The sequence below is a fragment of the Euwallacea similis genome, unplaced genomic scaffold (assembly GCF_039881205.1).
Source record: "Euwallacea similis isolate ESF13 unplaced genomic scaffold, ESF131.1 scaffold_48, whole genome shotgun sequence".
Lineage (NCBI taxonomy): Eukaryota > Metazoa > Arthropoda > Insecta > Coleoptera > Curculionidae > Euwallacea > Euwallacea similis.
This window is the reverse complement of record NW_027098673.1, coordinates 16,947-89,035: the sequence shown is the minus strand read 5'-3', so window position 1 is coordinate 89,035 and position 72,089 is coordinate 16,947. Positions and strand designations below refer to the sequence as shown.

Sequence of the window (72,089 nt, the reverse complement as noted above, 5' to 3'; positions counted from 1 at the left end):
CCACCGTTGGATAGACCTAGTCTAGAGGAACATTTTGAGTGGTCACACGACGGAATCAGACCAGAAATTTCCGAGCGCGGAGCGTGCAAACTTTTAATATTTACCCGGTTAATTTGACCTATGTCTACTCCTATCTCTGGAATTCATCAAAATAGTCCGACGACTGATACCACCGTTGGATAGAGCTAGTCTAGAGGAACATTTTGAGTGGTCACTCGGACGAATCGGACCAGAAATTTCCGAGCGCGGAGCGTGCAAACTTTTAATATTTACCCGGTTTATTTCACGTGTGTGAATTTTTTTCTCAGGAATTCATCAAAATAGTCCCACTACTGATCCCACCGTTGGATAGACCTAGTCTAGAGGAACATTTTGAGTGGTCACACGGCGGAATCAGACCAGAAATTTCCGAGCGCGGATCGTGCAAACTTTTAATATTTACCCGGTTTATTTGACCTATGTCTCCTCCTATCTCTGGAATTCATCAAAATAGTCCGACGACTGATGCCACCGTTGGATAGAGCTTGTCTAGAGGAACATTTTGAGTGGTCACTCGGCCGAATCAGACCAGAAATTTCCGCGCGCGGAGCGTGCAAACTTTTAATATTTACCCGGTTTATTTGACGTGTGTGAATTATTTTCTCAGGAAGTCATCAAAATAGTCCGACGACTGATCCCACCGTTGAATAGAGCTTGTCTAGAGGAACATTTTGAGTGGTCACTCGGACGAATCAGACCAGAAATTACCGAGCGCGGAGCGTGCAAACTTTTAATATTTACCCGGTTTATTTGACCTATGGCTACTCCTATCTCTGGAATTCATCAAAATAGTCCGACGACTGATACCACCGTTGGATAGAGCTTGTCTAGAGGAACATTTTGAGTGGTCACACGACGGAATCAGACCAGAAATTTCCGAGCGCGGAGCGTGCAAACTTTTAATATTTACCCGGTTTATTTGACCTATGTCTACTCCTATCTCTGGAATTCATCAAAATAGTCCGACGACTGATCCCACCGTTGGATAGAGCTTGTCTAGAAGAACATTTTGAGTGGTCACAAGGCCGAATCAGACCAGAAATTTCCGAGCGCGGAACGTGCAAACTTTTAATATTTACCCGGTTTATTTGACCTATGTCTACTCCTATCTCTGGAATTCATCAAAATAGTCCGACGACTGATCCCACCGTTGGATAGAGCTTGTCTAGAAGAACATTTTGAGTGGTCACAAGGCCGAATCAGACCAGAAATTTCCGAGCGCGGAGCGTGCAAACTTTTAATATTTACCCGGTTTATTTGACGTGTGTGAATTTTTTTCTCAGGAATTCATCAAAATAGTCCCACGAATGATCCCACCGTTGGATAGAGCTAGTCTAGAGGAACATTTTGAGTGGTCACTCGGCCGAATCAGACCAGAAATTTCCGCGCGCGGAGCGTGCAAACTTTTAATATTTACCCGGTTTATTTGACGTGTGTGAATTATTTTCTCAGGAAGTCATCAAAATAGTCCGACGACTGATCCCACCGTTGAATAGAGCTTGTCTAGAGGAACATTTTGAGTGGTCACTCGGACGAATCAGACCAGAAATTTCCGAGCGCGGAGCGTGCAAACTTTTAATATTTACCCGGTTTAGTTGACGTGTGTGAATTTTTTTCTCAGGAATTCATCAAAATAGTCCCACGACTGATCCCACCGTTGGATAGACCTAGTCTAGAGGAACATTTTGAGTGGTCACACGACGGAATCAGACCAGAAATTTCCGAGCGCGGAGCGTGCAAACTTTTAATATTTACCCGGTTTATTTGACCTATGTCTACTCCTATCTCTGGAATTCATCAAAATAGTCCGACGACTGATCCCACCGTTGGATAGAGCTTGTCTAGAAGAACATTTTGAGTGGTCACAAGGCCGAATCAGACCAGAAATTTCCGAGCGCGGAACGTGCAAACTTTTAATATTTACCCGGTTTATTTGACCTATGTCTACTCCTATCTCAGGAATTCATCAAAATAGTCCCACGAATGATCCCAACGTTGGATAGAGCTAGTCTAGAGGAACATTTTGAGTGGTCACAAGGCCGAATCAGACCAGAAATTACCGAGCGCGGAGCGTGCAAACTTTTAATATTTACCCGGTTTATTTGACGTGTGTGAATTTTTTTCTCAGTAATTCATCAAAATAGTCCCACGACTGATGCCACCGTTGGATAGAGCTTGTCTAGAGGAACATTTTGAGTGGTCACACGGCCGAATCGGACCAGAAATTTCCGAGCGCGGAGCGTGCAAACTTTTAATATTTACCCGGTTTATTTGACGTGTGTGAATTTTTTTCTCAGGAATTCATCAAAATAGTCCCACGAATGATCCCACCGTTGGATAGAGCTAGTCTAGAGGAACATTTTGAGTGGTCACTCGGACGAATCAGACCAGAAATTTCCGTGCGCGGAGCGTGCAAATTTTTAATATTTACCCGGTTTATTTGACGTGTGTGAATGTTTTTCTCAGTAATTCATCAAAATAGTCCCACGACTGATGCCACCGTTGGATAGAGCTTGTCTAGAGGAACATTTTGAGTGGTCATGCGGCCGAATCGGACCAGAAATTTCCGAGCGCGGAGCGTGCAAACTTTTAATATTTACCCGGTTTATTTGACGTGTGTGAATTTTTTTCTCAGTAATTCATCAAAATAGTCCCACGACTGATGCCACCGTTGGATAGAGCTTGTCTAGAGGAACATTTTGAGTGGTCATGCGGCCGAATCGGACCAGAAATTTCCGAGCGCGGAGCGTGCAAACTTTTAATATTTACCCGGTTTATTTGACGTGTGTGAATTTTTTTCTCAGTAATTCATCAAAATAGTCCCACGACTGATGCCACCGTTGGATAGAGCTTGTCTAGAGGAACATTTTGAGTGGTCACTCGGCCGAATCGGACCAGAAATTTCCGAGCGCGGAGCGTGCAAACTTTTAATATTTACCCGTTTTAGTTGACGTGTGTGAATTTTTTTCTCAGGAATTCATCAAAATAGTCCCACGACTGATGCCACCGTTGGATAGAGCTTGTCTAGAGGAACATTTTGAGTGGTCACTCGGCCGAATCAGACCAGAAATTTCCGCGCGCGGAGCGTGCAAACTTTTAATATTTACCCGGTTTATTTGACGTGTGTGAATTATTTTCTCAGGAAGTCATCAAAATAGTCCGACGACTGATCCCACCGTTGAATAGAGCTTGTCTAGAGGAACATTTTGAGTGGTCACTCGGACGAATCAGACCAGAAATTACCGAGCGCGGAGCGTGCAAACTTTTAATATTTACCCGTTTTAGTTGACGTGTGTGAATTTTTTTCTCAGGAATTCATCAAAATAGTCCCACGACTGATGCCACCGTTGGATAGAGCTTGTCTAGAGGAACATTTTGAGTGGTCACTCGGCCGAATCAGACCAGAAATTTCCGCGCGCGGAGCGTGCAAACTTTTAATATTTACCCGGTTTATTTGACGTGTGTGAATTTTTTTCTCAGGAATTCATCAAAATAGTCCCACGACTGATCCCACCGTTGGATAGACCTAGTCTAGAGGAACATTTTGAGTGGTCACACGACGGAATCAGACCAGAAATTTCCGAGCGCGGAGCGTGCAAACTTTTAATATTTACCCGGTTAATTTGACCTATGTCTACTCCTATCTCTGGAATTCATCAAAATAGTCCGACGACTGATACCACCGTTGGATAGAGCTAGTCTAGAGGAACATTTTGAGTGGTCACTCGGACGAATCGGACCAGAAATTTCCGAGCGCGGAGCGTGCAAACTTTTAATATTTACCCGGTTTATTTCACGTGTGTGAATTTTTTTCTCAGGAATTCATCAAAATAGTCCCACTACTGATCCCACCGTTGGATAGACCTAGTCTAGAGGAACATTTTGAGTGGTCACACGGCGGAATCAGACCAGAAATTTCCGAGCGCGGATCGTGCAAACTTTTAATATTTACCCGGTTTATTTGACCTATGTCTCCTCCTATCTCTGGAATTCATCAAAATAGTCCGACGACTGATGCCACCGTTGGATAGAGCTTGTCTAGAGGAACATTTTGAGTGGTCACTCGGCCGAATCAGACCAGAAATTTCCGCGCGCGGAGCGTGCAAACTTTTAATATTTACCCGGTTTATTTGACGTGTGTGAATTATTTTCTCAGGAAGTCATCAAAATAGTCCGACGACTGATCCCACCGTTGAATAGAGCTTGTCTAGAGGAACATTTTGAGTGGTCACTCGGACGAATCAGACCAGAAATTACCGAGCGCGGAGCGTGCAAACTTTTAATATTTACCCGGTTTATTTGACCTATGGCTACTCCTATCTCTGGAATTCATCAAAATAGTCCGACGACTGATACCACCGTTGGATAGAGCTTGTCTAGAGGAACATTTTGAGTGGTCACACGACGGAATCAGACCAGAAATTTCCGAGCGCGGAGCGTGCAAACTTTTAATATTTACCCGGTTTATTTGACCTATGTCTACTCCTATCTCTGGAATTCATCAAAATAGTCCGACGACTGATCCCACCGTTGGATAGAGCTTGTCTAGAAGAACATTTTGAGTGGTCACAAGGCCGAATCAGACCAGAAATTTCCGAGCGCGGAACGTGCAAACTTTTAATATTTACCCGGTTTATTTGACCTATGTCTACTCCTATCTCTGGAATTCATCAAAATAGTCCGACGACTGATCCCACCGTTGGATAGAGCTTGTCTAGAAGAACATTTTGAGTGGTCACAAGGCCGAATCAGACCAGAAATTTCCGAGCGCGGAGCGTGCAAACTTTTAATATTTACCCGGTTTATTTGACGTGTGTGAATTTTTTTCTCAGGAATTCATCAAAATAGTCCCACGAATGATCCCACCGTTGGATAGAGCTAGTCTAGAGGAACATTTTGAGTGGTCACTCGGCCGAATCAGACCAGAAATTTCCGCGCGCGGAGCGTGCAAACTTTTAATATTTACCCGGTTTATTTGACGTGTGTGAATTATTTTCTCAGGAAGTCATCAAAATAGTCCGACGACTGATCCCACCGTTGAATAGAGCTTGTCTAGAGGAACATTTTGAGTGGTCACTCGGACGAATCAGACCAGAAATTTCCGAGCGCGGAGCGTGCAAACTTTTAATATTTACCCGGTTTAGTTGACGTGTGTGAATTTTTTTCTCAGGAATTCATCAAAATAGTCCCACGACTGATCCCACCGTTGGATAGACCTAGTCTAGAGGAACATTTTGAGTGGTCACACGACGGAATCAGACCAGAAATTTCCGAGCGCGGAGCGTGCAAACTTTTAATATTTACCCGGTTTATTTGACCTATGTCTACTCCTATCTCTGGAATTCATCAAAATAGTCCGACGACTGATCCCACCGTTGGATAGAGCTTGTCTAGAAGAACATTTTGAGTGGTCACAAGGCCGAATCAGACCAGAAATTTCCGAGCGCGGAACGTGCAAACTTTTAATATTTACCCGGTTTATTTGACCTATGTCTACTCCTATCTCAGGAATTCATCAAAATAGTCCCACGAATGATCCCAACGTTGGATAGAGCTAGTCTAGAGGAACATTTTGAGTGGTCACAAGGCCGAATCAGACCAGAAATTACCGAGCGCGGAGCGTGCAAACTTTTAATATTTACCCGGTTTATTTGACGTGTGTGAATTTTTTTCTCAGTAATTCATCAAAATAGTCCCACGACTGATGCCACCGTTGGATAGAGCTTGTCTAGAGGAACATTTTGAGTGGTCACACGGCCGAATCGGACCAGAAATTTCCGAGCGCGGAGCGTGCAAACTTTTAATATTTACCCGGTTTATTTGACGTGTGTGAATTTTTTTCTCAGGAATTCATCAAAATAGTCCCACGAATGATCCCACCGTTGGATAGAGCTAGTCTAGAGGAACATTTTGAGTGGTCACTCGGACGAATCAGACCAGAAATTTCCGTGCGCGGAGCGTGCAAATTTTTAATATTTACCCGGTTTATTTGACGTGTGTGAATGTTTTTCTCAGTAATTCATCAAAATAGTCCCACGACTGATGCCACCGTTGGATAGAGCTTGTCTAGAGGAACATTTTGAGTGGTCATGCGGCCGAATCGGACCAGAAATTTCCGAGCGCGGAGCGTGCAAACTTTTAATATTTACCCGGTTTATTTGACGTGTGTGAATTTTTTTCTCAGTAATTCATCAAAATAGTCCCACGACTGATGCCACCGTTGGATAGAGCTTGTCTAGAGGAACATTTTGAGTGGTCATGCGGCCGAATCGGACCAGAAATTTCCGAGCGCGGAGCGTGCAAACTTTTAATATTTACCCGGTTTATTTGACGTGTGTGAATTTTTTTCTCAGTAATTCATCAAAATAGTCCCACGACTGATGCCACCGTTGGATAGAGCTTGTCTAGAGGAACATTTTGAGTGGTCACTCGGCCGAATCGGACCAGAAATTTCCGAGCGCGGAGCGTGCAAACTTTTAATATTTACCCGTTTTAGTTGACGTGTGTGAATTTTTTTCTCAGGAATTCATCAAAATAGTCCCACGACTGATGCCACCGTTGGATAGAGCTTGTCTAGAGGAACATTTTGAGTGGTCACTCGGCCGAATCAGACCAGAAATTTCCGCGCGCGGAGCGTGCAAACTTTTAATATTTACCCGGTTTATTTGACGTGTGTGAATTATTTTCTCAGGAAGTCATCAAAATAGTCCGACGACTGATCCCACCGTTGAATAGAGCTTGTCTAGAGGAACATTTTGAGTGGTCACTCGGACGAATCAGACCAGAAATTACCGAGCGCGGAGCGTGCAAACTTTTAATATTTACCCGGTTTATTTGACCTATGGCTACTCCTATCTCTGGAATTCATCAAAATAGTCCGACGACTGATACCACCGTGGGATAGAGCTTGTCTAGAGGAACATTTTGAGTGGTCACACGACGGAATCAGACCAGAAATTTCCGAGCGCGGAGCGTGCAAACTTTTAATATTTACCCGGTTTATTTGACCTATGTCTACTCCTATCTCTGGAATTCATCAAAATAGTCCGACGACTGATACCACCGTTGGATAGAGCTTGTCTAGAGGAACATTTTGAGTGGTCACAAGGCCGAATCAGACCAGAAATTTCCGAGCGCGGAGCGTGCAAACTTTTAATATTTACCCGGTTTATTTGACGTGTGTGAATTTTTTTCTCAGGAATTCATCAAAATAGTCCCACGAATGATCCCACCGTTGGATAGAGCTAGTCTAGAGGAACATTTTGAGTGGTCACTCGGCCGAATCAGACCAGAAATTTCCGCGCGCGGAGCGTGCAAACTTTTAATATTTACCCGGTTTATTTGACGTGTGTGAATTATTTTCTCAGGAAGTCATCAAAATAGTCCGACGACTGATCCCACCGTTGAATAGAGCTTGTCTAGAGGAACATTTTGAGTGGTCACTCGGACGAATCAGACCAGAAATTTCCGAGCGCGGAGCGTGCAAACTTTTAATATTTACCCGGTTTATTTGACGTGTGTGAATTTTTTTCTCAGGAATTCATCAAAATAGTCCCACGAATGATCCCACCGTTGGATAGAGCTAGTCTAGAGGAACATTTTGAGTGGTCACTCGGACGAATCAGACCAGAAATTTCCGAGCGCGGAGCGTGCAAACTTTTAATATTTACCCGGTTTAGTTGACGTGTGTGAATTTTTTTCTCAGGAATTCATCAAAATAGTCCCACGACTGATCCCACCGTTGGATAGACCTAGTCTAGAGGAACATTTTGAGTGGTCACACGACGGAATCAGACCAGAAATTTCCGAGCGCGGAGCGTGCAAACTTTTAATATTTACCCGGTTTATTTGACCTATGTCTACTCCTATCTCTGGAATTCATCAAAATAGTCCGACGACTGATCCCACCGTTGGATAGAGCTTGTCTAGAAGAACATTTTGAGTGGTCACAAGGCCGAATCAGACCAGAAATTTCCGAGCGCGGAACGTGCAAACTTTTAATATTTACCCGGTTTATTTGACCTATGTCTACTCCTATCTCAGTAATTCATCAAAATAGTCCCACGACTGATGCCACCGTTGGATAGAGTTTGTCTAGAAGAACATTTTGAGTGGTCACAAGGCCGAATCAGACCAGAAATTTCCGAGCGCGGAACGTGCAAACTTTTAATATTTACCCGGTTTATTTGACCTATGTCTACTCCTATCTCTGGAATTCATCAAAATAGTCCGACGACTGATCCCACCGTTGGATAGAGCTTGTCTAGAAGAACATTTTGAGTGGTCACAAGGCCGAATCAGACCAGAAATTTCCGAGCGCGGAACGTGCAAACTTTTAATATTTACCCGGTTTATTTGACCTATTTCTACTCCTATCTCTGGAATTCATCAAAATAGTCCGACGACTGATACCACCGTTGGATAGAGCTTGTCTAGAGGAACATTTTGAGTGGTCACACGACGGAATCAGACCAGAAATTTCCGAGCGCGGAGCGTGCAAACTTTTAATATTTACCCGGTTTATTTGACCTATGTCTACTCCTATCTCTGGAATTCATCAAAATAGTCCGACGACTGATACCACCGTTGGATAGAGCTTGTCTAGAGGAACATTTTGAGTGGTCACGCGGCCGAATCGGACCAGAAATTTCCGAGCGCGGAGCGTGCAAACTTTTAATATTTACCCGGTTTATTTGACGTGTGTGAATTTTTTTCTCAGTAATTCATCAAAATAGTCCCACGACTGATGCCACCGTTGGATAGAGCTTGTCTAGAGGAACGTTTTGAGTGGTCACTCGGCCGAATCGGACCAGAAATTTCCGAGCGCGGAGCGTGCAAACTTTTAATATTTACCCGGTTTATTTGACGTGTGTGAATTATTTTCTCAGGAAGTCATCAAAATAGTCCGACGACTGATCCCACCGTTGAATAGAGCTTGTCTAGAGGAATATTTTGAGTGGTCACTCGGACGAATCAGACCAGAAATTACCGAGCGCGGAGCGTGCAAACTTTTAATATTTACCCGGTTTATTTGACCTATGGCTACTCCTATCTCTGGAATTCATCAAAATAGTCCGACGACTGATACCACCGTTGGATAGAGCTTGTCTAGAGGAACATTTTGAGTGGTCACACGACGGAATCAGACCAGAAATTTCCGAGCGCGGAGCGTGCAAACTTTTAATATTTACCCGGTTTATTTGACCTATGTCTACTCCTATCTCTGGAATTCATCAAAATAGTCCGACGACTGATCCCACCGTTGGATAGAGCTAGTCTAGAGGAACATTTTGAGTGGTCACTCGGACGAATCAGACCAGAAATTTCCGAGCGCGGAGCGTGCAAACTTTTAATATTTACCCGGTTTAGTTGACGTGTGTGAATTTTTTTCTCAGGAATTCATCAAAATAGTCCCACGACTGATCCCACCGTTGGATAGAGCTAGTCTAGAGGAACATTTTGAGTGGTCACACGACGGAATCAGACCAGAAATTTCCGAGCGCGGAGCGTGCAAACTTTTAATATTTACCCGGTTTATTTGACCTATGTCTACTCCTATCTCTGGAATTCATCAAAATAGTCCGACGACTGATCCCACCGTTGGATAGAGCTTGTCTAGAAGAACATTTTGAGTGGTCACAAGGCCGAATCAGACCAGAAATTTCCGAGCGCGGAACGTGCAAACTTTTAATATTTACCCGGTTTATTTGACCTATGTCTACTCCTATCTCAGTAATTCATCAAAATAGTCCCACGACTGATGCCACCGTTGGATAGAGCTTGTCTAGAGGAACATTTTGAGTGGTCACACGGCCGAATCGGACCAGAAATTTCCGAGCGCGGAGCGTGCAAACTTTTAATATTTACCCGGTTTATTTGACGTGTGTGAATTTTTTTCTCAGTAATTCATCAAAATAGTCCCACGACTGATGCCACCGTTGGATAGAGCTTGTCTAGAGGAACATTTTGAGTGGTCACACGGCCGAATCGGACCAGAAATTTCCGAGCGCGGAGCGTGCAAACTTTTAATATTTACCCGGTTTATTTGACGTGTGTGAATTTTTTTCTCAGGAATTCATCAAAATAGTCCCACGAATGATCCCACCGTTGGATAGAGCTAGTCTAGAGGAACATTTTGAGTGGTCACTCGGACGAATCAGACCAGAAATTTCCGTGCGCGGAGCGTGCAAACTTTTAATATTTACCCGGTTTAGTTGACGTGTGTGAATTTTTTTCTCAGGAATTCATCAAAATAGTCCCACGACTGATCCCACCGTTGGATAGAGCTAGTCTAGAGGAACATTTTGAGTGGTCACACGACGGAATCAGACCAGAAATTTCCGAGCGCGGAGCGTGCAAACTTTTAATATTTACCCGGTTTATTTGACCTATGTCTACTCCTATCTCTGGAATTCATCAAAATAGTCCGACGACTGATCCCACCGTTGAATAGAGCTTGTCTAGAGGAACATTTTGAGTGGTCACTCGGACGAATCAGACAAGAAATTTCCGAGCGCGGAGCGTGCAAACTTTTAATATTTACCCGGTTTATTTGACGTGTGTGAATTTTTTTCTCAGTAATTCATCAAAATAGTCCCACGACTGATGCCACCGTTGGATAGAGCTTGTCTAGAGGAACATTTTGAGTGGTCACACGGCCGAATCGGACCAGAAATTTCCGAGCGCGGAGCGTGCAAACTTTTAATATTTACCCGGTTTATTTGACGTGTGTGAATTTTTTTCTCAGGAAGTCATCAAAATAGTCCGACGACTGATCCCGCCGTTGGATAGAGCTTGTCTAGAGGAACATTTTGAGTGGTCACTCGGACGAATCAGACCAGAAATTTCCGAGCGCGGAGCGTGCAAACTTTTAATATTTACCCGGTTTATTTGACGTGTGTGAATTTTTTTCTCAGGAATTCATCAAAATAGTCCCACGAATGATCCCAACGTTGGATAGAGCTAGTCTAGAGGAACATTTTGAGTGGTCACAAGGCCGAATCAGACCAGAAATTTCCGAGCGCGGAACGTGCAAACTTTTAATATTTACCCGGTTTATTTGACCTATGTCTACTCCTATCTCTGGAATTCATCAAAATAGTCCGACGACTGATACCACCGTTGGATAGAGCTTGTCTAGAGGAACATTTTGAGTGGTCACACGACGGAATCAGAACAGAAATTTCCGAGCGCGGAGCGTGCAAACTTTTAATATTTACCCGGTTTATTTGACCTATGTCTACTCCTATCTCTGGAATTCATCAAAATAGTCCGACGACTGATACGACCGTTGGATAGAGCTTGTCTAGAGGAACATTTTGAGTGGTCACAAGGCCGAATCAGACCAGAAATTTCCGAGCGCGGAGCGTGCAAACTTTTAATATTTACCCGGTTTATTTGACGTGTCTGAATTTTTTTCTCAGGAATTCATCAAAATAGTCCCACGAATGATCCCACCGTTGGATAGAGCTAGTCTAAAGGAACATTTTGAGTGGTCACTCGGACGAATCAGACCAGAAATTTCCGAGCGCGGAGCGTGCAAACTTTTAATATTTACCCGGTTTAGTTGACGTGTGTGAATTTTTTTCTCAGGAATTCATCAAAATAGTCCCACGACTGATCCCACCGTTGGATAGACCTTGTCTAGAGGAACATTTTGAGTGGTCACTCGGCCGAATCAGACCAGAAATTTCCGAGCGCGGAGCGTGCAAACTTTTAATATTTACCCGGTTTATTTGACCTATGTCTACTCCTATCTCTGGAATTCATCAAAATAGTCCGACGACTGATCCCACCGTTGAATAGAGCTTGTCTAGAGGAACATTTTGAGTGGTCACACGACGGAATCAGACCAGAAATTTCCGAGCGCGGAGCGTGCAAACTTTTAATATTTACCCGGTTTATTTGACCTATGTCTACTCCTATCTCAGTAATTCATCAAAATAGTCCCACGACTGATGCCACCGTTGGATAGAGCTTGTCTAGAGGAACATTTTGAGTGGTCACTCGGCCGAATCGGACCAGAAATTTCCGAGCGCGGAGCGTGCAAACTTTTAATATTTACCCGGTTTAGTTGACGTGTGTGAATTTTTTTCTCAGGAATTCATCAAAATAGTCCCACGACTGATCCCACCGTTGGATAGACCTAGTCTAGAGGAACATTTTGAGTGGTCACACGACGGAATCAGACCAGAAATTTCCGAGCGCGGAGCGTGCAAACTTTTAATATTTACCCGGTTAATTTGACCTATGTCTACTCCTATCTCTGGAATTCATCAAAATAGTCCGACGACTGATACCACCGTTGGATAGAGCTTGTCTAGAGGAACATTTTGAGTGGTCACTCGGCCGAATCAGACCAGAAATTTCCGAGCGCGGATCGTGCAAACTTTTAATATTTACCCGGTTTATTTGACCTATGTCTCCTCCTATCTCTGGAATTCATCAAAATAGTCCGACGACTGATACCACCGTTGGATAGAGCTAGTCTAGAGGAACATTTTGAGTGGTCACTCGGACGAATCGGACCAGAAATTTCCGAGCGCGGAGCGTGCAAACTTTTAATATTTACCCGGTTTATTTGACGTGTGTGAATTTTTTTCTCAGGAATTCATCAAAATAGTCCGACGACTGATCCCACCGTTGGATAGAGCTTGTCTAAAGGAATATTTTGAGTGGTCACTCGGACGAATCAGACCAGAAATTACCGAGCGCGGAGCGTGCAAACTTTTAATATTTACCCGGTTTATTTGACGTGTGTGAATTTTTTTCTCAGGAATTCATCAAAATAGTCCCACTACTGATCCCACCGTTGGATAGACCTAGTCTAGAGGAACATTTTGAGTGGTCACACGGCGGAATCAGACAAGAAATTTCCGAGCGCGGAGCGTGCAAACTTTTAATATTTACACCGTTTATTTTACGTATGTTTACTCCTATCTCTGGAATTCATCAAAATAGTCCGACGACTGATACCACCGTTGGATAGAGCTTGTCTAGAGGAACATTTTGAGTGGTCACACGGCCGAATCGGACCAGAAATTTCCGAGCGCGGAGCGTGCAAACTTTTAATATTTACACCGTTTATTTTACGTATGTTTACTCCTATCTCTGGAATTCATCAAAATAGTCCGACGACTGATACCACCGTTGGATAGAGCTTGTCTAGAGGAACATTTTGAGTGGTCACACGGCCGAATCGGACCAGAAATTTCCGAGCGCGGAGCGTGCAAACTTTTAATATTTACCCGGTTTATTTGACGTGTGTGAATTTTTTTCTCAGGAATTCATCAAAATAGTCCGACGACTGATCCCACCGTTGGATAGAGCTTGTCTAAAGGAATATTTTGAGTGGTCACTCGGACGAATCAGACCAGAAATTACCGAGCGCGGAGCGTGCAAACTTTTAATATTTACCCGGTTTATTTGACCTATGGCTACTCCTATCTCTGGAATTCATCAAAATAGTCCGACGACTGATACCACCGTTGGATAGAGCTTGTCTAGAGGAACATTTTGAGTGGTCACACGACGGAATCAGACCAGAAATTTCCGAGCGCGGAGCGTGCAAACTTTTAATATTTACCCGGTTTATTTGACCTATGTCTACTCCTATCTCTGGAATTCATCAAAATAGTCCGACGACTGATACCACCGTTGGATAGAGCTTGTCTAGAGGAACATTTTGAGTGGTCACGCGGCCGAATCGGACCAGAAATTTCCGAGCGCGGAGCGTGCAAACTTTTAATATTTACCCGGTTTATTTGACGTGTGTGAATTTTTTTCTCAGTAATTCATCAAAATAGTCCCACGACTGATGCCACCGTTGGATAGAGCTTGTCTAGAGGAACATTTTGAGTGGTCACTCGGCCGAATCGGACCAGAAATTTCCGAGCGCGGAGCGTGCAAACTTTTAATATTTACCCGGTTTATTTGACGTGTGTGAATTATTTTCTCAGGAAGTCATCAAAATAGTCCGACGACTGATCCCACCGTTGAATAGAGCTTGTCTAGAGGAATATTTTGAGTGGTCACTCGGACGAATCAGACCAGAAATTACCGAGCGCGGAGCGTGCAAACTTTTAATATTTACCCGGTTTATTTGACCTATGGCTACTCCTATCTCTGGAATTCATCAAAATAGTCCGACGACTGATACCACCGTTGGATAGAGCTTGTCTAGAGGAACATTTTGAGTGGTCACACGACGGAGTCAGACCAGAAATTTCCGAGCGCGGAGCGTGCAAACTTTTAATATTTACCCGGTTTATTTGACCTATGTCTACTCCTATCTCTGGAATTCATCAAAATAGTCCGACGACTGATACCACCGTTGGATAGAGCTTGTCTAGAGGAACATTTTGAGTGGTCACAAGGCCGAATCAGACCAGAAATTTCCGAGCGCGGAGCGTGCAAACTTTTAATATTTACCCGGTTTATTTGACGTGTGTGAATTTTTTTCTCAGGAATTCATCAAAATAGTCCCACGAATGATCCCACCGTTGGATAGAGCTAGTCTAGAGGAACATTTTGAGTGGTCACTCGGACGAATCAGACCAGAAATTTCCGAGCGCGGAGCGTGCAAACTTTTAATATTTACCCGGTTTAGTTGACGTGTGTGAATTTTTTTCTCAGGAATTCATCAAAATAGTCCGACGACTGATCCCACCGTTGGATAGAGCTTGTCTAGAAGAACATTTTGAGTGGTCACAAGGCCGAATCAGACCAGAAATTTCCGAGCGCGGAACGTGCAAACTTTTAATATTTACCCGGTTTATTTGACCTATGTCTACTCCTATCTCAGGAATTCATCAAAATAGTCCCACGAATGATCCCAACGTTGGATAGAGCTAGTCTAGAGGAACATTTTGAGTGGTCACAAGGCCGAATCAGACCAGAAATTACCGAGCGCGGAGCGTGCAAACTTTTAATATTTACCCGGTTTATTTGACGTGTGTGAATTTTTTTCTCAGTAATTCATCAAAATAGTCCCACGACTGATGCCACCGTTGGATAGAGCTTGTCTAGAGGAACATTTTGAGTGGTCACACGGCCGAATCGGACCAGAAATTTCCGAGCGCGGAGCGTGCAAACTTTTAATATTTACCCGGTTTATTTGACGTGTGTGAATTTTTTTCTCAGGAATTCATCAAAATAGTCCCACGAATGATCCCACCGTTGGATAGAGCTAGTCTAGAGGAACATTTTGAGTGGTCACTCGGACGAATCAGACCAGAAATTTCCGTGCGCGGAGCGTGCAAACTTTTAATATTTACCCGGTTTAGTTGACGTGTGTGAATTTTTTTCTCAGGAATTCATCAAAATAGTCCCACGACTGATGCCACCGTTGGATAGAGCTTGTCTAGAGGAACATTTTGAGTGGTCACTCGGACGAATCAGACAAGAAATTTCCGAGCGCGGAGCGTGCAAACTTTTAATATTTACCCGGTTTATTTGACGTGTGTGAATTTTTTTCTCAGTAATTCATCAAAATAGTCCCACGACTGATGCCACCGTTGGATAGAGCTTGTCTAGAGGAACATTTTGAGTGGTCACACGGCCGAATCGGACCAGAAATTTCCGAGCGCGGAGCGTGCAAACTTTTAATATTTACCCGGTTTATTTGACGTGTGTCTACTCCTATCTCAGTAATTCATCAAAATAGTCCGACGACTGATCCCACCGTTGGATAGAGCTTGTCTAGAAGAACATTTTGAGTGGTCACAAGGCCGAATCAGACCAGAAATTTCCGAGCGCGGAACGTGCAAACTTTTAATATTTACCCGGTTTATTTGACCTATGTCTACTCCTATCTCTGGAATTCATCAAAATAGTCCGACGACTGATCCCACCGTTGGATAGAGCTTGTCTAGAAGAACATTTTGAGTGGTCACAAGGCCGAATCAGACCAGAAATTTCCGAGCGCGGAACGTGCAAACTTTTAATATTTACCCGGTTTATTTGACCTATGTCTACTCCTATCTCAGTAATTCATCAAAATAGTCCCACGACTGATCTCACCGTTGGATAGAGCTTGTCTAGAAGAACATTTTGAGTGGTCACAAGGCCGAATCAGACCAGAAATTTCCGAGCGCGGAACGTGCAAACTTTTAATATTTACCCGGTTTATTTGACCTATGTCTACTCCTATCTCAGTAATTCATCAAAATAGTCCCACGACTGATGCCACCGTTGGATAGAGCTTGTCTAGAGGAACATTTTGAGTGGTCACTCGGCCGAATCGGACCAGAAATTTCCGTGCGCGAAGCGTGCAAACTTTTAATATTTACCCGGTTTAGTTGACGTGTGTGAATTTTTTTCTCAGTAATTCATCAAAATAGTCCCACGACTGATGCCACCGTTGGATAGAGCTTGTCTAGAGGAACATTTTGAGTGGTCACACTGCCGAATCGGACCAGAAATTTCCGAGCGCGGAGCGTGCAAACTTTTAATATTTACCCGGTTTATTTGACGTGTGTGAATTTTTTTCTCAGGAATTCATCAAAATAGTCCCACGAATGATCCCACCGTTGGATAGAGCTAGTCTAGAGGAACATTTTGAGTGGTCACTCGGACGAATCAGACCAGAAATTTCCGTGCGCGAAGCGTGCAAACTTTTAATATTTACCCGGTTTAGTTGACGTGTGTGAATTTTTTTCTCAGGAATTCATCAAAATAGTCCCACGACTGATCCCACCGTTGGATAGAGCTAGTCTAGAGGAACATTTTGAGTGGTCACACGACGGAATCAGACCAGAAATTTCCGAGCGCGGAGCGTGCAAACTTTTAATATTTACCCGGTTTATTTGACCTATGTCTACTCCTATCTCTGGAATTCATCAAAATAGTCCGACGACTGATCCCACCGTTGAATAGAGCTTGTCTAGAGGAACATTTTGAGTGGTCACTCGGACGAATCAGACCAGAAATTTCCGAGCGCGGAGCGTGCAAACTTTTAATATTTACCCGGTTTATTTGACGTGTGTGAATTTTTTTCTCAGGAATTCATCAAAATAGTCCGACGACTGATCCCACCGTTGGATAGAGCTTGTCTAGAAGAACATTTTGAGTGGTCACAAGGCCGAATCAGACCAGAAATTTCCGAGCGCGGAACGTGCAAACTTTTAATATTTACCCGGTTTATTTGACCTATGTCTACTCCTATCTCAGTAATTCATCAAAATAGTCCCACGACTGATGCCACCGTTGGATAGAGCTTGTCTAGAGGAACATTTTGAGTGGTCACTCGGCCGAATCGGACCAGAAATTTCCGAGCGCGGAGCGTGCAAACTTTTAATATTTACCCGGTTTATTTCACGTGTGTGAATTTTTTTCTCAGTAATTCATCAAAATAGTCCCACGACTGATCCCACCGTTGGATAGAGCTTGTCTAAAGGAACATTTTGAGTGGTCACACGGCCGAATCGGACCAGAAATTTCCGAGCGCGGAGCGTGCAAACTTTTAATATTTACCCGGTTTATTTCACGTGTGTGAATTTTTTTCTCTGGAATTCATCAAAATAGTCCGACGACTGATACCACCGTTGGATAGACCTAGTCTAGAGGAACATTTTGAGTGGTCACACGGCGGAATCAGACCAGAAATTTCCGAGCGCGGAGCGTGCAAACTGTTAATATTTACCCGGTTTATTTGACGTGTGTGAATTTTTTTCTCTGGAATTCATCAAAATAGTCCCACGACTGATCCCACCGTTGGATAGACCTTGTCTAGAGGAACATTTTGAGTGGTCACTCGGCCGAATCGGACCAGAAATTTCCGAGCGCGGAGCGTGCAAACTTTTAATATTTATCCGATTTATTTGACGTGTGTGAATTTTTTTCTCAGTAATTCATCAAAATAGTCCCACGACTGATCCCACCGTTGGATAGAGCTTGTCTAAAGGAACATTTTGAGTGGTCACACGGCCGAATCGGACCAGAAATTTCCGAGCGCGGAGCGTGCAAACTTTTAATATTTACCCGGTTTATTTCACGTGTGTGAATTTTTTTCTCTGGAATTCATCAAAATAGTCCGACGACTGATACCACCGTTGGATAGACCTAGTCTAGAGGAACATTTTGAGTGGTCACACTGCCGAATCAGTCCAGAAATTTCCGAGCGCGGAGCGTGCAAACTTTTAATATTTACCCGGATTATTTGACCTATGTCTACTCCTATCTCTGGAATTCATCAAAATAGTCCGACGACTGTTACCACCGTTGGATAGAGCTTGTCTAGAGGAACATTTTGAGTGGTCACACGGCCGAATCGGACCAGAAATTTCCGTGCGCGGAGCGTGCAAACTTTTAATATTTACCCGGTTTAGTTGACGTATGTGGATTGTTTTCTCTGGAATTCATCAAAATAGTACCACGGCTGATACCACCGTTGGATAGAGCTTGTCGAGAGGAACATTTTGAGTGGTCAAACGGCCGAGTCGGGCCAGAATTTTTCGATTGCTTATTACAATCTGTTATAGTCCATGCATTGCAACATATATATAAATATTGTGACGTCACACCAAACTAGTATAAATAAGCGATTGTTGTAAGACGCGGCACTTGTATAGGTTGTTTATTCGTGCTGTACGTTAACTTGTTAAATCCTGTTCTAATAAAATTAATAATATTAAAATAAATTTTTGTTTTTTTTATTGACTGCATCTAAGTTGATATTTAACTGGCGCATTCGTTCGGATTTTTGAGACGCTCAAATGTGCATATTTTGAGTCGGTTTCTATCAAGAATTTACGTAAAAGAATCTAAATCCAAGGAAGCCGCCAACCAGTGATCGAAGGTACCTGCTGGTGGCGCACCATATTGATCTACTAGACGGGAGCAGCGCAACTTCACAAGCCCCTGGACATAGTGCCGAAGGTATATCGACAGATCCGGGCCTTACATTAGACACCAACGAGAAAGGACAAGAATTGCCTGCCCTGCGGACATTCTCGAAGCGGAAATTATTCCTTTCTTTAGAAGAATGATCATGAGAATACTACTTCTTATAGTACTGTAAGTTTCATTTTTTTTTCTTTCTCCGTTATTTTTGCTGGTTTTTATTGAATAATATACTTTAGATTTAAGCTACATTTAGAATATTAGATTAGTGTTTATTAATTGTCTTAAAACATGTTGGGACCGTTACTGGGTGGGAGTCTCGCGCGGCTCTGACTCTCTCTCTCTCTCTCTCGCCACCACCACCTAGACGGTACGTGAATCTTCCCGCATTGTCCGGAAAATTCTAGACGGGTCAGGCCCTTGTAGAAAACACGGCGACGGACGCTAGGGAGTAACACGTGGGGGGACAACGTGCTTCAAGCTAGAACGTTACCATGCAGTGAAGTGTTCTTTAGCTGTTAGTCGTTATCTGTATAATATCTTGGGTATTAAATAAACTAGCTCCCCAAACCTAACAAAACACAACTTCACAATTGAACCGATTAACGAAGCCGATTTAATCGAATCATTCAATAACATATCGATTAAGTCTATTAACGATAACATGCCTTCTGTAATTAATTATCAACTTTTAAGATATCAATCAGATAATATTTCTCTTTTTGATGGAAATCCAAGACTACTAAACAGATTTATAACTGCTATAGAAAATTTATTAAAGGCATTTTACAATCGAACAGACCCCAATAATACCATTAATGTCTGTTTATTTTATACCATACTTAGCAAGCTCACAGGTAGAGCTGCAGATTTAATATCTTCACTTATCGATCTAAACTCTTGGATTCTCATCAAAGAAGTTTTGATAAATAGTTTTTCGGATCAGTGATCAATAGATTGCCTTATCCAAGATTTAATCAATTTAAAGCCGTTAAAAATGAAAGCCCTTTGCAATTTGGTATGAAAATACAGAATTCTCGCAGTTTACTTTTTTCAATGTCAAATGCAATCTCTGAAAGTAGTGAGACTAAGCTTATTAAAATAAAACATTACGACGAGTTCGCTTTAAAAACATTTATTAATAAGTTATCATATAATCTACAATTGGTAGTTAAACTAAAATCCTCTAATAATATAGAACAGGCTATGTCATTTGTTAGGGAAGAAGAGAATTTCATACAATTTAAAAGTGTACAGAATTTCGGGCAAAACACAGGAAATTTCAACAGACAATTTAAACCCAACATCAGATCTACAGATAGATCTAACTTTTCCCATAATTTTAACCAAACCCCTATCAATTCATTCAATACTCAACGGCCTCAGAATGATTACCCCCTAAACTTTTTTCGAACTTCACACAACATAATAATTTCTCGAGACCAATATTCCCCAACTTCACTCAACAAAACTCTTCAAGGACATCATATTCTAATTTCAACCATACAAATTTTTCCAGACCCCCTTTCAATAACTTCAAGAATCATACTTATCAATCAAAACCAAATTTCCCTTTCAATAACCAATTCGGTAACTCTCGAAGAACACCTTTCACACCTAGACCACCGTTTGGTCAAAGATCTCACAGATCCAATACTAATCAAAACCCCGTAGAATCTATGGACACTAGTTCTGAGAATACCGTCATTCACAATCCGAAAAGAAATTTCATTAGCCAAGAACCATACAATCAGGAAATTCTCCCCCAATCACCCGAGGAACTTACTTCCAATAACGATTATCCCTTTTACGACGTTTATAGAAACACCCACGTAGATAGTAACTCATGTCTCGACCTCAATTATCACAAATATTATAAAAGTGAAGAAAGAAATTCAAATTTTCCATCAACCAGCCGAAATACGGACACAACATAATACTACTTAACTTGAAATGACATTCAACTCCCTTACATTTTTATCCCTGAACTCCAAGCCAAATTTCTATTAGACACTGGTAGTACTAGAAGTTTCATTAAACCCGAAATTGTCTACGAATATTTCCCTCATTCTATCTCAGACGAACCTTTCCAAGTTCAAACAGCCCATGCCACATCATTTCATAATGAAGTCGCATCATAACCTGTCTTTCCCACATTTCAAACTCCTGGCTCACACAAATTTTTCCTGTTCAACTTCTCCGATAAATTTGACGGACTCATAGGACTAGACCTTATCAAACAACTAAACGCTAATTTAGACTTTAAAGCTAATACACTGAAATTACCCAATGTCGAAATACCCATTTGCCGTGATACAAAAAACCCTCAACTTCAAAGACCCCATTGTTCCAGTATGAACCATATCATCTCCCCGAGAAGTATACAAAAGATACAAATTCCCGTTAACTTTACCGAAGGATATAGAATTGTCCCTTATCAAAGATTAGGACATCTCGAAATACCAGAATGCCTCGTTAAAATTCAAGATAATACAGCCACAACTCTATTTTAAACCCAAGAAAAAACCCGATAAAACTCCAAATTTTAGAAGCCTTAGAGATTAAACCCGTAAACTTGAATGAACTAAATTTCCTAGATCATCCCGCACCGCATGTAGCAATGGATAGTAACTTTGATAATTTACTAAAATGTAATCTTGAAAACATTAAGCTCGATCATTACAATCCTGAAGAGAAAAGCCAAATTCGAAAATTGTGTTATGAATTCAGAGATATTTTCCATTGTGAAAGTATACCCTTGTCATTTACAAATGCAATAAAGCACCAGATTAAATTAAAAGATGAGACCCCCATTTTCACGAAAACATATCGATATCTCGAAGTTCACCGTTTAGAAGTTAAAAATCAGATATCAAAATTATTACAACAAAACATTATAAGAGATTCAAATTCCCCCTGGTCTTCTCCCATCTGGATAGTTCCAAAGAAATTAGATAAATCAAATAAACAAAAATAGCGTATGGTCATCGATTATAGGAAGCTAAACGAACAAACAATGGACGATAAATTTCCCTTGCCAAACATTAATGAAATTTTAGATAAATTGGGTAAAGCACACTATTTTACAACCCTTGACCTCGCTAATGGGTTTCACCAAAGTCAAATGAATGAGAATTATATTGCTAAGACAGCTTTCAGTACAGATACAGGTCACTACGAATTTTTGAGAATGCCGTTTGGACTAAAAAACGCCCCGGCTATATTTCAATGTGTAATAAACAATATATTAGGTCGTGTAGTATGAAATGAGTAGATTCTCGAAATGCCACATTCAACTGCAAATAACTTCACTCTAAATCTATATTTGGACTTGACTTTTTTATGTGGAAAAGGCACATTCTTCCTCTTTCGATCAGAGTTTAAAATGTTAAAAATTATTGAAAACTTTTATTTTTATAAAAATTTTTGTGCAGCCATGCAAAATAGTGAAATTCGTGTGTTAATGAAATATGAGTTCCACCGTGGAACCACAACAGCTCAAACGGCTCGCAATATTAATGATGTGTTTGGTACTGAAGTCACTTCACAGCAAACAGTATCTCGTTGGTTCATGAAATTTCGTTCTGGCAATTTTGACCTAACAAATGAACCACGTGGACGACCTGAAACTCAAGTGGATAACGATTATCTGAAAGCCGTGGTGGAAGCGAATCCACGTCAAAGTGCAAGCGAATTATCGTTAATATTCAGTGTAACCAAAAAAACAATATTGACTCATTTGGCTGAAATTGGTAAGGTGAAAAAGCTGGACAAGTGGGTACCGCATGAGTTGAGCGACATACAGAAAGAACGACGTCTCGAAGCTTGTTCTTTGTTGTTCTTTGTTGTGCCGGTATAATAACGATCCATTTTTGAATCGGATTGTTACTTGTGATGAGAAATGGATCCTATATGACAATACCAGACGTTCATCGCAGTGGTTGGATCAAGATGAACCACCAAAACATTGTGCGAAAAAAAATCTTCATCAAAACAAGCTTATGGTGTCCGTTTGGTGGTCCAACGCAGGTGTCATCCATCACAGCTTCATGAAACCTGGTGAATCGATTACGGCTGATGTCTACTGCCGACAACTGACCGAAATGATGAGGCAACTGACGGTTAAGCAGCCAAGATTAGTCAATCGAAGCGCACCGCTATTGTTGCACGACAACGCTCGGCCACACACCGCACAAGTCACCTTGGCCAAGCTACAGGAGTTGGAATTGGAAACTCTTCGTCATCCACCGTATTCACCCGACTTAGCACCCACTGATTACCACTTCTTTCAAAATTTGGATAACTTCTTGGTAGGGAAAACATTAAACTCCGACGAGGCTGTCAAAGCTGCCTTCCAAGAGTTTATCGACTCCCGGCCTGCAGGCTTTTACAGCAGGGGAATCAATGAACTTCCCGTTAAATGGCAGAAGTGTATTGATAATGGTGGTGCATATTTCGATTGACAATAAAAACATTTCATATGAAAAAAAAATGACTAAAGTTTCAATTCAATTTTACTCATTTCATACTACACGACCTAATATTACGTGGCTTACAAAACGAAACATGCTTTGTGTATCTTGATGATATCATTATCTTCAGCACTAGCTTACAAGAACATATAGAAAAATTAAAGCAAGTTTTTACTCGATTACGGGATTTTAAATTAAAAATACAACTAAACAAATCAGAGTTCCTAAGGAAAGAAGTCCAATACTTAGGACACATCGTAAGTGAAGAAATAATAAAACCTAACCCCGACAAAATTAATGCAGTTAAGAATTTCCCTATTCCCCGGACAACAAAAGAAATAAAATCTTTTCTGGGTTTAGTTGGTTACTATAGACGATTCATTAAAGATTTTGCGAAGATAACGAAACCGATGACCAAGTGCTTAAAAAGGGATGCAAAAATTATACACACACCCGAATTCATAAATGCTTTTGACCATTGTAAGCAATTACTGATAAACTTCTCCATTCTGCAATACTCAGACTTCACTAAACCATTCCTATTAACAACAGGCGCGAGTAATTTTGCAATCGGCGCAGTGTTGTCGCAAGAACCCATACCTAACGATAAACCTATAGCCTACGCCTCGAGAACCCTAAACGACACGGAAACTAAATATTCAACAATAGAAAAAGAACTGTTAGCGATGGTTTGGGCATGCATATATTTAAGACCTTATTTATTCGGACGCAAATTTTACATATACACTGATCATAGACCCCTTGTATAGCTCTTTAATCTAAAAGAACCAAACTCCAAATTAATAAGATGGCGGTTACGATTAGAAGAATTTGATTACCAAATAATTTACAAAAAGGGACGCCAGAATACGAACGCAGATGCATGATCTAGAATAAAATTAAACGTATACGACAACGAATCAGTGGTCAATAATCCCGGCGATACCGATGCGAATATTAAGGAATACTTAGAAAACCAAACAGAAATTTCAGCTCAAGGTAACGACGACGATACGAATGAACCGGGCCCTAGTCAACGAAAAATAAACGTTATATCTGATATCCGACTTCATCCTGTAAATCTTCCCAACACGTGCAATTCTGATGAAACCGCACATAGTCAACAAGCCGATCGCGAGAACCCTGGACTAAGCATTCGTGACGAAATGATAAACAAAAAAATACTACAATTCCTGATAAAGAAATCTCTACACCTGCAGATTAAATGTAACAAAGAACGTTTCGATAAAACCACGATAAGTCACGTAGAGCTACCCAATAACTTGGAAATTATAAAGCAGTTTATCCAAGAATACATGACTAACGAGAAACCTTGTTATGTCTATTTTATCGACAAAGATTTAATACCTTCATTCACAGAGGTATGTTTGAAAAATTTCCAAAACTTAAAAATTAGAATATGTACCAAATTACTTAACAATATTTCCGAAATTGAAGAAAAAACTATGCTCATTAAGCACCAACATGAGAGCAAACAAAATCACCGAGGAATAGAAGAAACTCGCGAGCGAAACTTAAGAGACTTTACTATTGGCCCAATATAAAAGGGGACGTAACACGATACATTAACGATTGTGTTATTTGCCAAACTGCCAAATACAGCCGACTTAAATCATATATTCCACTCGCTAAAACAGAAACACCCAGCAAACCATTTCAAATGATACACATGGACACTTTCATATTCGAAGCCCAAAATTTCCTGACGATATTTGATAAATTCTCTAAATTCGGTCAAGCATACCCTTATGACAGAAATGCAAAATCAGTTTGCGATAAACTCATAAATTTTTTCTCATTTTTTGGATGTTCCGAGGAAATCACGTGCGACAATGGCAAAGAATTCAATAATGAACTATTAAAGGCCCAAAAGATAAACATACATTTCAGTACCCCTAAACATTACGAATCAAATTCGCCTGTTGAACGTTTCCATTCCACTTTGATCGAACACTTTAGGATTTTGAAACAAAAAGATAACGTAAAACCAATTAATGAGTTAATCTCATACGCCATAATCGCGTATAATAGCACGGTTCACAGCGTTACGAAATTTACACCCCACGAAATTGTCTTAGGTCATACTAATTCCCGAGATCCTCTTGATTTAATCACAACAACGTTTCATTCTGATTACGTTTCGTCGCATAAGGATAAAGTCGACGCCATGTACGAAACGATTGGAGAAAAAACCGATCAAAACAAAGAAAAAATCTTAGCAAGAAGAAATGTTAAAGGCAACGAAGCATTCGACTTTAAATTAAACCAAAAAGTTTACAAAAACTTAAATCTCAGAAATAAAAACCACCCTAGATTTAGCGGTCCATATGTAATTATCGAGAAATTGAATCATAACAAAGTAAAAATCAAAAGTGTCAAAAGTCCATTCAAAATCGAAATTGTTCATGTTAAAGAATTGAAGAAACCCCTTATTACAGATGACCCTTCATACACGAAAAATCCCGATACCATGACTTAAATGACAACCTGGCATACTACCTTACAAATTAGGCAATGCCCAGAAAACAATCAACCACTGGAATTTTATTCAAACGTATGATATGACTAAATTGTTGCAAGAATTTTCGGATATTAACATTAAATATGATTTACTTCATGAGACCATAAATAATTTTACAGACTACAAATCCGAATTTTATAACTCTTTTGTGATAACAAATAACTTGAAACAAAAAATTAATGAACAGATAAACCAAATTTTCCCAACAAAAATGCGTACTAAGCGAGCCTTACTAAACGCATTGGGCACTATAATCAAAACCGTGACAGGAAACTTAGACCAAGAAGACGCAAAACGCATTGACCAAAACATTAACATACTCAAAGAAAACCAGAACTTAAAATTAGTCCTCGATAAACAAACAACGCTCTTGACTAACGCAATAAATAATTTTCAAGAAACGATAAAAAATGTATCACACGATCAAATTGTTTTGGATTCAAAAATTAAAGAAATCATAGAAGTCGTAAATGAAGTCAATATTAAACAAGCAAACCTTTTTGAGTTCTTTAGGATTCATAAGATCATCACACAGATTACAACATTTTATCAGAACATCTACGATATACTTTCAGACATAGAAGAGGCAATCACGTTCGCCAAATTAAATACTTTTCATAACAAGATAATTAATTCAGGCATGCTTTTAAACAAATTAAAACTCATTCAAAATCAGGTGCAACAAGGAAAATTACCATTCGAACCAGACACCGACAATTTATTGAATATCGAAAACACTCTAAAAATAAAGAGTTACGTAAAAAATAATGTGATAGTCTTCATAATCGAAATCCCTTTAGTGGAAACCCAAGCTTATAATTTATATCGATTATTTTCGTTACCTGTCAAATATAACAATTCCTATAAAATAATTGTACCAAGTTTTGAGTATCTCATAATAAAAGACAAAACATTTGGATACGTCAATCAGCCTTGCCAATACGTATCTTTCAATGAATATTTATGTTCTCATGTACGCCCCGAAAACTTTAATGATTATGTACCATGCGAAGTTGAATTGCTAAGATATGAAAATAATATTACGAATTGTAACCCAGTGTATTTAGATATAAAAAATTTACAAATCCAAAATGTAGACGAAAGTAAATGGATTGTAATAACAACTCAAAAAATCATAGGAGTAGAGATTTGTAAGGAATCACAAGGTAATGTCTGATTAAACGAAACTTACTTAATAGAATTAGAACCCAAATGTAATTTTATGTTAAGAGATATCATTTTAAGAGATTACGGAAACACGAAAACTGATTTCCAAGATGTACCCTTACAGAATGTTACCCCTAATTATAAATATCAAGTATCTTATAAGGAAATAGAAATGCCCAATCTAAACTATATTAATTCCCGGACAGGCTACGATTTCAAACTTCTTAGAAAAACGCACTTTTTTTGACTACATCTGTTAACTCGCTTCATAAGTACACCCAATGCTCCAGATGAAGGAAATTTTGAAAAAGAAACTCTAATTGAATCAATTTTTGCCAATTCGGACGATTCCCACAATCCGGACAGGTTACGAATTCAAACTTCTTAGAAAAACGCATTTTTTTTGTCTACATCTGTTAACTCGCTTGGTAAGTACTCCCGATACTCCAGATGAAGGAAATTTTGAACAAGAAATTATAACTGAATCAATTTTTGCCAATTCGAACGATTCCCACAATCCGGTCACTCTACGACTTCAAACTTCTTAGAAAAACGCATTTTTTTGTCTACATCTGTTAACTCGCTTGGTAAGTACTCCCAATCCTCCAGATGTAGGAAAATTTGAACAAAAAACTGTAACTGAATCAATTTTTGCTAATTCGGACGATTCCCACAATCCGGTCACTCTACGACTTCAAACTTCTTAGAAAAACGCATTTTTTTGTCTACATCTGTTAACTCGCTTGGTAAGTACTCCCAATCCTCCAGATGTAGGAAAATTTGAACAAAAAACTGTAACTGAATCAATTTTTGCTAATTCGGACGATTCCCACAATCCGGTCACTCTACGACTTCAAATTTCTTAGAAAAACGCTTTTTTTTTTTGTCTAAATCAGTAATTTCACTTTTACATAGCGCCCAATCCTCCAGATGAAAGAAATTTTGAACAAAAAACTGTAACTGAATCAATTTTTGCCAATTCGGACGATTCCCAGAATCCGGTCAGGCTACGACTTCAAACTTATGAGATAGAAAATCAAAGAAATCAAAGTACACCTTGAGAGGAATACATAAAGAAACATTTCCGTTCAAGTCCATCATAATGCTTTTTCCTTCTTTTTCCACTGGATACCAACACGCATTTTGAAGCTTAGCGCTTTCATTTAAATTATATGATAAATAACTCTTAAGGGTTGATGTTATGCCAATATCTCGCACTGAGTCAATAGTCACTCAATTTAGAACATATTTCAACTCTTTGAATAAAAACGTAGCGGCATTATTTATCAAGAATATGTTTGCAAGTGGCGTACCTTCCTCTTTCGTAACGTTTAGTTTAAGGCAAAGTTAACTTTTGCAGGGCAAGGGATATTTTCCGGTTTGCTGCAAGGATATTCTAATTTCATCGTTCGGTCCCAATTTAGTAGGATTGAATGGATCAAAAGAGAGCACTTCCCAGCTCAAAATTGAATCATCAATAAGAACATTTTCTTGGACGTTTATATGTTCCACTTTTTAATGTAAATCCTAGGGAAACAAGAAACTGTTTATTCAAAGATGTTAACCCTCTTATGAATCTTTTCGTACTATCAGGGTTTTGCTGCGAGGTATTAAACCTTCTGACAAAATCTTGGTTTGGTATTCTATTATATAGAATTACCATCGTGAATCCAAGCGTTTAAGATGAAGTCTTAACGTGACGGATTCTTCTCGAAATTTAAACTAATCACCCTCTTGATCAACTAGTTTCACCGTTATTTTATTTACAACATTAACAATTACGAAAAAATAAATTACATTCTGAGGGGTTTCAATTATTTTAAAATTGGGTGGTACACTAGAAAAAAACTAGATGTATTACATGAACTGGCGTACCATTTAGAAAAGACCCTTCATCTATACTGTAATCGATATTTATAGCATTCACCTTAAGAACCTTCTAGCAGGTCAAAAGCTTTTGGCCTATGTTGTTCTATAGGACTCGATTCGTTTTTCCGACAACACGTAACATAAGTGAATACTTACTAAAGAATTTTTAATTAAATTCTTACTGGCATATGGAAGTTTCATTTCTGCTTGAGTCAGATTTTCAACAAGGTTAGATAAACAAAACGTTTCATCCTTGCGCAGGGGTCGTGTTAATCTTTTTCTGTATTGTTCCAATTTTATATAAATATGTACCGCCGAAGCGAATACGAGTAAATCACGTATTTTTTAATTACTTTAGTATTGCATAAAATTATTGAGATTAGTGTAGAAATGCTATTTGGGAAGTAATTTATCTAGGAAATTTTTTTAACAAATTTCAATTCATCCTCATTTTAATATATTCCATAGAAGGTCTACTTTGAAATAGAATGCATTAAAACACTGTAAAATTAAAAACCTGTGAGCCGAATAAACGTACCAGACCCCTTACCATAATAAACGGTTTCAGTGCTTAATAGATAGCTGTACACACAAATGAGATAAACTGGTTTATGGTGCTTTTAGGAATTCTATATAGTAAATACATAAGCGAAGAAAAATTATCTCCTGTAGCAAGGTATCTTACAGTAATTTCTAGTTTTACTGTAACAGGCAAAGCTTGCAAATTTGGCAAAGCATTTTATCAAATTTGTGGTGTCACCAATTCTAACAGACTTTCAAACATATCTTTTGACATTCTCAGGTGATTTCTGTAAGCTGAGGGGCCTTCGCATGATAATCCCTTAAGCAAAATATTTCATGCTCCTAAATTTTGCATTCGATTTATCCACGGTTTTACCCAAACCCTCCTTTTTCGGTTTTTTTTGTAACAACGCGCGTAATTCTTCATTTATCCTGTGGCATAAAATATTCACACCAAAATTAACAATTTCAGATGTTTCCATAATGAACACTACATCATACAACTGCCACAGTTCTAATAAAAATCTTGCATAAATGGTTGTGTAGTGTAAACAGTAACAATTTTGTTGACAAATTACAGGGACTTGCAATCAAGAACTTGCGCAAACAGAAACTTGCATCATGTAAACACGGCTTAACTAGCAAACACGCCAGCAAGTGATTGTTTACACGTGCAAAATACGGAATATTTTCGTATCGATGTGAGTCATCACTGGGGTAAGTGAATTTCAGAAGCCTGCAGACTTTTCGGTCCATGCATGCAAAGTTTTAACTTGCGCGCCAGTTACGCAATCTAAATTTACTGGCACGAAAAATAATACTGGCTCCACTATTAAATGCATAGTATATACCCTCCATTAAACAATTATTGTAATTAGATGTTTAGAGCTTTTTTTAACAAAAATAATATTTTATCTTAAATAATAACACCACAAACTATCTAAAAATGTTCAAAAGTTGTAAAAAAAAAATTGGTCCCAAATGGATTAAAGAATGAAATTCAAAGCAAATAAGCCATAAATTTGAAAAGCGATCCTTGGCGAATAACCCCAAAATAAAACATTGATTTTTCAATGTGCGTGCAACACCTTAATCGGAAATGGGGGCAACCTTTAGTTCGGAGGCACTAATTAATTCACTTTTATGTTTTTCAATTTTTAAACTATCTATTGGCAACGGATAACTCTCCCAAAGAAAGCCCAATACCCGCCATTTTCCGGCTGTAGAAGTAGTCCGGGATAGAAGTACTTTCCCCAATGGGAAAACTGGGATGTGTAGACCGGCACACCCTAGTGTACAGTCTTGGGGCCTCTTCTTAAAAACTTTTGATACTAAAGCCTCATACTTGAAGTTTGTTCTGGTGTTACTCCCCAAAATGCCTGTATCATTTTTCTCTTCTGCGGATTCTAGAGTCAAAATGTTTAACTTTATTTGCGACAAGAAAACTTTTTAGTTTTACGTGCTTATTCCTTTGAAATATTTTCCAATTTGTGGCTTTCTAAAAAATAACAATGATAATTAAATTAATTCAAAACAATCAAAATCGCATTAACTTACAGGGTCGGTTTCCAAAGTTTGCATTTTGGCCTCATATTGCTCTTTCAACAACTGATAGTCTTTTTGAAGGATGTTGAGTTGATTTTCTAAGTGTTTTCTGAGTCAATTCTGAGTCTTTTTTTGGAGTTCCAATTCTTTTTTAAGGCTGATGAGTTGTGACGCGTGTTTGAATTTAAAGATCTTCCAGCCTTTTTTAGCAGTTGATTTGGATATTTTAAATTTGCAAGGGTTAAGTGAAAGTCGTCAACTAGTATTGGATCCATACTTATACTTTCTGAAGCACCTTCCTGAAAATACATGACATTATTTGTATATAGTTACAATTCATGAAGGATTAAATGATTTACCATTATCGCAGAAGTATCTTCGGTGACTGAATTGCTAATCTGCAAAAAACATTGGGTGTAATATTGGTTGCATATCAGTCAAACCAATAAGCTTCAATAATTATAGAATTCATAGATTTTACACCTAAAAATGATTTTGTATCTATCGGTTTTTATATTCTAAAAATGTATCTCTTCTCTTTTTGAATGACCCGCCTAGAAAATTTAGATGTGCGAAATAATTTTTATTATAACATATTGTAATGGATCTTGGAACTGCAAACTCAGAAACAACTTACAAAGTAATTTATTTCACTGTTAAATAATACACCTCAATCAGGTTTAAAAAAACGATGAGCTCAGTTAATGTAAAATACAATAGGCTACACATACTTATGGACTTGCACTCATAAATCATCCTGTACCATTTCGTAGGAATCTAATGACTATATTTCAACATGAGTTAAAATGTCTGGTTGGCTTTGAACTGTCCAAAATTATGTGTTTCAAATGGGTCAACCGTCAGAGATCTGTTTTGTTCTAAGTGCCTTTTGTTTCGAACAGCCCATATATTGCAATTGAACAGGCTCGTGTTGACCTATATTGGCACATGGTCTTTTCCTTTTAAGTTAGGTAGTGGAAGACTCTTCGAAGGATTCCACTAAGCAACCACCCTTCCAATAATGATTACGATTTCTTCCTCTCTCACGAAACGATGAACAAACTCTATCCCCCATAAATTCCGGGGTTTTGTATTTTAGAGAAGTAATAAAAGTGTTGTAATTTTCCTTCGTGTAATTATTTCACACCGACATACTACAATGCACTTAGATATGTAAACGTTTCCCCATCCTATGGTGAATAATTTTCCTTCGCCAAATTGTGCGGAATTTACTACTTTTGTTGGAAGTTCTTAGAAACTTTACTCATTCCAGCAACTATTTCCATATTTGTGGAATGGCTCTTCAAAGGTAAACTTCGAAACGACTGTAGGTATAATTATTAAATTATCCATTTAAGTTCCTTCGAGATTACATTTACCAGCCCTTCGTTACAAATATTTGGTACCTTGCAAATTGGAAATTACAGGAACAAATTTAGAATGTTTAATAATTCGTATTATAAAACCTTAATTCCCTTTCATAAGTGTTATTGCCACAATAATAGAAGTTATTATAATACGGGGTGTTTCAGAACTTACAACCACTTATCGGACAGACTTCAACCCTGCACTACACTATTACCTAAGAAGCCCATTTATCAAATAAACTTCTAATAAAAGTCCCGTAGGTAACCAAACACGACGTACTAAATGTTAAATGTTTATTTTCTGTATGCTAGGGCAATTGTTTCTCCTAACGTGAACCATTTTGTAATGGCAATTCCATTAATTTTAAATAAATTATTCTTTCCCCTTCATATATTTTTCTCAAATGCACCAGTTATCCATAATCCATAAGTGAATGATCCCTTGACTTGGAATCTAGCATGGTACAAACTATTTCCTACCAAATAATAAAAAAAATTACATACCCTTCTGTATAACCCTGAGGAGTCCTTTCATTGATGGGCAACCTGGACTTTCCAATAAGATATGTGATAAAATCCTTTTCTCTTCTTTCCACCTTGAAACTACGACTTTCCTTCGTTCTGCTGTGGTTCTCATCTTAAAAAGATGGGCAACTATACTACCTATCTCTCCACCGAGAATATTCGCTATCTTTGATAATACACAAGGATTGTGAGATCTCACCGATCAATGTTGAAACTCAAACCCCACAAGTTCAAATTGCTGGTCTTGAGTTAATTGAGCTTCGACAACTGATTTGATGTAGTAGTTTATAAAAACTGTGCTTTGCGATCAAAGATACAAAAGATAAGTTTTCTTTGCATTAGAAGAAACAGACATTTGTTACAAATTGTTTGTATCCTCTATCTGTATTAGAATGAGTATTGGATGTGGAAAATTATTGGGAAAATTTTTGGCAACCGGTTTCTTTTCTATCATACCTCCTAGTCCCTAGATCTTCTATCAGTGGTCTGACATCCCTTCCTTCTTACTTTTCGATTTTTTAAAGACATAATATTTTTTTATGTAACACTTAAAATTTTAACTTTTATACCCAAACAATAAAAACAAATAAATTAAAAAATCTTGATGTATGTCACTATTGTCGTAATGCACAGCAAGCCCGTTTCTGCAAAATGGCGCCACAAGTACACAAGAAAGAAATCTACAAAAACTTAGGAGAAATCGGTAAACCTGTTTGAGAAAGAAATCTGGAGTCTCTAAAAAGAAGAAATCTGTAATCTATACAAGAAAGAAATCTACAATAGCTAAATGAAACTTGTAAACACTTCCGAGAAAATACAACCCTGGTTTACAGATGGTACCACGTGACGCAACAGAAAATCAATAATTGAAGTAGAGAGAAGATTGCGTTTATTTTGAAGATGTTTTTTGTGAATTAATATTGAATTTTTAACAGGAATTTCTTTTTGAAATAGAAAATGTATTTACTTAGTATAAATATGTTATATGATTTAATGAAATAACGAAAACATCTGTACAATTGAAGAGTGTAACTTCTATTTAGTCTAAATGCCAATTTTATTAATTTTGTTTATTTTTTGCATTAAAATCTATCGTTTTTGACATCCAGCAATTGAACCTAATTTTTCTGTTAAAGTTTTTTTGGCACATAGACTAATGAGAAGTTACACTCTTCCATTGTAAGGATACTTCCTTTATTTCATTAAATCATATAACTTATTTATACTAAGTACATAAATATCTTTCCTATTTCCAAAAAAAATTCCTGTTAAAAAATCGATACTAATTCCTGAAAAACATCTTCGAAACAAATGCAATATTCTACTCTGCTTCCATTTTACCTTAAAACAGAGAAGCGCACAGTGGGTCTTATGCTTTTACTGCTCATATCGTATCCTTAACGATGTGCGGATATTTTGAGGTGGGATTCTATCTGACAAAAAATAATGATCATTTGTTATATAAACTATGTTCCAAAAATTCTCCGTTACGAGAATACAGGCTTGTAAAGTTTCGGAAAAAAACACATATTTTTATTGCAATTAATGCCTCTTTATAAACCGTCTTTACTTACCAAATTTGATTGAAATATCTCAAGCGGTTTTCGAAATATTCATTAATTTCCATTTTTTTTCTAAAACTTCGCAACCCTGTATTTTCGTAAGGGAGCGTTTTTGGAACATAACATTTTCGAAAAGGTTCGAGTTGTGATGTCAATCTTCGACGACGTTCAAAAATGATCTTGGGCATTGTCTAGAAGAGCCTAATGTGTTCTTCTTTTTACTTTTTTTGATATTATTAGTTAATATTAAATATATTTTTACATCGTTAGTGAGCAAAAACTAATACCAAACCTATACCAAACTCCTGTTTCCTAATTGTTTATTTTCATTATTACTATGCACAAAAGAAGATGGTAAGTGTCTGAATATTTTAGGGAGTCACTGTTGTATGTATACTTATGTTAAATATAAAATCGCCATTAATTTTAATATTTTCTCTAGATGTTTTAAAGACTTAACAACTTGGAGGCCTGAATAATATAGGTAATCTAATAAATTAATTTTTTTTTTCAACAATCGCCATCAGTAACGTGACGAGATCTTATAGTGAATAATTTTCCTTCACCAAATTGTCCGCAATTTACAACTTTTATTGGAAGAATGTTTTTCTTGATTTAAACAACTATTTCCATAGAACCTTAAACTGTGGAACGACTTACGAAGTAATTTGTTTCACTGTTAAATATTCACTGCCCTCAAACGGACTTAAACAAATGAAGAGCTCTCGTCAATCCGACAATTTGACCAAGAGAATTCAAGAATATTCTGAAGATTTTAAATACAAAAACTGAGGGATAACATCCATGGGGGTACTACAACTAGAGGCTATTATTGGTTACTTCATTTACCATCTCTTTAAAGGGCCACATTTGATTGACCGGCGAAATTAATTTCCCATAGGCATGTTACAGTCCTACCAATTTGAGCCACACTTTCTCACAAGGTGGTAAATAGAGAGTTCTTACAAGGAGAGATGCCCAAGTTTTGTCACATGGAGCCACATGTTTTCGAGAATAATAGATACAGAAATGGGGCCATGCCCCCTCTAAGGTTAAAAACCGATTATGTACTTGGGCTTAGCATGTTGGTAAATTACACTTCTAAATAATGTGAGAACACACTTCTACCTCTGAATGAGTGAATATAATACAGGATGTTTGGTTGATGTGGGACTTAATTTTAAGGGGTGATAATAGAGTATATTTGTAACTTTTTTGATTAATAATTCATTATCCGAAAATTTGTAGTCTTCGAGTTATTCACAATTCAGTGATATTTTGATGAGACCAGGCATAGCCGTACAAACGTAGATTTTTTGAAAGTTTTCTCCCAATCTTTGAAATAAAATTAATTGTATTCGTTTGTCAAGACCCTAACGCAAAATTAGCACCAACAGTTTTGAAAATACTTGTAGAAATAAAAATTCTACAGCAGTTCAAACTTTTAAAACCGCTAATAGTGCTAAACGACTTTTGACTTTGATTGCAAATTTAGGAAAACTTTTCCCCCATAACTGCAAAGTAAACTAGCGAAAAAACTTCTTTATTTAGTCCTTTATAATTTGAGATACAATATTTTTACAATAAACTGTTTTATTGAAAAACAATATGGAAAACATGGATTTTTTTACGTAGATTTAGTTGCTTTGCTGACGTCATGATTTGGATTGTATGAATTGCGCTTTTATGACTTTTGTCAAAATAAATTATAATTTTTATTTTGCAACATATTTTTTTCACTCAAATTTCAAGCAATGTCGTTTACTAATGTTGAATATGAAAATATTGTTGTTGCGTATGTGTTAGGGCTTGTGTAGAAGATAGAATATCCGATAATTGATTTAATCTAATAGTTCGATAAGTTGTATTCTTCATAAGTCTAGTATTAAATCTGGGACTAGTTGTAAGGAACCCGTGTGCTACGCCTATGAACATTACTCGTTTTTCTTGCCACTTTGCCAGTATGACCAGATGTTGGTACGCATTTCGTTTGAACTTAGACTAATTATGTAACAAAACTTCTCGCCGACCTTTTGTGCGTACTAAAATTTAGACACGTTCTCGATTCTGGTCTTAACCGCCCTCAAATAAAACCCAATTATATTGTTAAAGTTAGGCAGGTTACAAGGAAGAAGTGCCGATGATGACCTCCTGGTTTCTGGTACGCCTATGTACGCTTACCATTAACTTTAGTATTTAAGATTTTGCAAGAAGAAAAATCCGCCTCTTCTTGTGCATCTTCGTCGACTCTTAACTCCATACTTTGCACATTACTCGTACGCGATTACTTTACTCACGGTTCCTATACACGATTAATTAGTATACTAGTTTACTTGTCACGAAAAGTTGTTACTCCTTTGCTAAATTACTCGAAATTGTTGGTGAACAATAAACCTTAGTTACCGTTAAAAAGGGTTTTTGTTTTCTTCATTTGCACGAACACGGTTTCTCTGAGACTGCGAACTCAGGGTGGTCCTTCGCAAGCATTCAGTCCATTGCTAACTAAACGTATCAAGAATTAGGCTCTAATCAACCTCTTGGTACCACGAATCACGAAGAAACATTGGTCAATAGTAATTGTCCAAGGCCTGAATGTCTGAATACGACGGAATCATTGTTTCTACTATAATTTCCAACATCAATACTTGCGAACAAATCATCTGAATCTGCACATGCCATAAGATTTATCGAAAAATATTCTTTATAGTTGAAGTATCCAGGATCAGATCCGGATTTTGTAGGTTTCTTAATGCGGATGTATTTACCATCTATTGCACCAATTCACTTTTCAGAACTTTTCAACCAGTCAGTGAAAGACTTGCCATATAATGTAACAGCCTTCGTCAATAATTTGGCCTATTGTTATTTCACCCCTCATAAAAACGTACGACCTGAATCAAAATGATGAACGAGTGGCCAAAAACCTATGGCAAAAGAAATAATAGCTATTGATTCATAAAACTATTGTGACATCAGTTCTTTTGAAAATTGCTTTCGATATTTATAGGTGATTTTTGCAAGGACAAATAGAAAGGAATACGTTCATCATACGTTCGCAGCCTTAGTGGTAAAGGTAAAAGTGGATCTAGTGCCGGATCAAAAAAACTGTATTACTTGGCACAATACTTGAAATTTCTCAATGCGTTCAGAAAAAACTACTCTCAGGAGAGAAATCTGGATATATGAAAAAGCTGATAATGGATTTTCTTCACTTCCAACGTGAACGACAGAAGACTAAGTTAGTAAAGAAGAAGTAGGGCTGTTGAACTGACAGACGTAACAGTATATCAGGGTACCTGTATGACTTTCACAGACGAAAATGGAAAAGGATTTTTTTTCTAAAGGACACCGATATAACAACGTACGATGGACAGGAGACCGTAACATTACAATTTGCAAATCTAGTAGAAAAACGGAACTTTGTGGTAGTATTGGAAACATTTTTACAGTTTAAATGAGAAAATACATATATATGTGTGTAAGTATATGGTATTTATGTTTTGTTCACTTTGTAGCAATAATTCCAATAGTCCGGCCGATTTCGGAAGGTCAAAATTATCATAATTAACTTTTTGTACCTAAATAAAAACATGAACTAAAATCAATTGTTGTTAATCTGTTTGTTTAGTCTGTGTTTGAGGCATAAATATTCAAAATTAAAAACAGGGCAAAATTGCATATACTAGGTATACAAGTATGAAATGCGGATTTGAAAAATCGATAGCGTATCAGTACAACAAATAGAATAAAGATTGTTTTTTCATTATTTTCTTTTTTAGCCATCAACAAGTGGCAACCACCCCTATATGATAAATTGAAAAAGTATTTGCATATTAGTGTTGTACTGCGTTCAGTATGTCAAACTTTGTGCCAAATAAAGAGGATTCGCGGACAGCATTAATTTTTTGTTTTCATTTGAAGAAAACTGCTGCTGAAGCATACCGAGTACTTCGAGGAGCTTATGGGAAACATGCTCTGTGAGATTATGGGGTATAGAAATAAAAGAATCTAAGACAGATCGTTTCTGTTAGAACTCTAATTTCTTTATTACAGTCAGAAGGCACGTGTTAACGGTCAAAAGATCTGTAACGAACTAACTCCTAAAGACTCACACTTTTACCACCCATCAGTATTAAAAGGGACAAACACTGCAACCATTCTCTTGATTTATTGTCCTGGTCATCTGGTCTTTACATGGGTGAAAATACTAACTTCAAGAAACAAAAGACCCAAAAACCCATACTTTCTTCTTTCTTCTGTTTTAAGAAAAGGAGTCATAAATTGAACAAACTTGACTCTTACAGACAATAAATTTGAGAACATAAAGACTATTGAATTTTGGACGTGAACACTTGTATCAGAAATCCAACATGCTCTATCGCAAGATACGTGTGAACGATGGTTTCGGCGTTTCAGAAGTGGCGATTTTAATGTTGCAGACCAGGAACGCGGAAATCCGCCAAAAAAGTACAAAGATGCAGAATTGCAGGCAGTGTTGAACGAAGACGATGCACAAACACAAAAACAACTTGCAGAGCAATTACGCGTTAGTGAACAAGTTGTTCCCATTCATCTACGAGAGATGGGAACGATTCAGAAGGTCGGTAAGTGAGTTGAACGAGAAGCAAATGGAGAGGCGCAAAAACACATGTGAAATTTTCCTCGAAAGATACAAAAGAAGTCGTTTTTGCATCGTATCGTCACTGGTGACGAAAAGTGGATTTACTTTGAAAATCCCAAGCACAAGAAGTCATGGGTAGATCCACGTACACCGTCCACATTAACCGCAGGACTAAATCGCTTTAGCTGGAAAATGATGCTTTGTGTGGTAGGAGGGGATATTATGAGATATTAAAAACTGGTGAAACGGTTAATACCAAACGCTATCGACAACAATTGCTCGATTTGAACCGTTCGCTGCTCCAAAACCACCAGAATATCACAAAAGGCAACATAAAATTATTTTTCTTCAAGACAATGCTCCTTCACATACGGCAAAACCGATTCGCGACACGCTGAAAGCACTCAACTGGGAGGTTTTAGCCCATGCGGCTTACTCTCCAGACTTGGCTCCTTCCGATTATCACTTGTTTGCATCTATGGGTCACGTACTTGCGGAACAGCGCTTTGGTTCGTACGACGATGTGAAAAAATGGCTAGATGAATGGTTCATGGTAAAAAAGGAAGCTTTTTTACTGGCGTGGTATTCACAAATTGCCCGACAGATGGGAAAAATGTAACACTAGCGACAGAGCGTACTTTGACTAATGTACCTTTTATCGTTCTTCCAAAGGCCGTGTATGATTAAGGGGTCAATTCGGCCCCCACGGGCGATCGATCTGAAATTTTTACCAATTGTCCCTACCACTCAAAGGACTTACCACATAAAATTTCAACTTCCTAAGTCTCACCATTCAAGGGTAGGACGGGGTTGAGGGTAAACACTTTAAAACGCCATATCTCGAGAACTATTCATCGTACAGCGTGGGGCAAAATGGTGCGTCCTTCAGTAGCCACCTTCTTATTTTCATATACTTGTAGATTTATCGGTTGATGTCAAAGGGCTGAAATCTCAAAAAAAAACTTAGGTGATTTTAGAGGAGTTCGCACTTTGGTACATTAACCATTTTTGCACACTGTGTAGAGCTATTGCTGTGATTGCGCGAATGGAAAGCGTACTGTCGGTTGTTGTTCTCATGTGGCTGCAATTATTTATTATTTATCACATGCTCGTTACTTAGCCCGAATTATCAACCCGGCCGAGATTTTAACCAACATGTTTAAGAACACTGATTTCGTAGGTGTCCAAGAAGACAGTGATACGGATGAAGACGCTGACGTCACCACCCTACCTGATTAATAACCAGTCTTCTCAAAAACACTGAATTTCTTCCCTTCTTTCTGGGTACATAATTATACTTACTTGCCCATCACTTTGGAGGGCAGCTCTAGGGGCTCTATGCCGTATATATTGTATAACGAAGTCATTTGGTGTTGATGCTGTTTTCTGCCGCGTTAGTTATATGAATTATATGGATTTAGACTTATAAGTTATTGATATTTATATATCTATATTTTCAATCGTTATATCCCAAATACTGATTTTGATACAAATCTGATTCAACGTGGGTAGATACTTCGAGAGGCCCTCTACACAGTGTGCAAAAATGGTTAGTGTACCAAAGTGTGAACTCCTCTAAAATCACCTAAGTTTTTTTTGAGATTTCAGCCCTTTGGCATCAACCGATAAATCTATAAGTATACGAAAATAAGAAGGAGGTTACTGAAGGACGCACCATTTTGCCCCACACTGTACGATGAATAGTTTCCGAGATATGGCGTTTTAAAATTTTCACCCTCAACCCCGTCCTACCCTTAAATGGTGAGACTTAGGAAGTTGAAATTTTATGTGGTAAGTCCTTTGAGTGGTTGGGACAATTGGTAAAAATTTCAGATTGATCGCCCGTGGGGGCCGAATTGACCCCTTAACCATACACGGCCTTTAATATGTCTTTTTCGAACAAAAAATCCGCATTTCGTATTTGTACACCTGGTAATCCTAATTAATTAACAGATACAAATAGTTTTTTACATCAATTTTACAGACAAGGTGTTTTACCCAGTCAAAAAAATCTATCATTTTTCTTTTAAAATCGTTATCTACATACGTTTGTATAGTAACAAAGCAAAATGTTTAAAAAAACAGTGTTATGAAGAGGCCTTTCTAGCAGTCAACTTTTTGAATAAATTTAGACTCGGTTTTGGACTCAGAAATTTAAACATTAATTTGTTTTGACATTTTTCGCTTGTTTCAACTAAAACTTGCTAATGTCGTAGATTACCTAAGGCTGTAGTGGCTAGGAACTTCAGCTAGGGCCTAATGATACTATTCCTAGATTACTTATACGACTTGGAAACGCTTGGGAAAGTTATGAATTACTACAGAAATTTTGTGCCAATCTGGTCTTCCAGCGGCTGAAGTTGTGTGGAATTCACCTCGAACCAACAGAGGCTACAGTCTCTAGCAAGCAGGAGTACCTTACCCACTAAAACCTCGGGTATAGATTCCTCCTTGACCGACTTGGAACCGTCCTGAACTAATGAAGAACTAGATTCTCTTTAAATTGAATTATTAGAAGATGATGGTGAATATGGTTACGTTTTTGAAGTAGATATCAAATATCCTAAAAGTTTCCGTGAAACACGAAATGAGTTACACTTTTTAACTGAAAATATTTGTCTACCTGATTCTAAGCATAAAAAGTGAATCTGTTATTTGAATCATGGAGAAAAATATGTCATTTATTATCGAAATCTTAAACAGGCTCTGGAGAATAGCCCCCAGCTGTAGAGTAATTAGTGTTAAGAGTGTAATAGATTCTACGTCATCATTTAACTGCATTTAATTTCCTCAACATGGATTCTGAACGCGATTAAGACTCCTATTCGACATACATACAGGGTTATTCACGCTATACGGCGCGGAATATTATGGCTAAAATACGAGGCTTTCAAAAGGTTTCACTTTTGGGCTATACGGGGATCTATTATGGCTATTTTAAAAAATTATTTTCATATTATACAGGGTGTCCCAAAAGCCCTAAAAGTATCAAAGTTGTGTTTTTTAAATGAAACCCTCTGTATATTATTGCATTTTTGGATTCTCCGATCAAAATAAGTGTCTATTTTAATAAGGTTTACTATACCAAAAACTTAAGGTTTTTTAAATCATTTGAATTTGATCAAAATTTGACCTAATTTTTATGTTTTAAACACTTAAGAAGTATTTAAGTTATAAGGCTTGAAAGAATTGTACCTCATTCCCCGAGATTAAAAAGAGGAATAATGAATGGTATAGGTTCTGTCTTTAACGTGATTACGGGAAATCTTGATGCATCCGATGGGGATAGATATGATCAACTTATCAGTCCTCTGGAAGAAAACCAAAGAAAATTACAAACAGGAATTTTAAATCAAAGGTCATTATCCATCACCGAAATAGAAACATTTAATCAGACATTGAAACAATTATTTCAAAATGATAAATTAATTGAAGATAAGATAAACAAGATTTTACCATATGTAAAAGACGTTATAGATGTTAGAAATTGCGTATTTTTGAAAGAATTAATTGGTGAAATAATAAACATGTATGAAGTAATCGCTTCAATATTGCAGGATATAGAAAACTCGCTAATATTCGCTAAGCTCAAAACGATACGCCCTAGTGTAATAAAACCAAAAGATCTTTATACAGAATTAATAAACCTGCAAAGTCAGTTAGGATCAAATCAATTACCACTTGCTGTAACTTTTGAAAATATTCCTTTATTTGAAAAAATAATCGATTTAGGATGTTTCATTTTGAATAACAAAATTATATATATTTTACATATTCCCATAGTTAACAACCAGGATTTTAAATATTTTCATTTGTATGCATTTCCAATTTACATAAAAGGTCTGTTTAAGGTTGTTGTACCGCAAAATAAGTTTTTATTAATTAGTCAATTACACTACGCATATTACGAGAAAGGATGCTAACACATAAAACCAGAACTCTACTTGTATCCTAAAGAAAGCCCTATAGAAATTCAGGACAATGCCCCATGTAAAGTCAAGCTGCTTAGTATAAATACAGCCCCGACGACCTGTAAGCAAACCCATCAGGACAAGAATTTATAATAAATAGTTTAAGCAGCCGTACGTCGGGGTTCATTAGAAGCTCGTTCCTTTAATTATCAAGTAGTCTTTAAGTTGATTTTAATAAAATTGAAAAATAAGTTTTTAGTGTTGTGAAGTTTTTTTAAAAAAAGCTGTTTCGGTTCCACGAAACATAACTAATGCTAGCGAAGGTGCTCACTATGCTTTCTTTATAATATATAGTATATCATGCCAATGTAAAATTATTAATTCATTAATTCGTTAGTTATTGCCAAGTACTTAGACTAGTATTAAGTTGTATTACTCTACGCCACTTTAAGATCGTGTCAAAGCTGTATCAATTCATACTTGCTGTTCGTCCTAATGTGTCGTGTAGTGTAAACCATTATAATTTCTTAATAAAGTTTCACTGTTTTTTTAAAACCCATTTCAAAGAGAGCTTCTTTTAATTCGCTCTTAAATGAGCAGGAATTTCAGAATATTTACGACCCATTTTTAAAATTAACTCGCTATCTGTGAATGTGAATACTACTCAGATATCACAAATACTTTGTTTAATCTATCTGGACGAATTTTACAAAAAAGAAATAGAGAAATAGCAAATATTTTGTTGGGCGAGTCAAGTGGACGAATAATTTCGCTCCGCATTATAAATTCGAAAGCATTATTATGCCCCAAGAAATGTTGATAAATATTTTGATTTTCTCCTAATTTAACAAAAACTTAATAATTTAATTGCAAACAGATTTATTTTACATTAGACGAGGCTTCTGTCTTTATTATGATTGATTTTTTAAAAATAGCTTAAGTGGACGAATAATTAATCTCGCGACTGTATTAATAAAGTGGTTTGAATGAATTGAAAAATGACTTGAAAATAATTGAATGAGGCCATACAGTTAAGGTGAAACTTTAATAGTTAACATGTAGCTGTCAGGAGGAGCATAATATTATTCCCACAAAATATGTACTGTAAGCTCACTCAATGCCAATTTTATACACTGGACAGTGTGGTCGGAATTGGTCTGTTTTAAGACAGAAAACCTATTTCCCAATTAGATGAAACAAATTCGACTTAGATGTCATGGGTTCGATTTCTGAGAAATATTTAGTGGTAAAGATCACCTGACGATATTGTCACTGCCAACCAGGATATAGGATGTTTTTCAATTTTCACTCATTTTGAAAACTGCCTATAACTTTTTTGTTTCATTGAATATTGCAGTTGTTATTGCGGAATTTGCGGTTATTAGACCGTCGCGAGCGGGGCACCGGCGTTGTCCGAGCCAATCTTGCTCCTGCCTTGTCGACCACACTTACCCTTTCCCCAATGGTATTTGAGGAGTCATTCCCTTCGCCTCTTAAAGAATCGAAGAAAGCTTATTTACTGCTTCTTAAATTATCTTAGGCCATTCTTTACTGTATACGAATTTATTAATGACAGAAAAAAATTATCGTATATAATGTGTTTGCCAAGGAGTACCACCTAAGTTTTTCTAAAAGATCCCTTAACGGTATTTTTACAGCTTAACCTAGGAAACTTTAGAAGTTAACCGAATTACAAGGAAGAAAAATATTTCTCTAAGCCACTCTACAACCTAAGACTAATTGTACAATGCCGTTCTTATGCTAGGTAAACTACAACTAACCTGTGTGTCTCTTCTCTGTTGCCAGATATAGCACTAACACTCCCGAACTCACTGTTTTACGGCATGTCGACTGTGAACTTGCGAAGGATTCGTCGTGAGATCAACAAGTCGGGATCAGATACTTCCTCCGGGATTTCCGCTCGGCCCTCCGGGAACCACTTCACAGATTCATTTACGGGAGGCACGTAACGAATAAGAAGACACGTGAGTCGGTAGTTGAGAACCAAGAGCAAGGTCTTAAGACGCGGGGGTGCAAGATTGCAAGAGAGCTCTGCCTCATGTTGCAAATTCTTAAATACACCATCAATTGGAGAACAACCATAGGCATACATAAACTATGGGGTAGTTATTGGTCCAATAACTATTGGCTGCGTTAAAGCGTAACGTTTGGGAGGCATTATTTGGCCTTTTTTTTGGGTCTTTCGGTAATCGTGATTGCACCCTGGTACTAGTTCCTACAGAGAAGCCGCTGGAAATTCCACCATTTATCTCGTTTATTATCCAAGAATAATGAGTGAAAAAACCCTGTGCTTGGCGGAAGTTACTCTCGAACTAGTGACGCTCATAGGCGTATCACGAGGATGCTGGACCCGAAGATTACACGTTTTTAATTCTAAATTATTCTATGCGTAACTACCTTAAATTAACAAGAATTTACATTAAAGTCCTGAAAAACACTAGACGGTACCCTGTAGCGAATATTTTTCTTTAGCTTTTATAAAAATTACAATTATTTAAGACCTATAGATTCTCTGGCAGGTATATCCACAACATCCTGTAAACATATTTTTAAGGCATTTTTTCGAGTGCAATCCAATGGCTTACTTAGATTTTCTTCTATAGTCGATTTTATAAAAAATACATAATTTTCTTTTTTTTTAATGAAAATCATAGTTGGCTATGTATTTAAAAAATGACCATGTTGAGATTAAATTAAACCAGATATGCCCACTGTTCTTCTAGAAGGACGCTTTACACATCACTATTTACATTGTTCTAGCATTAAATTAGATAGTTTCCTATAGATGGCAGCACTCTTTTATCTTCTTTTTAAACATAAACTATTATTCTACTGTAAAATACCCTATTGATTTGGTGGTTTTTGTGTAATGTTTAGTATTTAAAAAGTGATAATGGATGTTTACTGCGACTTCAGGATTGTAGGGTAAGTTTATTCTGAAGTTTTGCTCTAGATTTGCACTAAATGTTGTTAAATTATAAGAAATACTATTTACAAATAATTGTCATAAAGTTCTATTGAATTTTCTAGTTTACGAAGTTATAGTTCTACATGGGTATAATTATGGGTGTCTTTGTAAAAGGACAGTGAGCTAATACAAATACATTTTTAGGGGAGCGACGTTTGCAGATCTTCTTTCGATAATAGAGGAAAACGAAGAAAATTATGAAACTCTAATTGATGTTTCAATTATGGTGCCTATTAATTCGGGCGATGTGATAACTGATGAAGATTCAGGCGATGAATATATCGTTGATGTCAATAATTTACCGGATTTGCAATTTCGAGCTCTAGCTGAACTATTTGAATATCAGAACTTGGACGAAGACGACGAATGGGAAGATGAAGATAAAATCCCACTATCTGAACTCCGCTATACACTTTTATCAAAAAATCATTATGATGAAATAAAGAAAAGGCAATATAAGTGAGAGAAACGTGATATAGAAAATGTGGATCTTGATGTTGAGTGACCTAACTTCTCATTGCCTTCTAATAATTTATCTCCAATACAGCTATTTGAAAATTTTTTGGATAAGAAAATAATCGATATGTTTATTACTTGCACAAATAAATATGCAGTTAGTAAAAACAAGCACTCCTATGTTACCACAGAAGAAATTAAAGTTTTTATTGGAATTTTGCTGTTGAGCGGCTATATTTCAATTTCAAGAAGAATGTTTTAGAAAATTTCTCCAGATTGTCATAATACCATATTTTGTCCAACATACATTGTTACGATAATAATCTAGACAAAAACGACAAATTTGCCAAGGTTCGGCCCTTCTTTGATAAAATGAACATTCGGTTTCTAAATTTCGCTCCTGTTGACCAGTTTCACTGTGTCGATGAAGTTATGCCTTATTTCGGTAAACACAGTTGTAAACAATTCATACGAGGCAAGCCACTGAGATACGGGTATAAACTATGGATAGGAGTTTCTGCTAGTGGTTATATCCTGTAGTATGAACTATATCAAGGTGCAATATCTGAGATAAAGAATTGCTACAAGAACTTAGGTTTGAGACCCTCTGTTGTTTTAGAGTACACTGATATTAATCTTTCGAAATGTGAACTTTCAGACAGTATTTATTTTGATAATTTTTTACTACATTACCTTTAATTAGTGTACTTACAGAAAAAGGCGTAAAATTCACGGGTATGATAAGGAAAAATCGACTGGGGAATTGTCAGTTGGCTTCTGATGCTGAACTAAAAAAATATTGTGGAAACTACGATTTGAGAACAACTAGTTACAACTCTATAGTAGTTGTTAAATGGTCTGATAACAATATGGTCCACACGGCTTCAAACTTTTATGGTGTATTCCCTTTACATCAAGTTTCACGCTATTCACAGAAAGAAAGAAAGATATTACCAGTGAAGCAGCCACACAGCATAAAAAACTATAACACTAATATGGGAGGTGTAGATCGAAGTGACCAAAATATTAGTTTATACCGAATAAGCATTAGGGGTAAAAATGGTACTTTCCTCTCATAACTTATTTTCTTGATGCTGCAGAATAAAATACATGGCAACTTCATCGCAAAGAAGGAGGCAAGCTAGGCCATTTGGCTTTTCGCAGAAATGTTGCAACAATTCTGATTCAAAGTAACAAAAAAGATAAAGGAATCAATCTGTGCAAAAGGTTTCATAGACCTTCAGCCTTGGAAAATGTGGAGTCAAGATATGACAGATTAGATCATCTAATTGAAGAACAAGACAGACAAACGCGATGTAGAATATGTCATAAGAAGGTTTCTTCAAAGTGCCGCAAATGTAAAGTAGCTCTTCATGTGCGCTGTTTTGTAACATACCACACACTATCGTAAATGTTTTACTGTTTTAAATATAATATGTGCTATTTTACAGTGTTTCGTGTAATAAAATACTAAAAACAAGATAGTGATTTAGTTTGATATTAATTTGCTGTGTGTATGCCCACTGTCCTTTTAAAAGGATGTCTATTGTTTATTTATTAGCTACAATAACATTTTTTTTCTACTTAATTTTATGTCAATAGGCTTTATAATATCAAACAGTTCATTTAAAAATTTTTTTAAAATGCTGGGCGCATCTGGGTTAAAGATTAATAATTTTAGATAATTTTAAATAATTTTGCATTAAACATTTTTTTTCAATAATTTTAAATCTAATTAAAAAAATAATTGGCGAAGATGTTCAAATTAAACACCTCCCAGGTGAATATATAGTAAACATCTTTTACGCACAGAGTTACAGCTATTTAAAATATTAATTCAACTGGTCTAATAATTGCAAAAGCTTGCGTAGTAGCCTACTGCAATTCCTCTTTTATCACAATGGTTCTTCCCTTGAATATGATTTCTATTTAAAAAAAATTGTATTTCTGATAAAATGGAAAAACTATATAAAAATCTGAGTGAGCTACTGTGTTGCACTTAAAAAAGTGCTTTAAGAATATATTTATAGAATTGAGATATTCTTTGAAATAAAAATATTATGGGCAATTTTCGAAATGACCGAAAATTGAAAAATGCCCTAAATCTTTGTTAGCAATAACGTAGAAAATATCATCAGCCGGTTTTTACCATTAAACATTTCTCAGAAATCGAGCCCATGACATCTAAGCCGATTTTCTCTATATAATTGGAAAATCGGTTTTCTCTGTTAAAACAGATTAATTCCTACCACATTGTACAGGATACCTCTTATGTCAGTTGCCATTGTAGTTGTAAAGGATATGTGGTTTTTACAATCCTGTACTCGATTTTTATGAAACCAAGCTCAGACAGTGGTAAAAAAGTTGTCGCCATCCTGGTTTAATTTGATACATGATGTGTTTTTTAAAACTCTGCAATTGTAAACCCCTCCTTGTATTTCCTTTATCGAGCAAAATATTGATAAAGTAAATATGAATTTTAATTCTAGTTTTTGTCACAATAAATTATAATTACGATTTTTTTAATGGGACATCCTATACAAGGTGTCCCTGAACAGTGACATAATTCAACCACATGTTCTACCTACTTTATGTTAACAAAAATATATCGAAAGGCATGTTATTTTCAATATGCAGGGTGTGCGTGAAAAGTTAGTTCCGGAGGATGGTTTTTTTATTCATATTTTCGAAACGTTTGGAGATATATTAATGAAACTTTGCGCTTCCTTATAATTTTTTGCGTGCTCTTTCCTAATATGTGTCTATAAATATATTGCCACATTTTTCCAGGGGTGGAAAACTCAAAGGGGCTGGGTAACGCTTAAAATGTCATGTTACATGTGGCATACAGTATGTTGCAGCTTAGGACAATCCGCTAACCACAGATTCCTTGAGCGAAAATAATTAATCTTTTCGTATACGATTTTTTCCTTTGGCGTTTCATTCTCACTATACAGATAGTTGAATTTGTTAAAAAAATTATTTTGGTAATAACATCAGTGTTTCTTGACATATTCTAATGAAATGTTGGAGTGATACACAGTTCGATAAGGCGCACTTTTCCTATAATTTGGGTAAACAAATTTGAAACCAGAGTGGGAAAAATGGGGGGTCATGGATACATTACCGCCCCCCCCCCCTCCTTCCAACTTTTTTGAGCACGCCAATGGTGAACGTGTTTAATTTTTTAAACTAAATGTTCTTCTATCTTAATTATCTATACCCTAGTAAAATTTGAATTTACCGCTTATTTTAGAAGATATTCCAACTTATTGCCTCTCAATACATGACACCCATTTTTCTCTTACATCGAAAACGTATCTTCAAATTTTTGCATCACATATGTCTACTAGATTTTCCAATATAATGCAACATACATTTTGTACAGAAATAAATGATAGATACGTTTCAGATATAAACGAAAAATGGGTACCATGTATTCAAAAGTAATATGCTGGAATATCTTCTAAAGTAAACGGTAAGTTAAAATCTTTCAAGAATAAAAAAATTAAGATAAAGGAACATTTGCGCACAAAATCGTAAAAAATAGATGTTTGATTGCATGAAAATTGCGCCCTGTATGTGTAGAACTGAAGCAAATATTATATTTTTGGTTCCATTTATTAACTGATGAAGGTAGTTACCCTCACTTTGCAACTAAACAGTTAGAAATGAAACTAGTTTAAGCGGCGCAGGTATCAATTACTATAATTTTAAAATGTCCCTTTAATATTACGAAAAAAACTGGTCAGTCGCTTGAAAATATGTCAAATTATAAAAAATTAAAAAAAATATAAGGATAAAAATCAATCTGAAAAATTTATTTTCAAAGCGAGCAAAATCATCACAAATAAGACAGACACCCTGTAGAAGTTCGACCATTTTTGTTATCTCGGAATGTAAAAGAGATGCAAAAAAGTTAAATACAGGGTGTTTTAGGAGGAGATGTACAAACTTCAACATGTTATTCTTCATTTAATTGTAAGAAAAAAACTTCCTATAAACATAAGTTCGAAAAGGCATTGTTTAGGATATATAGGGCGATAAAAGTTCATTTTGAACATTATTTTTTTAAGTACATATTTCAAAAACGGTTGTTGGTATTTTAAAGAAAATTGGTTGAGGAAAACTTGACATTAAAAGACATTTTTCGCAATGAAAGTAAATAAAATCTGTAAAGAGCGGTGTGCAATTGCTACAATCAAACAGACAAAAAAAAGATGGGGCGCTACTATTTTTTAAATAAAATTTCTTTATTTTTTAAATCTCCAACCATTTTGCTGGAACAAAGGTCTCTTAAGGATTTATCGTAAAGTGTATCGTTTTCGAGATATAATTTATATCAATTAATCAATAATAATTTATTATCTACGTGATATCTAAAGCTTTATTTCTGGAAAACGACACACTTTACTATAAATCCTTAAGAGACCTACATTTTTGAAAAATCTTAGAGGATTTAAAAAATAAGGAAATCGTGTTTAAAAAAAAAATGGCGCCCCATTTTTTATGCCTGATTCTGGCAATTGGTAGTACGTGCGCCATTGGTTACAAATTTTATTTACTTTCATTGCAAAACATGTCTTTTAATGACGCGTCCTCCTCGGCCAAATTTCTTAAGAATATCAAAAACCATTTGTGGAAATGCATTCTTAAAAAAAATCATTTTCAAAATTAACTTCTAAACGAAGTCTTTCCGGACTTATTGTTGTGGATACGTCTGCCACAAAATCTACAAGTCTTAACTAATCCTTTACTTTTACCAGAAGTTGAAGGAAAAATACTCGCTACAGTGTACCGCCTAGGGTTTCCCATAATATAGTTGTTGAAATTATAATGCGACACTGCTTGTACTTTGAATGTTTTGTTTCTGCTTGCCTTTTGTTCATGTTGCAAGAATTTAGCGATTTTCTGGGGTCTTTCTAAGAAGGGCCATATGCGAACTCATCTGGTATGGATCCGTAATTTATGATGTCAGACTGGGGTAGTCCTTGGTGAAAGTTCTTTCTTGTTGCTTGCACATGTGTTTTGTCTAATTTTTAAGAACCTTAATTAGCAGGTCAATTGCATTGGCCTGGTTTTTTAGTTTTTGTAAGTTAGTTCATTCTTCTCACTCGTACCATAAGGATCTACTCAATAAAATTCTCACTACTCTCTAGAAGTGTATGTTTCTCGTTCTCTACGGAGACTCAAAATACCTCAACAATAACGAATTTCCTTATCAAATAACAGTATAGTTAGACTGTTAGAACCGGGAAATTCGATTATAGTGTAAATTCCTGTTAATTTAATGTAGTTATATATAGGATAATTTAGAATTAAAACGTGCAATTGTCGGGTACAGCATCTTCGTGATACGCCTATGAGCGTCACTAGTCTAAGATTCACTTCCGCCAAACACAGGATTTTTCCATCCATTATCCTTGGATAAGAGATGAGCTAAGTGGTGGAATTCCCAGTGGCTTTTCTGACGGGATTAGTACTAAGATGCAATCACGATTACCAAAAAACACAAAAAGGTCAAATCGTGCCTCTCAAACGTTATGATTTAACGCGGCCAATAGTTATTTATCCAATAACTACCCTATAGTCTAAGTACACTTATGGTCGTTCTCAAGTAGATTAAGTATTTAAGAACTCGCAACATAGGATAGACGCTCTCTTGCAATCTTGCACCCCGTGTCTTAAGACCTTGCTTTTAATTCTTAACCACCAATTCATGTGTCCTCTTACTCGTTAAAAAGTGCCTCTCGTAAATTAATCTGTGAAGTGGTTCTCGGAGGGTCGAACAGAAATCCCAGAGGAAGTACTGATCCCGACTGGTTGGTCTTATAATTGATTCTTCGGAAGTTCGTAGTCGACACGCCTTAAACAGTAAGTTCGGGAAGTGTTCGTGCAACATCCGGCAACAGAAAAGAAACACACAGGTTAGTTGTAGTTGACCTAACATAAGAACGGCCCCCATTATACAATTGACCTTAAGTTGTAGAATGTCCTAGAGAGAACTTTCTTTCTTGTAATCTGGTTAGAGTCCAAAGTTTCCTAGATTAATCTGTAAAAGTACTGTTAGGGGATTTTTTAGAAAAAACTTAGGTGGTACTCCTTGGCAAACAAAGATTATACACGATAAATTTTTTCTTTCGTAAATAAATTCGTTATACAGTAAAAGAATGGCCAACGATAATTCAAGACGCAACAAGAAGACTTTCTTCGATTCGTTAAGAGGCGAAGGGGATGATTCCTCCGAGTATCACTGAAGAAAAGGTAAGTGTGGCCGGTAGGCAGAGGCAGGAATGGCCTGGACGACACCGGTGCCCCGCCCGCGATGGTCATGTGAACTCAGGTTCCACAATATTATGTTCATAGGAACTTTTTTGCTTAGAATTAAAAGTAAAATAACATGTCGAAGTTTGTACATCTCCTCCTGAAACGCCCTTTATAAAATGTTCTAGACTGAAATACTTACAATTAGTAATTGTTTGCTTCTTTGGTTAAAATTGACGGGGAAATTCAATATCTGTAGAAAAGCGACATATAGCATATAGTGTATCCAGCTTAAGAATGGTTGCACGTCACAAGTGACGTAATTTCATTGTTAATGGACCATATAGAACAACACCATGCGTCGTTATGAAAATTTAAATTTCGCACCATAAATTATGTTGGCAAAATATTCCGACGTTGCTGTTACTCAAACATCATTTTGCGATTTGTTTGTTTGAAGTTTTATCGCTGTGTTTACATTTCAAATTTCTTGAATTTTAAAAAAATTTCTGGGTTTTTACCAATTTTCAAAACTGTTTTAAGAACAAAAACGTTGTGCAACTTATAGATGTCGAAGGAAGCTTTAAATAAAATTACTCCTGAAATATGGCAAAATACCATCAAACACACGGAACATGTAATTCAAGAATGGTACGAAAAGGAACATGTCTTGAATGAGGTTAGTTCAGGTCAGTTAATAATCAACGTTAAAGAGGATAGTGAAGAAGAAAGTGACCTTTTTGATGCAGAATGAATAATTATTTTTTACACTTTAATGTTTAGTCTTAGCAAGACTTTCCTGTAATGCTGGGTATGATTATATTGTAAAAATGATTAATTTACATTTTTATCTAGTAAGCTACTAGTACTACACTGAATACACTGAATACGCTGAAAACACTTTTAAGCAAAATATTTTCGACTAGTTAAAAGTTTAAAGTTGATAATGCCGTAAGATATACATATATTCAGGTATATTATTTACAAGTTGGCAATGCAGCGGATTTTCACCGCAATGACGTGCAACCATTCTTACGCTGGACATACTTGTCAGGATTATGTATGCGTGCATTTACTGATTGAGATGTCGGTAATAGAGTAGCATGCACCTGGAACGAACGGGTTCGTACTGCGTTATAGTTTCCGGTGGACACGCAGAAAGGATCAGTATTCAATCCGACAGAGAAACTAATCCAGTAGATTAAATAAACGCTTTTCCTACTAAACCACTTTATTTTGCACAGAGTTAAGGTTTGCACTAATTCTCACAGCTTGGTATCACTAATACTAAGGGCGATGTTGTGATACTTTACCCCGAGAGAGTTCAGGGCAGAAGAATCAAGTTGAAAGAGAGCTATTTCGGGGTTGTTTTCCCTTTTTAAAGGCTAACAACTCTTTTGGTTCGTCTTTCTCTGTTACCCAAGTGATATAATAGAAATTAGTCCTGATATGATCATCATCTTTGCAACAAGACCTATTTAATCACAATTAGGTTTGACCAAAGTTCTAAGTTCTATTTGACTTTTGCTTTTGGCACGTTGGTACGTTATCAGTCATATGATTTCCCTTCAGTATAAATGATTTTAAGCCTTTTAATCAGACACACTTAATATTCTTCTTCTCGCTAGTTAAGTTCTCAGTAGTTACCTTCGTGTAAAGTAATTTTGAATAAAGACATTTCTAAAAGAAAGTTCGTAAGTCAAATTACATCACTGGCACAGTCGGTAGGAACCTCAAAAACCAGAAAATCTTCAATTTTGGAAGTTCCACTTCAGCACTTCTGAAGAAACAAAAAAAAAGGAGGGGCTGGCCATTGGTTTCAACCAATAACTGGCGATCGGCCTACCAATTTGGAGGAAATTCAGTAAGTGATATTTCCTTTCCCATTTTTTTGTAATATTGAAATATGTATTTTGTCCTCGATGTTATTCACTTTTAATGTCTAATGTTGCAGATTTTTTAAGTAATAGCTTATCAAATTTATCATTATATGAATGTTTTAACGAAAAAAGTAATCAAACATACAATATGGCGACAATAGCCGCAAACTAAAGAAATTGCTTTAACTTTAAGACCATTTGTGGGAACTCCGGAACACCTTGAATATTTTATTTGATCCGTTGATATATATTATCATAGGTATTATGTAAATTGAATTGATGTGTTTAAAGGAATTCATTTTTGCTTTAATACAAGCAAAAATTATTAGAGAAGCTGGAAATTTTCTTATATGTAAATCTGATTTCACTACTTGGGAATTAATTAAACCCGCTTTAAGTCAAAAATTCGGAGATAGAATTTCAAGAAACGTTCTCTCACAACAATTAGCTTTCATGACTAGAAATAGGAATGAGAATCCTTTAGATTTTATAGATAGGCTAAGAGAACTAATTTCTAGAATTACTCTAAAAATTAATTTCGAATCAGATTTATCACAAGCTACAAAAATAGCTTTAATCCAACATATTGAACTAACTGCTGTCACTATACAAGGTGTTTCCAAAATGTGGGCAATATCTCGGACATGAAAAGTATTCGTGAAAAGATTGTACTTACGCTTATAAGTTTATTTCCAAAAACTTATCCCTATGGAAAAACAACCCTTCAAAATTTTATGGCGAAAACGGTATTTTCTAAATAACTTTTCTTCCAGTTGATGAAATTTAATGAACTTCGGGTCACATGTGTATCATACCAAGGATAATAAGATAGGATCTAACATTTCTTTCTACATATTCAGGGGGGTAGAAGGGAAGCTACCCTCAACTTCTTTACCCCTAAACTTTTAAGACCTTGGGTTTTTTTAACCGTAACGTGGTTTATTAGATTTCTAGCGTATCGAAGAAAAAAAAGGTACTTTTGGTTGATGCACGAAAACTGAACTATTTTCCTGAAAGACAGCATTTTGTAAAAGGATATATTTTACAACAGTCAAATTTTACAAACAAAATTATAAAAAAATGGAAAACAAATTTGAATATTCATAATAATTCAACATGACTGCCATTAACTCTCACACATTTTTGAGCTCCACGTGTGGAAGACTGTTGCACTCCCCATAATATTATACCTGGACATTATTTCTAATTTGGTGACAATAAAAACGTATTTTTTCTAATAATTCTTCTCTGTTCTCTACTGGAGTGGCATATACTAAAATTTTTAAATGTCCCCACAAGTAAAAGTCCAAAGGATTTAGATCTGGAGATCGAGGCGGCCAAGTAACAGGACCTTCACGACCTATCCACCGATTTGCAAAAACATTATCTAAATATCTTCGTACTTCAACACTGAAATGTGAAGGAGCACCATCATGCATGAACCACTTATTACCACGGGTTTCAAGAGGAACTTCTTCTAATAAAGCGGGTAGTGAATTTTGAAGGAAACCCAAATAATGTAGTTCATCCAACCACATTGGCAATACGAATGGACCAATTAGAAATTGTCCCAAAATTCCTGCCCAAATATTAATTGAAGAGACGAAAAGTGAGTCCAATACCGTGCGGAGTCGTGCTAGTGCGATCAGTACAAAACAATTTTTTATTAGTTTCGCGATAAAGAATATAAACTATCTCTATACAGCCTAATTAACAAGCAACAAGCAGAGCTAACACAGGAATAGTTCAATCCCACCCACATAATGGACCCTGAGAGCTCCCAGGAGTCCGAATCAGACAGATTACAGGATGAGGAGTTTAAAAAAGCAAGAACAAGGAAAAGGGGCAGGAAACCCAATGCCACCCTACCAATTCTAACCCTACATCCCCCGCACAACAGACCAAAAGGCCAGCATTTGAGGCATCAGCACAAGTTTCCACTTCCACAGCAACACATTCCAGAACAACATCAACAACAAGCATGAAACAACAGCAAAGGTTTCCAACTTTTACTCACTCTTTCACAGTTTATGTACCGCCAACTACTACCAGGATCCAACTGGCACTCAAGTGGGAGGAAACAAACGCAGACAATACAGACATCATTATAAAAAAGGATACTTGCTTTCTAATAAAGACAAACTGTAGAAAACTGTAGACTGTAAACTGTAGAAAAAGCAACAAAAACATTGACAGTCCTAAAACAGCACAACAAAATAACGGAATTCAAAATCAATCGAACTTCCAACACATCACAACGCCAATGGAACAAAAACTCCAACAGACAATTCACACTCTCTTACTCAGTGGTGGCCACAGGGGTAAACCTCGACATATCCGACGAGATGTTCCTAAACCAATTGAAGAAACGTAACTTACAGATCAGATTCTGCAAGCGAATCATGTCAAGGGAAAGAGGCACACCAACATCAATGATGAGGTTGATAACGGGTGATCTTAAAACCTTCGAACAATTGATGAACGACAGAGCCATACAATTTCTGGGACGCATCTTCAGGATTGTAGAAAGCAAACCACCAGCTCCTCTCCCCGCTCCATGTAGCAAATGCAACACATTCAGCCATAAGACTGAGGACTGCAAACAGCCCTTGAGATGCAACAAGTGTCAGAGATCACACATCACGGCAGCCTGTACATCGTCACTCCCAATCCGATGCGCCACCTGCAAATCCAACGACCATGCAGCTTGGAGCATGAAGTGCCCAAAAAGACCCATGACTCTAATCGAGGGTATTCTAAATGTCAAAATTAAGTGCCTCAACAGGAAAACAGCCGAGATGTCAAAAGAAACGACGACACAAAGTCGAATTCACTCACCTATAACAACTCATGACTTCATAATAAATAAATAATAAAGTCGAATCAACAAAACCACCAATACAAATAGGGAAGAATTGCTTAAAAAACTTCATAAAAAATTCATAGACGATTTCGAAATAGACTCCTCGGTTGTTTTCTTTGGCTCATGTATGTGTATGTCGGGGTAACATTAGGAACGTTTTCTATATTTAGCGTTGTATTATTTTATAGAAAAAGCAAAAGTAGAAAAGCAAACGAACGAATTCACTACTACTCGACCGCTCTTTCGCCCTTATATCTCTTAACTACTTGTTCTTGATTCCTTTCTTAACTTTCCCCGATCGGGTGGTCCTTAAGACCCAAGGGGAGTACCTGCTAATCCCTGTTTTCCATGGACAAATCCCATACGTGGGCACTTAATTATGTCGGTAGTAGTGACCTCGTTTGACAATGCTTTATCTTCAAGATGGCTTTGTCAGCCTGCCCCTCATCCATTATCGGTTCTAATGGTACAATTCTAACTTAAGGACTAATAAATCTCCGACATATATATTAATGTTTGACTTGCAGTCACCCAAAACAAATTCCCTAACTGAACCTATAGAACAGCTCAAACAAACAATTACAAATCTAGAACATTCAACTTGAAAATACTCTATGCCAACATCAACGGAATAAACCATAAGAAACATCTCATTTATAATTATATAGAACGCAATGACACTGACTGCGGCATGTTTGTAGAAACAAAAACCAAACTGAGACTGACACCGACATATAGAGACTGGTAATATACTATATGTAAGCATGGCAATACCATTAACAACGCCAGAGGTGGTGCCTTGACCCTGATGCATCCGAAAATAAAACTGGGTAAAGCAAACCCCCCAGCCCCTAATAATCCCCTGAATGACTGCCTACACTTCACCGTTCCCTACCTGAATAACTTCATCCATATTTTTCTAGTATACATACACCTCCACTCTCATATAGAACAAAATATACTAACGAAGACATGCCTATACAAATATTCGATAATTATAGGAGACTTCAACCTCAACTAAAACAAAACGTCTTATTTGAACAAATTCGTAACAAATTCGGATTTTGTAAAACAACATACATCCCCCACATTCCTTATGCCGAGGAATCCAGACTTAACACCAGACGTACTTCTTCATACAAGTAACCTTACAAATAATATAAACAACGTACAATTAACAAACGAACTTGGTTCGGATCACTTAGCAATAACATTTAACATCGAGCTTAGGCAGACTCAAACAATTCCCCAGAAGAACAAAGCACATAAACTAGACCTCAACAAAACAGACACAGATAAAGTACGGAAACTCGTACACGAACACATACAATCACAAACAGAACTCACCTCAATAGGAAATGTACAAAATCAAATCTCACTAGCAATAGAAAAATTTACCCCACGACAAAAAATTCCTTCTACCAACACTCCCTACCCAAATTTATCTTAAGACTGATCAACAAACAAAAGAGAACTATATAGACTTTACACAACAACTCAAAACCATGAACTAAAAAAGGAACTCAACAGTCTTAACCGAAATATTAAATATCTGATATATTAATTTAGACAGGAGAAATGGTTAGAGACCTGCCAGGAAATTGAACGGGTCAAAGGGAAAACATACTGGCAAAAAAAAACTATCACATTACAAAAAAACTAATAACAGTGGTACAATAGAGGAAAACGGAACAGAACAGCACACGGATCAGAATAAAACCGACGCATTTGCTAGACATTTTCAGAAAGCCTTTTCAACCTCAAACAACCCTAACTTTGATATACACAACTGGATGAGAGTAAATGACTGGTACGACAGTTACTTCATTGACGAGGCAAAATGCACATATCAACCAATTACGAATGTAGAATATGACGAAGCACTTACACATATGAAAAATACAGCACCAGGCAAAGACAATATTAAAATTAAAGTATTAAAGATCCCGACTCCACAGACCCACGAAACCATACTGGATTTGCTCAACAACTGCATTGCGACAAACACAATTCCAGAGACATGGAAAAGGGGAATTATTATTCCAATTCCAAAAAGCGAATTGGACAATACGCGAACAAAAAACTACAGACCAATTACATGACTACCAGTGTTGAGTAAAGTATTCGAACATATTATGAAGAACAGACTTCAAAAACTGATCGGACAACACATACCGACTTATCAATTTGGCTTTAAACGGAAGCATTCGACAATACACCCACTCTTTGTACTAATTAACAATATACAAACAACACACCTCTCCAACAACAAATCAGCCTGTTTGATTATGGACATAAACAAAGCATTTGACAGTGTCTGGCACAAAGGACTCCTATACAAACTGCACCAACTTAAAACACCAAAATACTTACTATACACAATTAAGAACCTACTGGAAAACAGACAATTGGAAGTACGAATTGACAACACTCTATCCTTTCCTTTTTCCCCCGAACAAGGACTCCCGCAAGGGTCACCACTTTCACCTTTCCTTTACAACATATACTGCCATGACAAATACAATGAAAACAGACGGGACAAAAAATACTTCGATAAAACTGCGTATGTGCTACAATATGCGGACGACACGGCACTCGTTGTACACGATAGAAATATAAAAAAGCCGCAGCCAAACTTCAAACAATAACAGACTAAACGATAGAATGGTTTTACAGATGGAGATTAATACCGAACGCCACAAAGAATCAATTATTACTACCACACCATCGAATTAAAGATAACTCCTTAACAATTCTAATGGACGGACACAACGGTACCAAAACAAGACGTAAAATACTTAAGAATAACTCTAGACCAGAAACTGAAATTTACAAAACAGGCACAGAACATAAGAACCGAAATTATTAAAAGAACTAAATACTTCAGAGTACTTACGTACAACGACAGAGGAATAAGTACTGCAACAGCAACCAAAATATACAAATCCATTTGTAGACCGCTACTCGACTACGGACATATTTTGAGGGTAAGTGCTTCTAACAAGATGAAAAAGCACATACAAACCACAGAACAAATTGCACTTCGACTAATAACAAAAATTAAACAGCCCCCATAACCCCCTACACAACCCTTCAAACGAATACCTGTACGAAAAGATACAAATGACACAAATAACTGAGAAACTGACGCTACTACAAACAAAATGGAAAAATAAATTTACACAACTGGACTATACTGAGTCCTCTTTCACTCATAATATCAGATGGACAATCCCGATATACCTTCCCATATCCCCTTCGATATTCCAGAATCCACATTACTGGAATATCTTAATAATTAAAGGAATTCATTCCTTCGGGTTTTTGCCTCTTTCTTATATTGATACTGGCTAAATTAAGAGTACTCCTGGTGACACAGATTATGACAAGCATGTAGCATAGGTATAATTAAGCTGTATAATACAATTAATTATAAAATTAATCTATTGCACGGGCAGAAAGACCACAACGGTCGATAGCCTATTTCATAATGAAATAAAGATGTTATATATAGTATATTAATTGAATTGAATTGGTGCTGATATTTGCCAATAACAGTGGAATGAGGGTTTTCAGCGGACCAAGTGTGTAAGTTGTGCGAATTAATTATGTCGTTTCTGATAAATCCTTCTTCGTTAGTGAACAAAATATTTCCGATAAAGTTATTGTTATTCGTGTGTTGTTGTAACATCCAGTTTGCGAATTCTAATCGACGTGGAAGATCATCATGATCATCATGAACTTTTTGAACATGATACGAATGCAACAGTTGCTCTTTAAGAACGTTAAATACCGTCTTCTCAGAGGTAACAAATTGGCTTGCTAATTTTCTAACGCTAGTTGAAGGATTTTCAAATACGACATCTAATATGTTTTCTTCCAACGCCGGTCTACGAACAGTTCTTTGGACTCCGGCGTTGGTAGCGACTTTAGCAACTTTTCCTACAATACATTGTTAGGTCCAAATTTGGCGCGTGTACGTGGTTGGGTCGATTCACCCCTTTCGATACGATAACCGTGAATTGCGTAGATCGTGGACTGGATTGATCGATTATGAAGGACCACCCTGAGTTCGCAGTCTCAGAAACACTGTTTTCGCGTATAAAAGAAACTAAACCTTCTTAACTTAACAAAGGTTTATTGGTAACATTGCAAATACCTTTTAGGTTAGGTTTACGAGCACCAGATTAGTAGTGAGGTTCTTCAACAGAAAACCTAGCAGGAAGGACCGAACGTTTAACCTAAAAATTAGGAAGAAAGAAGGTGGGTTGCCCCACAGATTTGACATAAAAAGATTGAACCATTAAGATTATAGTGGATTCCCTCGACTGATCACCAACGACGGAGGGGCCAGAGATATAGACAAGGAACTTTACCAAAAACTGGTATCGAAAGTTGGATTATTGCTCACATTCATGGATAGGAAAGATAGATTTTTCACTGGAGTAGTCGGATTCAAAAGAACTTAAGTTAAGGGCAAAAAGATAGCAAGGTAGTACTTTGTAGTTTTATCGAAGGACAGTGGTTTATTTATTTCCTCTTAGCAAAAAGAATAAGATTTATAAGGGAAGCAAAGAGGAAGCTCACTAGATAGATACATGGAACTTTGGCAAGAGAGAAGTAGGAAATTACGAGAACAGCAAAAGTGAAAATGATCGAACAAGCTGACTGGGGCCCAGTAAAGGGAAAAAGAAAAGGGCCAAAGTATTTTTTCACAAGGAAGGAGGTACTGAGATTTGGAGGATTGCAAGTAAGTGGATTATTACGAGATTGCTTTTTTGTGTTAAGAAGAATAGGAATTTGCTTGTAGTTAATAAGTAATTTGTGAGTTTAATTTTGAAAGTTAATTAAGAATTTCCTAGTTTCTAGTTATTTTGATGTATCAGAAGGATATTTGATTAATTTAAAAGGAAATATGTGAAAAATTGTACCATAACTTATGGATTATTGTGGAATTGAAATTTGAGAAAGTAGAGTATTTAATTAGAGGATGGTATTATTATAAAGTATATAGTAAATTTATTTTGAATTTGTAACAGCACAGTAGATAGAGTGTTTGATTGATATTTGGAAATGTATGGTGAAATGTTCACCATTATAAGAATTATTTGGCTTATTTGAAATAATTGTTTTAAAAGATAAGATAACAGGGGGTATTATAAATTGAAGATTATAAACATAGGGAAAGTATATTATTTTTAAATTAGTAGATATTGTAGGAATTGTGAATTACATTATGATTATTATTTAAGTGTTAGGGATAAAGATGTAGTAATTTAGGATAGAAAGTAAATTGTATTTTTTAGATGATTTGAATATTTATATAAGATAGGAAAGCATAGTGTGAAGGTACAGGAATTATGTATTTGAAATTGTCGATGCATATGTTAGGTAAAGTAATTCGGTTAAGACATTAGGGGTATTCATAGTAAGTTTAAGTAGGTAGGGACATAGGAAAGGACTTTTTAGGCAATTTTTCTTTTGAGGGAGGGGATGTAGGTGGAAAAATGTAACAGAAACATGCATATAGAATGCAAAACTTGAGAGACATTGGAAAAGATAGAAATTAGAAGTAAATGGTGGGTGCGAAAGAAGAGGAGGGATTTAAACATAAGAATAGGACATTATTTATTATATGGAAAGATAACTTGGGCATATGTAAGAAAATAGGAAGGAATGTATATTACAAAAGTAGAATTTGCCAGTAGGTCATTTAAGTATTTATAATTAATAAGAAAGTAAAGATTATTTCTTGTGAATTTCAAGGATAAGAGTAAGAAAGTACATGTATTTCAGAGCGAAGTAATTAGAGCTTTTAGAAGGAACAAATGAATATGTAATATGTATATTAAAATTAGTGATATTTATAAGGGTATTAGGTAACTTGTGAGAAACATGTTTGGAGGGATAGAATAAGGGAAGTTGCATTATTATATTTTATTAGTGTTAGTATGTAGTCATTAGATATGTGTCAGCTAGGAGCTTCTTAAAATTGTAGAGGAACTTTAGGGCCTAGAAAAGCCATTTGAGGAATTTTTCCCGAAGGATATTTGGAAAAAAGTCTGTTTTTAAGCAATACTTGGGGATCCTTGGACAAAATGGTGAACGAAATTTATTCACCGAAATTGTGAGGTTTTAGAAAGGATGTAACTGGAACTAAGGAAGACGAACTTGGGAGATTTAGCAAAGGGGAAAATTTGAAAGAGGCTTAGGAAGGGCCGGAACTGGTGAAGGGAGATAAGATTTATTCTGAAAGATGAGGAAAACTGGAAAAAGACTTGGAAGAAAAAAGCATTTCCAGCAGTGGACAAGTCAAGTGAGAAGTAGAGATTGGAGCACGGGGGTGCAGTATTCATTGGAGAAGAGAAGAGATAAGAAAAAAGGTGGATAACAGGGTCGGTTTATTTTGAGGAGAGTTTGAATATAGTGGGCAAAGTGATAGGATGAATTTGAACGATTTTTAAAGGAATGGTCTTAATTGTTTTTAAATTAAGATATTATGTATATAGGATAATTTTTGTGAATGTAACATTAATAGAGAATAAGAGAGACAGAGGAGGGTAGGCTGAAGGGGCCTTTTTAGGATGCCCCACATAATTTGCACACAAGTGGGCCACGTGTGCAAATTATGGGGGTAAAATTAAACTGGCACTACTAGTAGGTACTTTTACGGTTTTAAAGGATTTATTAGAACTGGGAAAGTTGAAACAAAGAGAGGTAGGGAATTTGCTCGTATGCTTTTCCAAGTTTGTACTATATTTTATGAGTGATTGATTAGTATTTTATATTGTGTTTTTTTGCAGTAGTAGATTATTAATGTAGTCTACATACTGTATGGGTGAGATATAACTTGTATTATTTCAGAATTTTATTAGTGCTGTGGTGCATTATACACTCGAGAGTAGTTCACACCGAGAACCTGCACCGACAAGTGACACTCACAGGAGTGACAGTTGACGAGTAGCAGGGACGGAAATAGCGAAAGGGTTGGTTAGCTATATAAACCCAAACAGACCCTTAAAATCTCTCTTATATCTCTAATCTCTTATATCTCTGATCTCTTATACCTCTTATCTCATATACTCTTACTCTCAGCTCTCTCGAGGTAACGTACCACGATTATCACCCTCAGTATAGTATATACAGACTGTGATAATAAACGTAGCAATAGTTTTGTGTAAATAAAGATAGTCGAGCTGTATCAGCGCGTATTTTGTATCTACGACTAGTATCTTTGCCGGGTTAGAATACTGGTCCCTTCAGCGTGTCCGACTCGTAACGGGAGAATAGATCACCCCGTTAGCACCCACAACACGCCGCGTTACTCCGAACCCTATCGGTAAACGCAAACACCTACAAACCCGACAGTGCTTTAGTCTTGTGTGAAATAGACTATTAGGACGTAGGTTCTATTTTAATTGTACAGGGTATAGGGAAATAACTTTGTCAAATTTAACCGACGATCGAGAACATTATTTGGAACGAAGAGTTCTTTTGAACAGGAAAGAGAACTGTTTGTAAATTGAGGAATTATTATTTAGAATTAGAAAATTAGAACGGCTAATCGGAACTAACCAGGATTAGTATAGGAAGTAGAAAAGTAGCAAAGTTATTTCCCTAACACTGTACATTTATGGCGGGTATTTTATTCTTGGCGGGTTCCGATTGACGAATTTTAGGTTAGCATTAGCAGTCAGCTGAGGTAATTTACACGAGAGAAAAAGAAGATGAGAAGTAAGTCGCAATTCGATCATGTGATTTGGAATGACAGAGTAGAGTGAGGTTATATTAATTTATTTATTACTATTTTTAAGTTTGAAGATTTCGATTAAACTTTTAAGCTATTTTTTAAGAAAAGAAATGTAATTGTTTAAAACATTGATAATAATTGTGGAAAACGGGGTCCACTCATGTGAAAGTTGAAGTTTACCAGAACTTTGATACTTTTGAAGACATTGTCGAGAACTTGTGTGGGGTGATAATTGCACACTGTTCCAATTCGTTCCTTGGGGCTTTGATTATGTGTGTCGATTGTCTCGGAAGTAATTTTTTAAAACTGGGGACAAGAAGTAACCCATTGGTGTAAATTGGAATTGGTCGAAGGATTCCACATAACATTCTCGAAGATAAACTGAGGTTATACGAGCCATGGCTCCATCACCTCGGACATAACCCCATCGTACTTTGTCAGGGTGTGCGGATGAAGGTATTTGTGGAACACGTAATGGTGCTTTTCAAAGTATTTGAGGATTATTTGTATTTTAGATTTGCATAGTTTGAGAATTTGCACATTCCGAGCTATGAAAGTAGGTATTATGACCTTGGAGTGTTGGGAATGATGGATTCAGAAGATTATTATGTGTATTATGTGGTGTCTCATTGAACTAGGTGCAATGAATTGTCATTGTTTCAGATTCCGAAGGATGAAGTACTCGGAACACTTGCATTTGGTGATAGGTGCCAGGAGATAAGTCGAGGGGACAATGTCTTCAAGAAAGCATTGGAGGTTTGAAGCTTCTTAATTAATTTTGTGAGAAAACAGATGAAATGCATAGAGCAACTGAGAAAGGAAAAGGGAGAAATGGAAGGATCCAATGGTAGGTAAGTGATGAAAATAAGAAGTAGTGATAGGTCGAGGGATTTGAGAAGAAGAGTATTTTGTGAGGAACGAAAAGTGAATTGTACTTTTTCCTAGAAATTTGAGAGTCGAGTAGATGTGTAATTGGTACTCGTACAGTACAGTTTGTGATATTGTGTGGTTCTTTAGCATTGCTCATGGCTCGTGTAAGTAGAAATGGTGGATTGTTTTGAATTGTAAAAGGGGTTAAGGGATAAATAAATGAAAGCATTTGAAACTACATTGCAGGGTACTAGTTTTTTAATGAATTTAGTAAAAGTGCAATGAAACTTTTCGTTCCTAGTTAGGAAATGAGTGTATTTTCGATTTTATGATTATGAAATGTGTTATTTTTGATAAAAGATGAAATTTAAAATTGAAACAATTAATTTTCTATGGTTTATGTATTATTTAACTGATTTTTGATAACATTTTTGTTTGTAATTTACTAACTGGATATTATATTTATTAAATTTGTGACTTTTTTTGTATTACTTTTGATGACTCGAAAGAGTATTTGTCGAGGTGATACATTAGAGTGGTGGTATATTTGGTAACTGTATATTTTTTATTATTATTATTATTATTATTTTTTAAGAAGCTTTTAGAACTAAAAGAAGGGTGTTTCTTCTGACTGCAAGTAATAAAAGCAGAATTGAAGGATTTTGTGTGAGATTATTTCTAAACCTGTTACCCGATGAATAGGAAAGTGGTCTTTTGGGATTCGTGAGAGGATTGGGTTTATGCATTTTTGTCTTATTTTGTGGAAATGTAGTAACTTTTTATAGGTATTGTCTATATTTTTGGAAACATTCCCCGCAGTATTATGACTGATTTAGAGCTTGTAGTTTGTAAATTTAGTATATTTAGTATTTATTGATGAATATTATTGGTGTTTCTATGAATGAAGAAGAGATACATGGTCTGCATTATATTGAGAGATGAGTAAAGTGTTTCTAAAGACATGTACTCTTATTTATTTATAATTAGAGGATAGTTTAGATATTTAAAAAAAAGTGACACATTAAAGGGTGGTATATATTGATTATTAAATTGTATTGTGAGGGTCAGGATGCTGATTTGACTGTCTATTGGGAAATTGAATAACTTTGAATTTTGAAGTAAAGGGGAGATTATTCTTTGGGAAAGGGCCAACAAGTGATTTAGATTTTTTGACATAAAGTGTGTAGTAGATTTAGGGGGACATTTCCAGTGTGATTTTGCATTTTTTAGATTTTCACGGGTGTTAGTATTAATTTGTAATTATTTAGATAGAACTATTGAGATAATTTTTGTATTTCTTTATTGCTGAGATGATGTATTACTTTATTTGTCTGTCTGATACTGCGGGGAAAGAGATTAGATGATTTGGAAAGTATTTAAAAAAAAAAGGGATATTCTTAGGGAAGATGAGATTTGGGAGGGGGAACTGCGGATTTTAGAAAAAAGGGAATAGAAGAAGATGGGAGGATTAAGGGACATTATGGAGGGAAATTGGGGGTTTTACTTATAAAGGGGGATAAGGGATAAGGGACAGGAGTATTTGGATACTATAAAAAAAAGGATGAGGGACAGGAGTACGGGAACATTAAAAAAAAGGGATGAGGGAGAGGAGTATGGAAACATTATAAAAAGGAGATGAGGGATGGGAGTATTTGGATATTATAGAAGAGGGATAAGGGGCAGGAGTATGGGAACATTTTAGAAAAGGGATGAGGGATGGGAGTACACGGAATAAGGATGAAGGATAAGAGTGTACTAAAAGGGGATGGAAGAGATTAAGAGGAAGGATAAAGGGGGGACTAGAAAGGGATGAGAGATAAGGTGAGTATTATGAAGGAGCAGAGAGGATTGGCAGGATAGGAGAAGAAGAAGACGACGATGCTGAAGCAGAAAAGGGGGACTAGAGAGGATATAGATTTTAAGAAGGAGGGGGAATGGGGGCTTATATGAGGGATGAAGGAAAGGGAAGGAAGGCTAGAAGGTGAGTATTTTAGAAGGGATGAAGGATAAGAAGAGCTTGGGAAAAGGGAGGATAAGAGAGAGGGAGGGGGATTGAAGGCTTTTGGAAGGAAGGTGGGATTATGAAGGGGATGGAAAAGGAACGAGGAAAGGATGGGGGAATGGGATGAGAACTGGGGGACTAGGAAGGGAGCTAAGAAGGTGCGAGAGGGGAAAGGGGGACTATAGGGATGAGGGAAAGGAGTATTTGAATTGGGAAGGGAAAGGGATGAAGGATGGGAATTTGTGAACTCTGGAGAAGGGGGATGTGGGAAAGGAGTATTAGAACTTTCACGGGGAAGGGATGAAGGATAGGAATTCTTGAACATTAGGGAAAGAAGTATTGATATTACAGTGAGGGAAGAAAGTATTGATACAATCGGGGACGAAGGATGAGGGATAAGAGTATTCGAACATTGGGGGAAAGAAGTATTGCTATAATTGGTGTGGGAAGAGAGTATTGATACAATGGGGGACGAACGATGGGGGAGTAGAGTATTCCAACGGGGGAGAAAAGGACGCGGGATAGGAGTAAGCTAACAAGGGATTGGGAAGTGAGCAGAGGGGACTAGGGATGAGGGACAGGAGTGTGTAGATATTATTGGAAGGGATGAGAGAAGAGACGAACAGGGGACTAGTGAGAAGGGGATTGTAGTGCTATAGGATAGGGATAAGAGAAGGAACGGAAAGTGATGAGATGAGCTGGAAAGGGTGAAGGGGAGAGATTGGAAAGAAGGGATGTGTACTGATGGGGGATTAGGGAAGGAAGTATAGATATTACTAGAGAACTGGGATGTAGTAGGAGGATATAGGGAAGGATTCGGAGATATTTCCAAGGGAACTCGCAAGCGGGGGATTGTAGGGATTAGAGAGAAGGGGAGAACTGATATTTGGGGAGATGAGAGAGTGAAGAGAACTAGGAAAGGGATGGATTAAGAGATATTAGAAGCTGTGAGAGAGAGAGAGAGAGACACTGAAGGAACTATTATTGTAGGGATAGGAGATGATTGAAGGAAGTAACTGAACTTTGATAGAAGTAGAGAGCTATTTCTGAAGGATTTAAAGGAGAGCTACTATGAGTAACTTTGTGAGAAGACTATTTAGATGGGACTAGATGATTTACTGAGCATTGAGAGGATAGCTATGAAAGATATTTTAGGAAGAAGGGAACTAGATAAGGAATTTATAAGAACTGTAGAGAAGGAACTACTAGAAGGGACACTGATGGGATATTATTATGAGATTATATTCCTGACGGATAGGGAACTACTGAGAGACGGATGATTTAGGCATTAGGGGAGATAAGAAGCGGATGGATTATTAAAAGAACTGTGGGATTTATAGAGGATGGTGGAGTATTAGGTAAATGAGAGAGAGATAAGAGTATGTTACTAGATTAGAAGGATATATTGATGATTATCGAGAAGGATTATAGGTCTGATGACTATATTATAAGAAGACTGTAGATATTACAGCGTGGGGAATGAGGAGAATAGAGATACTAGTATTGAATTTGAGAGAGATATTAGGCGATGGGGATAACTAAACTAACTTATGAGAACATAGGGAAAGATGAACGAACTATGGGAACGATGGATATTAGAGGATTTCATTTGATTGTGAGAATAGTAAAGGATGATATAGATATTATAAGTATTGTAGGATATTTATGGAACTATTTGGAAGTAGCTAGAGAGAAGTATTGATTAGAAAGGATGTGATTTTAGGAGAAGAGATGGGATTTGAAAGGAAGGATGGATATCAGTGTATTTCTTTGGATTTGATGGAAAGGGGGGAAGTATCGAAACGTACAGAAGATATTATGAAGGGATTAGATTGATATAGGATAGTGTGAAATCACTGGAAGATATGAGATGGTGGAAATAAGTACTAGTATTGATGATTGAATCGGACATTTCGGACTTATTGAAATAGAAAGAAAACAAGGAGATCTGAACTAACTATCTAAAACAGTAACTTTTAGTGCTCTTAGGAATTAACAAGAAACTTGAGCATTTGTGTGACTTCTAGGATTATTGGAGAGATAGGAACTAAATGATTAAATCACTACTTCGAAGGAATATACGGATACTTGCACTTCTTTGATACTTTCTAGGATTCATATAAGAAACAAAATAAATCCTAATTAACCGTCTAAAACAACAATCTTCGAGGGAATTGATAAGAACTTGAACTTCATGATACTTTTCGTATTTTCTAGGATTCTGAAAAAGAAACACAATATATCCTAACTAACCGATTATACAACTTTGGAAGATAACAGCTATTCTTGAAGAGTGTGAATCAACTGATTAAAACAAAGTAATTATAGGAACTTGCATAATTTAATGAAAACTGAACTAAAACAATAAATTTTAAAAGAAGATAAATTAGACCATTTCTAGCATTTTAGGATATTTGAGGAAAACAACACTTTTTGAAACTTCTTAGGAATTTACGGAAACTACCTTTTAGACACTTTTCACGACTTTTCTATGATTCTCAAAGGAGATTGAATTAACTGACTAAAACAAGAAACTTTTAAAAGAAGATAAATTTCGACTATTTCTAGCAATTTTAGGATTTATAGTAACTTTGCTATTTTTCAGTATCTCTTCGTGATGATTTGACTTGATGTGAAACGAGACATGATTAATCGACTAACACAACACTTTTTGGGAATTTCATGGTAACTTGTAACTGAATATTTTCTAGGAATTAACAGATACGTACAGGATTTGATTATTTAATTTATGTCTTTGAAATTTTAAGGGATTTCTGGAATTGATGATTTCTTAGAAAAGACAAAATTGACTCGAAGTGAACAATTTACAGAAACGTACTTTTTGTACGATTGAAAGGATGGATGGATTAAAGGATAATTTCTCAGGTTAGCTAGGATTTGATTATTTCTTCGTAACTTGATGATTTTCTAGGATTCTCAAAGGAAATTGAATTAACTGACTGAAACAGTACGACTAGGAATTTACAGGAACACACTTTTTGTACAATTTGAAGGAATTCTCAGGTTAGCTAGGATTTGCTTATTTTATTTCCGCGTGATTTTATAAGAACATAGGAATCGACTATTCTTGAGAAGAAGGGAGAAGAGACGAATTTGGAAGTTTTAAAAGAAAAGAAGGGAAACATAACTAACAACACTTTTCGAGTAACTTGATGATTTTCTAGGATTCTTCACACTTCTTATAAATTTGGAAGTATAGGGATTTTACAGTATTTAGACGAGTCTTCATAATTTTGGTAACTTTAACACTTTTCTAGGATTCTTAAAGAGAACTGCACTTTTAGACATTTCTTAGGAATTCACGGTAACTTTGTCATTTCTTGTACTTTTCATAGTTTGTAACATTTTTCACACTTTGTCGATTTAGCTAGGATAAGACACTATTTGCGTATTTTGAAAAGAAACGAAACTAACCGGACTTGTAACAAAAGAATACTTTTCTGTGATTTTAGGAATTTACTATGATTTGGACATTTTACAGAGATTTGAACTTTCTGCAATTTATATGATTTTGATAGGAACTTGAACTTTTTGGACTTTTTTCTACTTTTCGTGTGATTTCTTAAAGAACAAAAGAGATCCGTACTAACCGATTGTAAACGACTTTTCGGATAACTGTGCTTTTCACGGTACTTTTTAGATATATTCTATGATTTCCACTTTTTGTAATTTTGAAGAGACAAAGGAAACCCGAACTAACTAACTAAAACAACACTTTTCTAGGATTCTTCACACTTCTTATAGATTTAGGAATTTTATAGCACTTTAGACATTTCCTATGATTCTTCGTACTTTTAAAAACTTAGTAATTTTTGAGACTTTTAGGGATTTTACGGTACTTGTAGAATTTCTACGATTCTTCGTAAATTTAGATCCATTTCGACTATTTGTACATTTTCGTGATTCTTAGTAATCGAGATGATTTTCGGATTTGCTAGGATATTTAGACGCTTTCTTATATTTCTAGGAATTTACAGGAACTTGTATTTTGATATTTTTTAAGGATTTCTAG

At 37.0% G+C, this 72,089-nt stretch overlaps 2 long non-coding RNA genes and 1 other non-coding gene across 3 annotated transcripts; 1 reads left to right on the top strand and 2 right to left on the bottom strand.

The window, feature by feature from the left end:
• Window positions 1–28,672: 28,672 nt before the first annotated feature.
• LOC136418931 (uncharacterized) lies at window positions 28,673–33,482 on the bottom strand. Its single transcript, XR_010752999.1, has 5 exons — window positions 33,345–33,482; window positions 32,868–33,000; window positions 31,356–31,394; window positions 31,009–31,295; window positions 28,673–30,949 (listed from the first exon to the last, which is right to left on the bottom strand). It is a non-coding gene; the product is annotated as an uncharacterized lncRNA (long non-coding RNA).
• Window positions 29,152–29,256, bottom strand: LOC136418934 (U6 spliceosomal RNA). Its single transcript, XR_010753001.1, has one exon. It is a non-coding gene; the product is annotated as a U6 spliceosomal RNA (small nuclear RNA).
• A 27,975-nt stretch (window positions 33,483–61,457) lies between the features above and the next one.
• Window positions 61,458–66,715, top strand: LOC136418932 (uncharacterized). The gene is made up of 4 exons (XR_010753000.1): window positions 61,458–61,697; window positions 61,750–61,926; window positions 61,979–62,184; window positions 65,848–66,715. It is a non-coding gene; the product is annotated as an uncharacterized lncRNA (long non-coding RNA).
• Window positions 66,716–72,089: the final 5,374 nt, after the last annotated feature.